Source organism: Haliotis rufescens, unplaced genomic scaffold, assembly GCF_023055435.1.
Source record: "Haliotis rufescens isolate VD_foot unplaced genomic scaffold, xgHalRufe1.0.p SCAF_7, whole genome shotgun sequence".
NCBI classification, from domain to species: domain Eukaryota; kingdom Metazoa; phylum Mollusca; class Gastropoda; order Lepetellida; family Haliotidae; genus Haliotis; species Haliotis rufescens.
The window spans coordinates 5,551,233-5,623,321 of NW_025964361.1; the positions used below are offsets into that span (position 1 = coordinate 5,551,233).

The window sequence follows — 72,089 nt, forward strand, 5'->3', positions numbered from 1 at the left end:
AAATGTCAACCGTAAAACGTTTTGAAAGCTTTACTGAGACAAGTGAAACAACCAACTCTATTTAATCTCCATCTATGCATATTGATACAGGAAACTATCCACAAGACTATATAACAATAGGAATGACTTCAACTTTCCAGTAGTCAACTTTCTCGTTTAGGTCGAGCAATATTCCAGCAGCCACAACCTTTGGTGTCTGCATTTCACAACTTCCAATGTACAATTAATCATGTTCTTTCTATGAGAAATATCAAAGAGCATCTTACTACACTTGCTCAAAAGTTGTTTCATCAGGGTTACAACATTTAAGACCGAAGTAAAGCTTTCAATTCAATGGCTTCTTCCAGTGAATCTGATGCATATTCACTGTTAGAATAATGTGTTAACATACAAAATTTATCAATCGTAATAACAATACACACATTCTTTGAAGTCTTTGCTGACATGACATACAATACTCGCATTAAAATAAACCAGCTACCATTTTAGTTTCAATGTATACATTAAAGCATTATTCCATTAGCTTTAAATTTTAAGGAATGTTGAATGAGGTGCTGTGTTTGTTCGCCTGAAATAGAAGACAAGTGTCATGACGAAGATCTCAGAGTGCTGTGGCTTGTGGCTGTTTCGGATTGTCGAGTTCATAGCCTGATGGGATTATGATCTTCGTGACCACGGCCATGTTGCTGTTGTTGTTCTTTGCCTTTCTGAAACTGATATTTTCATATAATATCAGTGGTACATGAGTACAAAGGGAATATTACGGTAAACACAAACGGATATAATTGTTTGGAATATGACGGTCAATAAAGTGATGATTAGACCTATACAATTGTATCACTAATTCGGTGTATCGTCAAGGTCAATATCACATACACATATAAAACATGTAAATTTGCTTTTGGACTCAATTGTGAGTAACATTTGATGACAGTGAATGATACCGAAATAAGGTATCAAACACAAAATTTTGCCTAACAATGGTACAATATAAGAGCTGTAATTACAACACACGAGCAGCACCCTCACCTGACACAGGTCCTGATGTACATGCTCATCGTCTCAATCGCCTCGAGGTTCTGATGGATGTCAAAGTACAGCTCCTCTATCGGCTTCTCTACCCTGAACAAATACGATTTATTTATATTTTCAACAATATATAGTTGAACGAATGATTGTATCCTGCTCATATGATACAAACACTACGATCCTGCAACCTGACACACATATATCACAGAATGATCACTTCCAACTGCAGCAATTGTTGTCTAGGTAACGTTTCCTAGAAAGACAAAGTCTGTTATGTTTAAAAAAGAAAAAAATTCCACGTAATAGTGATGGTAACAGATGTTCACAAAACACTGAGCGCATCATGCCCCACCGGTGGCACCCGTCACAAACATATGCAAAGGCAAGTCAAGTGTTCAACTGAAGGAACAATCGGTGGTACGTGAGTACAAAGAGAATATTACTGTAAACACAAACGGATATAATTGTTTGGAATATGACCTTCAATAAAGTGATGACCTATACAATTGTATCAGTAATTCAGTGTATCGTCAAGGTCAGTATGACAGACACATATAAAACATGCAAATTTGCTTTTGGAATCAATTGTGAGTAACATTTGATGACAGTGAATGATACCGAAATAAGGTATGTCATGTTGTCATGCGTAGATGCAGATTCCGTCGTTTGTAGGCAATATATCTGTGGTTAGACGTTTTACCCAGTGTGGAAAACATCTAAATTTTGAACTATTGTTCCATCCCACGGTCACATTGATATTTTCCTGAAGCTGAAGTCTTAAGGTGAAGTGTAAATTCGAAAACCTAACCTATTTCGTCGCTATTTTTTCGATACTCCCCAGCTGGTTCCTAAATAGAACAGGTCCCCGGTTGTGTCGTTGCTCATAAAATAAATCACTAGTCTACTGGTCCAGACCCGATTATTTACAGAAAAAAATATAGAAAGAAAAAGGTTAATTAATCATACACTTTCTTTATATTTCTGGACATCATGTGAACTAAACCGTTTATATAGATAATGATCCCTTGAACTTTTAAATTATTTGCAATCCCAATATTTAATACCTGATAGTAGAATATATTTAATTATTGTTCATTTGGGATTTTATTCATTGCACCATTTGTCTCCTTGCAGCCGGAGTTTGAGGGGAGATTGGGCTGTTCCTTGGGGTCAGAATTCACACTATTGTCGAACTAATGGAGCTGGTGACTGCATGTGTGCATGCAGGCTTCGCGTCGCCTTTGGGCAAGACGTAAACCTCGGACCTAGGAAGTAATAGGTTCTCCACCAAACCCACATATTTCGTAGAGTTGATATTTCCTTTCATGAAGACGTTTACGGCACTGCACCAGGTACAATAATAATCATTTATCAGTCAGATTCAGGGGCATATCCAAATCGGGTATTTCAGCTTCACAATGGCGTGAGGATATGTTGGTTTACGTAATCAGCAATATTCAAGTTAAATCACTGAGGCATGTGAACAATCAAGTTTAGGCCAGGTAATCCAGTGGACAACAGAAAGAGCGATTCACGCCGTCGGGTATGTTGCTACCTAATCAAGTAGGTCCCACATTTCACCAACTTGACCATCATCTTCGTCAGCTCTGACGGCAAGCTGGGACTGCTTGGGACCAATTCTGAATTGTGTATACAGTAAACTACATTTATAACGAACACGCTCATAACGAAGTGATCGATATATCGAACTTATGTCTTAGTTCCGGCCATTTGTTGTTTATATGTTGCATGTATGCTTATGTCGAAGAACGGTTATTACGAACTAAAATTAGCGGTCCCTTTGCACCATTCGTTATAACCGTAGTTTTCTGTGTATGTTTTATAAAATGTGATACCTTAACAGGGGGAAGCTTCCCTTTCACCATCATCAACATTATTCGGTGCTCGGGCTATTGTGAATGTGTCCCCTGTAGAAAAAAGTGAGTGAGGAAAATTTTACGCCGCTTTTAGTAATATTCCAGCAATATCACGGCGGGTTTCCCCAGAAATGGACTTCACACATTGCACCCAATTGGAAAATCGAACCCGGACCTTCGGTGTGATGAAGGAACGCTTTAACCATTTTTAACCTTTAATTCCCACCGCCCGGAATAAGCGCAGTATACAACAAAGGGAGTTAGGAACAAGACGTTCAATTAAAATTCTGGTACCAAGTTGTTTGCGGTTGATTTGTCATACCATTCTATCTGTTAAGATTCTGGAGTCGAGCCATTTTCGTTACTTTGATGACCTTCGTTACGTTCCATGTACGGCGTTGTGTGTTATCATTTGTTGTTAACAATAACTTCAATCCTTTGTTTAATCCTACAAATTATACATTTGACATTATAGTTTCAATTTGTAGGTTTCACTGGGCAGAATATTGTATGTCTGTATAATGGATGTGATGTAAAGGGATGTTCAATATATATAAATTATGTGTATTTCATATTGAATCTGTCCTTTACATTACATTGGGTGTGTCGTTATATCTATGTACATGTTGCAATGAGTGAATTAATTGGGTTTAACGTTTTCTAATGTGTTTGACTAGACTGACTATTACACAGAGTGCAAACACATGGTCACACACTGTTTTAAATGCAATCATTAAGTACCAGGCTATTCATTATAGCCCTGGCATTGTTAACGACTGAACAATCATGATACTGAAAGTCTGCATTACTTCATCAAACAGCATTCATTATAACATGTTAAACTCTCGGGTGTATTGAACACTTCAGTTGAAATTATCATGTCAGCCTATTCTGGGACCAAACAGCAGGCAATGATTGTATCTTCCACAAGCGGCGTTTTGTAGACTGGCAGGATGAAGGTGGAGCCGGTAGTCACTCTGAAGGATGGTATGACATTGCGAGAAGAAATCCTGTCTCAGTGGCGGGATATATGGCGGGACTTCCTGCGAGATACCAGTCACCATGGCTGTAAGAATATTCCTTGTCAAAAGCGTCATAAAATAGTCAGGTAAGGCGAGCCACTTTTGTGTTTGGTATTCATTGCTCCAAACACATACCGGTACATTCATTTTAACTCATGTGAAAGCCAAGTCAGCTTATGTGATGACTACTTGTCCGGTAGGTCAACGTCATCTTGGAACATCTCAAATACCACTGGACAAATGACGCTGAATTAGTCCGGCACTGCAGCAATATTGAATGAAATATTGAATGGCTATTACTCAGCTAGTAGTGAGGCTCAAAACCTGTATTTTTTGTTGACAATACCCATTTGTATACGATACGAAATGTACCCATTTATTTGACTTATGCACTTTGACCATGTTGTTAATTCTCTGAGAGCGTACTTCAACATTGTGAAGGTCATCTCCTAAGAAACATTAAAGTTGAAAATTCACGTGCTTGTTCCCACCAATGATTACGCCTACATTTGTTCAGTAGGTTCGAATACGATTTCCAATACGGCCGCTACAGCAGACTAATTGAAAACCTAATGTATCGTCACACACACTGAACGTCCATCTTTTTAAAAATGTACAGTTCGTTGTGGTTTGGTGTGTAATTAGTAGTAGTGATCAACATACAATGTACATAGTAGTTGGTACTATGTTGTCTGTTGTCACTATCCGACTGACTTAGTCCTTCCAGGAAAACTTGCAATGTAATGTTTAGCAACTGTTTTCGACAATGAAATTTAAGAATAACATTATATGATAAAGAGGGTAGATCCTGTATTAGGCATAAACACACTGTATATATTTAGCTCACCAAGGCTCGTTTATTACGATGTTTTTTCATAATACATGATACCTTTCATTCGGAAAAACCACTGTACCTCTTTACATCATGGGTAATGTGTTAACCCAGCTGGCAAAACCCTTGAGCAGTTGCTTCAACTGTTCCACTCTAATCCCAAAGTGGGGACAATGTGTACATGATAGCGGGGATAGGATTTCAATACCCTTTGGTCGATGGATGAGGATCGATAACGCTCCATATATTGTTGATACACGTGTCCGAAACAAAACAGTAAACCAATTCATATCCCTGTTTCAGAGTAGCATATGTCGCTTTTGACATTATGTTTGTAATTGTCTTCTTTCATACACAGTGGTTGGAACTATATTGTCTGTTGTTAGTATCCGACTGACTTAGTCCTTCCAGGAAAACTTGCAATGTTTAGCAACTGGTTTGACAATGAAATTTAAGAATAACATTATATGATAAAGGATCGATAACGCTCCATATCTTGTTGATACACGTACCCGAAACAAAACAGTAAACCGATTCATATTCCTGTTTCAGAGTAGCATGGACTGTGTTGCTTTTGACAATGACGGGAATGTGTCTGAAAACGTTGGCTGATCTTTACAGTACGTACTACAGCTACAACTTTATCACAACTTTATCACTAAGCGCAAGCTGATCAGGTTTCCTGCAATCACTATATGCAACCTGAACAGGTTTGACATTAGCCAACAGAACCTTACTGATACAGAGCTGAAGTACCTTCGTCGCAATGTGGACCTAAATAACTTTGCTCAGTCTATTGACTGGGAAGGGGAGGAAGGGAGAAAACAAGAGAAGATAGATAATGTCAAATTTTGGGAAGGTGGAGCATACAAAGAAGAAGAAATGTTCAAGTTCATATTTTTCAAAAACATCAACGTCCCCCCAGAAGACCTGAAATACAACCAAAAACAAGATCAACGCTGCTACACTTTCAGCGCTTAAGCCGACAGAGATACTTTAGCGTCTGAAGATACACAATTGAATGTCGTTGTTAACATCATGCAAGAAACCTATCTAGAGGGAACAGTATACGAGGCGGGGGTAAAGGTAAATATAAAAAAAGCACAAAAAAGTGTGAAGAGGTTCCAAAGCAAATGACAATATATGATAGCTGTACATAATATAATACGTATAGTGTAGTATAACAATCTCTGACATATCCGCGACCAGCATTTAAGCATTACTCCATATATCCTAACATCAGATAATTTTACCTTTCTTAATGTGATCAGACTGGGTGACTTAGTTGATAGCGTCTCAACGTACATGTACCTAGACGTCGTGGATCGTTGCTCATGATACAAATCACTGGTTTGACTGGTCCAGACTCGATTATTTACAGGTCATATAACTGTCATATTGCTGAGTGCTGCGTTAAACATCTAATCAAACAAAACTTTAATTCAGAATCTTTCTAGACGGCTATTTTGTTAAAATACGAAGCTATGGAAGCATATAGGAATAAAATACATAGTGGGTTTTCAAGGAAGCACCGACTCATTGGAATCCTTTGCCACATGTAATCTTCGTTTTGTTGAATCAGGTATATATTGATGAACCAGATACAGCTCCGAGCTACAGTGATGATGCAATGACGGGTGTATCAGTCGGGACGACGACACGCATAAAGCTGACCAAGAAGGAGGTACGTTTGTGTCAAGAACAAAATATATACCGAAAGCATTTGATCATTCAGTTACGTTTTGTGAATGTATATTTTTATAGTTCCAATGCAAGAATAAAGCAAATGCAAAAAAGTGTTGAAGTAATAAGTATATTTCACTTTGATGAAGACCTTTGGCTCTAGTGAGTCGAATCCCTGAACCAAACGTTTAGCAAGAAGACAAAGTCACTGATATCCCCCACAATATTAAATGTAAATACTTGTTGTGAATAAATATATGAAACTTGTTCCCAGACGATTCGACCTTAACTCACACTACCAATCGCTGGTTTGCCTGGTAGACGTTTTTACAGGCCGCTGTCGTATCACTGTAGAATTGCTTAATGTGACTTAAATCATTATACAAACAAACGAAAACATTCAAGAGGAATACTGTACGATGTTTACCCCCGCAGTCAGCAATGTGAGAGCTATCTATGCACGGTCTGTGAACAACAGACCCTGGCATTCACCAGGCAAACGGCTGATTAAAAACACTAGAAACGATTCACGTCACGGAGGTTCAGTGGATTGTGTAAGGTCCATAGAGCTAGAAATAAACACATTTCTAGACCCCTTTGGATTGTGCTGATTCCATATACTCAGATACATGTGCTGGATCCTGAGGTATATATGGTCGGCTTTTGAACAAACACGATATAACAACAAAAACTGTTAATTTGTTCACCACATTTTATTCTCAATAATCCATTGTTATAAAGCATTCAATGACGGGCATTTGGTGAAAATACCCAACAAGTGTATTGCGCTGAAAAATTTTGGAAACCAAGACGAGATATTCGAACCTAAGATTATGTTTCTGGTACGCCTCAGCGACACAACTCAAGCGACTTGAGGCGCTTTAGACGGATGTGCCACATGTGCCGCAGACAAACAACACGTCAAACAATAACAGTTACGCTTATCCATTAATTGACATTTTGTATGTGATGCCAACGTGGGAGAATACCCGATAACACTGCTATATGCCCATAGATGAAGTACCTTCCGACCCCCTATAATTCCCGTGGAACGGATTGTCTGGACACTAAAGCCTCGGACTTTGTCAACTCCCTTGATTGGTTCAAGCACTACAGCTTTGATGGGTGTCTTCATGAGTGCTCCAATAAGGCTGCCATGAATGCCTGTAACTGCACAGCTGGATGGGAACCTCAACTAGGTTTTTGTTCTTTTCTCTTTTAACAGCAATGAACATGTTACATCCAGCGATACCAAATACACCTTTTCTATATTTTGGAATGCCCCTCTTGTATCATATGATATAAACAACACAGTTTCTGTTCATTGGGGCATTTTTTTTAATTGCTTGATTGTTTGATGGGAATCTCTTCAAGCTATCAATGTACATTTGTTGTTCTGTTTTTTAACAATGGCAACAGACTTATATCATCATGAAATACAGATACCACAGTCTCTGTCATTTTCAGATGCTTTTCAAACTGTGGCATTTGAACACATTTGAATTACTATATTTCGGCTTATTCATAGTAGTAGAAATGTTTACTGACTGATATATTTTCCAGCGAGGGTCAGTCTGCGGCACTGCTCTGTGAAGGAGTTGCAGACATGTTACCGTCCCAAAAGCAGTAAGATCATTTCCATTGTACTGACATTACTTAAGAATTGACCTTAACTTCGTTTGTGTTCATTGGAATATGAACATTCATAGAGTGAGGGCCAAACTGTATGAACGGAGGATAATTTTTATATCACCTGATTTTACCTCGAAGTTTGTAAGGAAGAGAATTTATGGATGTCAACTTCTTTATAATGAGGAACACAACGCTGTATCGTGGAATGAAGTAGTGCTTCTAATAGAGCGGTGAAATGATCATATATATGCTCACTCTGTAGTACAGTGACATCTTTTGTAGTTTGCTTACAACTAATTAAAATAATGTGATCTTCTTCGATGGGAATGGTCTATTCAAAATTACCTCAGTAACTCAGCCACAATCACAATGACAGTACGTCGTAACACATTGACATCATGTATAAGACATAAAAATGGCAGACACGTTAACTGTTATGGGAGATATTTTTAATGAAACTGTGGCAGTTACAAGTATTACCTATCATTGATCAATAGGCCGATCATTGAAAGGTGATTATAAAAATGTGTCAAATGGATACCAAGGTAAATTCATAAATTGCCGTCAAAGTTAGTCTGGACACTAGTCGAGTGGATACTATGGTGCTGTGTGTATTTTTTCGTTTTGTTCAGTAGGATTGGTCGTAGCCAGTGCAGAAACAACTGTTTTGTTTGTATTTGGGCTTTGGAATTCCAAGGGGTTTCTCAGTGAATGTGGAAGTAGTCCATCAGTGTTTACGTCATTTCCAGAAATTCAATAAAGTCTCGTGAAAAACGTTTGAACGTCAAACTATGTCGTCCATACGCTTATGAACGTCAGCTTCGCGGTCATGTGACCTGCCTATCGTCCAATGGAAAAGTCGTATATCGTCTAAACTTCACATTAAAAAATTAAGTTCCTTTGTATTGTTTGACAGGCATTACTTAGAAGTTGACGGAAGACAATACAAGCTTGCTTGACAACGGTATAAGGATCTATACAGAAACGTCATCTTTACAGTATTATAGAAGTTGTTATCCATAAATTGTGTCTACTTTGTATTGTGTTGAAATGCTCATGGCACAGGTACATTGTATTTTTTTTAGTTTCTTAATGAAAGCCACAAAATACTATCCATAATCATAAAAAGTCTCTGCTTGTACGATGTGTATCACGTGATGACCAATGAAGTCAATGTAAACTTACATATTGAAGGTAAGATATAGCTTACTTGGACCACATTACCAAAGACCATATTTTTTTTGCTCCTTTAGTTCTCTATGTTTAGATCAAGTACAATCGGAAGCCAGAAGAGGAAAGAGTTGTTTATGCCAGTACCCATGTGAGGAGACATCGTATGATATACAAGCGTCATCCATGACAATGCCGCAAAACGCCACATCCGTCGCTTCTTATGTGGATTCCACAACTGATATGTTAAGGTTAGAACGGATCTGGAGCTATTTGATATTCCTTTGAGAGTACTTATCACGATGCACATACATAACTCACTCGAAACCGTCAATGTGTGATTTTGCATCAAAATGTAAATATGAAATTTAGATTATGTCATGTCAGTCTGTCCAACACATTGTTAGTTGATGCCCAGCTTTGGCATAAACACGATATCATAAGAGACATGGTGGAGTGGCTCGACCATTTTATTACTGTCGTCGCCATGCTTGTGTTTTGACACAGAGGTCCATCCATGGTACGACCCGGAATATGAAGGGGGCGTCATGGAAAATGATGAATACAAAATTCTTTGGAATAGGCCCGTTTTCAGACTCAGACCAACAAACCCAATCTTGTCCTTTTTGATAAATCCAATGAAATAATTTATATCATTGAATTTTCCGTCCCTTTTGACATTAATGTGATTGCCAAGATTCAGGAAAAACATGGCAAATATGCAGACTTCGCTTTCGAAATGTCACGCTTGCATCCCAAATACCGAGTTGTCCGACTCCCCATTGTTCTCGGTGCCTTAAGTTTGGTACCTCCCAATCTGTAGACTGGCATTGGGAGAGTACCCGGGTTTGCTACCAGGAATACAGCCCTTTTGACAATCTGGGTAATGCAGAAGGCTGCAGTGTTGGGGAGTCATCACATTCTCTGAAAAGTTCTTGGTGGGTTTGACAAGGCAGCGCTTCCTTCGGAGAAGTCCCATTCGCTGTCTGGGCTGCGTGTAGAGGGGACAAGGGCCCTAAGCTGATGATGAGCCAAACAAGCCTGACTTTGCCAGGATCACCTAAACCCTCTTTGCTCTATTGTTTTACTTCTTATCTGTACATAATAATAATAATAATAATTATATAAAGCGACAAAGCCCTTTCCATATCCAATCGAAATATCTGCATAAAGCAGAGTCGGTTGTACAATTCCGACTAAATCATGAGAATTAGTTTATGAATCACCATCAAATTATTATGATACTAGGCGTTCGCGAATAGGTTAGCGTATCGTGCCCCACTGGTGGCACATCACAAACACATGCAAATGCAAGTCAATTGTTCACCTGAAAAAAACATGAGAACAAGTACAAATAGGGAAAAACTCTTTTTATCGCATTGTAACCCTGTGAAGGGTAGTACTTTCATGTGAGACCTTCTCAGAGGTTTTACATTTAAACTGTAAGACCTAGGTTTGACATTTTTACATTGAAGTTTTATCAACTGGCCTTTTGAAATAACCCTCGGAGTTTTCCCTCGCTCGCGGTTTTACATTTTCAAATAAAATCTCGGCGTCTTGTTTTATCATTAGCTTCAACAATTCCGACTACATTCATTGAAACAAAACATAACTCGACTGTATAGGTTTTCACAGTACATTCAAAATGTGAGCAGGTATTATGGAACGATTCTTCACTTATGATCGATTTTTTTATCCTCCAGACATAATTACCTGGTTCTACAGATCAAAGTAGCCAGCATGGTAGTTGAAAGGACAGAGCACACGTCAGAATTGGAGCTGAATGATATATTTGGTCTGTATCAAATTTTCGTTATGTTTCTTATTTCAATACATCACATGGGGAGAAGGTGGCCAAGATCGCTGAGGTGCTGCAATTCGCTGTGTAGAAACGGCGTTCCCTAGAGTATAGCATAGAGTTAGAATCATGCTCTTTACTTTTACCAAACTAATTACTTTCATCTTTGCTCTGACATCACACTAACATGCTGTATAATAACTGTTCAAAACGGCGTAAACGCCAACTCATTCACTGACTCAGTATATGTTAGAATAAGCTATTCAAGCATGGATATCTCCCAGCATTAACCAAAATATTGTATGATCATGTATGACAAGAGACCATAGATACTTCCATGAAATTATGTTAGAAAAGAAACTGGTCTCATGTTTTCCAAAATACAAGAATAGTTCACTGGACATACTGACAAAATGTGTTGTGGGCAATTGCATTTACTTTCTCTTCCTTTCAGTAAAGAACATTGTATGTCTTGAAGCACTGTCATAATAAATATTCTGTCTGTGACAAAAGGTCGAAATGTATACCTTCACATGCTTGAAACAGTTCTCTCTCTAATTTGAGGATAAAGATATTGTATATAAGTCGTATATCCTTGAGAAATGGAATGTGATTGATACACTGTAGGCATAATAAACTTAGTTGACTAAGACAGATTTATAATCCCTACCAAAGTTCCCATTATAGGTGGTAGTTCTATATGTAAAAGTTGAGGGTGAAAATTAAAGACAATGCAGCAATTAAAAGACACTAAGCATACTCAATACGCACACTTTGTGTCAACCTGACTTAATATTGTATACCTTTGCAGCCAGTATTGGTGGCCAGATTGGACTGTTTCTTGGGGCCAGTATCCTCACCATCACAGAACTGCTGGAACTGTTGATAACATGTGTGCTTGCAAGCCTGAAGTCGCTTTGGGCCAGACATAAACTTCAGGCTTGAGGAATACAATGAACCTCGGTAATCAAAATACTTCTTCCACCGAATTTTGATAATCCTATTCCAAATAATGTATTAATGAAATGTTCTCAACTGTAATTGTTTCATACGTGTTCTCCACTCCCTCATTTGACAATCGTAAATCATTCCAGGGACATGTCAAGCTCTAGATCATGACATTTCCATTTCCTTCAAAATGATTGACAGTTATGAGTGTTATAAGCAGTGGTACACTTTTTTTGCTGCTTGTCTTTGTTCCAGATTGCTCACGTATCGAGAAAGCTGACGTTTGTTCTCGGAAATTCTAAAGTCAACTGAATAGTGGATGAAAAGTGGTTATAAACCTGGTTCCATTGAATAAATATGCCATTCTTAAAAAAGCGACAAGGCATTGTTTTGTGGTTACTGTGTCTTCAATAAGTACAATAAATATGGACTATATGGTATAAGAGACACACAAGGGTGGTAAAATATGTTTCAAACTGCTGTACATATCTTATGCATCAGTGACCAAACTAACGTCCTGTTGGGCTCTCAGAATAAATAACCACTCGTGTTCTTATTGTATCTAACATACGGTCTTCAAGTGCAAACTCTGAACCACACCATGATGATATTAGTACGCATGTTAGTTGAAATGCAAATCCGTAACAACGGATTAAAGTCTGTTAACAAACACACTTAATAGCATTGGCTTCCTGCTTGGGGTGGAAGATTCCCGATCGGGGGTTGCATACTTTGACATCCGTTCCTACCTATGAAAGCTTACTGCTAAAGATACTCTGGGAGTCACTCCCAAGTTGAAGATCGGCTTGTCCTATTGTCGGTCCCCGACGCTTGATAAAAGGCTTGAGTTGATGTCAAGCTGCTGAAGCTGGTGACACGCCTATTCACCTGCTAGATCGTTCACCAAGCATAATTAAAATATCAGTGCTTCAGCCTGATTTATTGCCCGGTGTTATTAAATCCTTAAACTTCAATCTTTGTCAATTCGCCTTAATGTAATCGGTCTATATTTACATGTTGGTACATTGGGATGCCAGGAAGGATAGGTATCATGATACAGTTTAACACACAGTATCCAAGTATGATATCAGCTGGTTATACATGTGTGACCTGGTTCATTGTGACATAGCTGGAATAATGCGGATATTTAATAGTGAGGAGGTATATGTCCCATAACATCTGTTCCAGTGACCTGACAAATCTGATATCTTTCCCTGAAAGAATACAGTCAAAGTGGTTCCAAAAAAAGTGGGTTTTTTCTCTCGAGTTGATTTTGATTTCATATTTTTCCAAATAATACATTTTATCATATAATGGGTAGGTTTCTCGGCAGGATAAAGCCAACGGGTAAAAACGAAATCCGTTGGGGTCATCTGCGGATAGAGATGCAAATATCAAAGGTCAAGTAAGGACTACTTTCATTGTTTATTAACAAACATGGCGTCGCCCTCGTCATTCGGCGATCAAGTCAGAATTAACCATCGGGAATATGGATAAACTACAGGGATAATTGCTATCATTAACAAAAGAACAGTCTAATATACGGAAAATCATTGTCTAACTGTGACGTAGCTAATGCATTTTATTAGTTTGGGCAACTTTGGAGATATATATTTGAAACAATTTTGCGAGGGCACGAGGCCTAGCCAAGCGGTATCAGTAGCCATATCTGTGCTTGTAGACCTCTGCGGCTTGAAACCTTCTCCACAAATTAAAATAAATGGATTTAACCGAAATATGTTTGAATTGTTACCTTGTTACCTTTACATCTGACTACACTTCTTAACGTTATGACAGGACAGACCGACTGTCAACAACGTCTGACCGTGGCCGTGACGTCTCATAGACTAGGGTTAGAGTAGCTTCCCTTTGACAAAGGGCAGTTACTCTAGTGGACAGACCGATGGATTGCCGCGAAAGGCAATTAAAAACAATTGTTGTTTTGAGTATATGTTGCAAAACTCGGCAAGGCTCGCTTAATACCATGTTTATTCCTGATGGAGGATATTTACCATCCCCAAACACACTCGCTTGATAACCTCTATATATATGATGACGTCCTAAGAAAGAGATCAGTCAGAGGGATAAGACACATTACACGTTTTGTGCTGTCAACAGTTGTTTAATGTATTGTTTGAAACAGTTCCATGATAGTTCACCTTATCAGTTGTAATAAAAACCCTACTCAAACTGTTGATGCAAGAAGCAAAAACTAACACTCGCATCAACAGGATTTATTCCTGACGTTTAAGGTTTTACAGTTATAGTTAGAGCCATGGCTTTAGGAATAATTGGTGACAGTTGATGACAAGTTGGTGACGAGTTGAAGCGTCGACAAGTTGATGAGGTTCAGAAAACTACAATAAACAATAGCTTTCTGTAAATTCAGAAACATTTACCAATTTTACCAGTATTTAACACATTCGAAATTACATCCAAATGAAGCAATAAATACATTGAAATGATGCAAAATTACCAAGCGCACATTTGCAAATATAATGTAGTTGTGTGAAATATCTAAACAATTTTGTAAAGTTAATATTTTGGCATATATACAATTTCAGGATTGTAATAATTTTAACTTGATTTCATGTCATTTCACTCACAGTTCATACTTTGAAACATTAGTAAATCTTGCATCTACACAAACTGATATTCTGAGGGTGTTTAGTGTCTCTAGAAGAGAATGGAGAGAGTGAATGTGTCAAAATGGCATGACTAAGTGATTTGAAATATAGGTATAAATAATGGTTGAACCAAAGTTTTATTGTGAGCATATTCTAAACATTCCAAACACGGTCATCGGACATATTTCTTGATTAATGTTGTCAACGAAAAGCCTTAAACACATCACTAATATGAAATGAGAAAATACGATTTATTTATATTTTCAACAATATATGTCAAAGAGTTGAACGAATGATTGTATCCTGCTCATATGATACAAACACTACCATCCTACAACCTGAAACACATACATCACAGAATGATCACTTCCAACTGCAGCTTTCGCGCCACTGATGCGTCAATTTGGAAATGTCAACCGTAAAACGTTTTGAAAGCTTTACGGAGACAATTGAAACGACCACCTCTATTTAATCTCCATCTATGCATATTGATACAGGAAACTATCCACAAGACTATATAACAATAGGAATGACTTCAACTTTCCAGTCGTCAACTTTCTCGTTTAGGTCGAGCAATATTCCAGCAGCCACAACCTTTGGTGTCTGCATTTCACAACTTCCGATGTACAATTAATCATGTTCTTTCTACGAAGATATCAAAGAGCATCTTACTACACTTGCTCAAAAGTTGTTTCATCAGGGTTACAGCATTTAAGACCGAAGTAAAGTTTTCAATTCAATTGCTTCTTCCAGTGAATCTGATGCATATTCACTGGTATCCAGTTGTTAGAATAATGTGTTAACATACAAAATTTATCAATCGTAATTACAATGCATACATTCTTTGAAGTCTTTGCTGACATGGCATACAATACTCGCATTGAAAATTAACCAGCTACCAATTTAGTTTCAGTGTATACCTTAAAGCATTATTCCATTAGCTTTAAATTTTAAGGAATGTTGTATATATGCCCGAATTATGTCGAGGTGCTGTGTTTGTTCGCCTGAAATAGAAGACAAGTGTCATGACGAAGATCTCAGAGTGCTGTGGTTTGTGGCTGTTTCGGATTGTCCAGTTCATAGCTTGATGGGATTATGATCTTCTTGACCACGGCCATGTTGCTGTTGTTGTTCTTTGCCTTTCTGAAACTGATATTTTCATATAATATCAGTGGTACATGAGTACAAAGGGAATATTACGGTATACACAAACGGATATAATTGTTTGGAATATGACGGTCAATAAAGTGATGATAAGACCTATACAATTGTATCACTAATTCGGTGTATCGTCAAGGTCAGTATGACATACACATATAAAGCATGCAAGTTTGCTTTTGGTATCAATTGTGAGTAACATTTGATGACAGTGAATGATACCGAAATAAGGTATCAAACACAAACTTTTGCCTAACGATGGTTCAATATAAGAGCTGTAATAACAACTCCATCCAACGCATACACGAGCACCACCCTCACCTGACACAGGTCCTGATGTACATGCTCATCGTCTCAATCGCCTCGAGGTTCTGATGGATGTCAAAGTACAGTTCCTCTACCGGCTTCTTAACCCTGAAAAAATACGATTTATTTATATTATATCCGTCGAAACTGTTTCGATTGCGTGTAAAACGCAAATACCGGTGACAATTATATCAATGAATCACTGAAAATCAGCGATGACACCGGGTGTTCGCGAAAAGGGTAAGCATATCTGTATTTATTTTGTGTGTGTGTGGGTGTGGTGGTGAGGTGGGGGTGGGGGTGGGGGGTTGTTTGAAGTATTGTTCCATCCCACGGTCACATTGATATTTTCTGAAGCTGAAGTCGTAAGCTGAAGTGTAAATTCCAAACTATTAAACACATTACAACTGAAAAATATGGACCTAACCTATTTCGTCGCTCTTTCCTCGATACTCCCCTGCTGGTTCCTTAATAGAACAGGTCCCCGGTAGGCTAAAGTGATCGTAAGAGGACACCTGATGGATCACGTACGGTGATGTGATTGACTTGCGCATCATCGTATTCCGACGGCGAGTGTCGTTGCTCATAAAAAAACACTGGTCTACTGGTCCAGACCCGATTATTTACAGAAAAAAATATAGAAAGAAAAAGGTTAATTAATCATACACTTTCATTATATTTCTGGACATCATTTGAACTAAACCGTTTATATAGATAATGATCCCTTGAACTTTTAAATTATTTGCAATCCCAATATTTAATACCTGAAAGTAGAATATATTTGATTATTGTTCATTTGGGATTTTATTCATTGCAACATTTGTCTCCTTGCAGCCGGAGTTGGAGGGGAGATGGGGCTGTTCCTTGGGGCCGGAATTCACACCATTGTCGAACTGATGGAGCTGGTGACTGCTTGTGTGCAAGCAGGCTTCGCGTCGCTCTGGGCAAGACGTAAACCTCGGACCTAGGAAGTAATAGGTTCTCCACCAAACCCACATATTTCGTAGAGTTGGTATTTCCTTTCGTGAAGCACCAGGTACAATAATAATCATTTATCAGTCAGATTCAGGGGCATATCCAAAGCGGGTATTTCAGCTTCAAAATGGCGGGTTTCCCCAGAAATGGACTTCACACATTGCACCCAATCGGTGTGACGAGGGAACGCTTTAACCACCTTTAACCTTTAATTCCCATCGCCCGGAATAAGCGCAGTATACAACAAAGGGAGTTAGGAATAAAACGTTCAATTAACATTCTGGTACCAAGTTGTTTGCGGTTGATGTGTCATACCATTCTATCTGTTAAGATTCTGGAGTCGAGGCATTTTTCGTTACTTTGATGATCTTCGTTACGTTCGATGTACGGCGTTGTGTGTTATCATTTGTTGTTAACAATAACTTCAATCCTTTGTTTAATCCTACAAATTATATATTTGACATTATAGTTTCAATTAGTAGGTTTCACTGGGCAGAATATTGTATGTCTGTATAATGAATGTGATGTAAAGTGATGTTCAATATATATAAATTATGTGTGTTTCATATTGAATCTGTCCTTTACCTTACATTGTGTGTGTCGTTATATCTATGTACATGTTGCAGTGAGTGAATTAATTGGGTTTAACGCCGCTTTTAACAGTGTTCCAGTCATCTCACGGCGTGTCAGCTTGATGTGGGAGGGAAACCAGAAATAATGTAGGTCTTAGATGTTTACCACTTTTGTGAAACCCACGAGAATGGTGGCCAACTAGTACTGTTACTCGAACCCACGGTAGGTTTCGAAACCTACGTACAGCGAATTGCGGCGCCTCAGACGACTGGGCGACCCGTGCCCCCTGTACATGTCGTAATATATATCTGTCATTGAATACTGACATCATGTTCACTAGTTTCATCATAGTAATTACCCAATTGGTATGCCTCAAATGAAATACCATTAGTTATAGAGGCCAAAGTTTCAACTAAATGTACCTTTGCCTAGCAACTCTACAAACATTCACCTATCTATTAGACAACTTCATACACACTCAGTTAAGTTCAGCGAAAAATACATTTAAAATAGATGATGATGATAGAGAAATCACATGACATAAACCATATAATGAGTGATGGAACAAAGCAAATATGTTTGACTTGTCTGACTGATTACACAGAGAGCAAACACATGGTCACGCACTGTTTTAAATGCAATCGTTAAGTACCAGGCTATCCATTATGGCCCTGGCATTGTTAATGACTGAACAATCATGATACTGGAAGTCTGCATTACTTCATCAAACAACAGCATTCATTATCACATATTAAACTCTCGGGTGTATTGAACACTTCAGTTGTTATTATCATGTCAGCCTATTCTGGGTCCAAACAGCAAGCAATGATTGAATCCTCCACAAGCGGCGTTTTGTAGACTGGCAGGATGAAGGTGGAGCCGGTAGTCACTCTAAAGGATGGTATAACATTGCGAGAAGAAATCCTGTCTCAGTGGCGGGATTTATGGCGTGACTTCCTGCGAGATACCAGTCTCCATGGCTGTAAGAATATTCCTTGTCAAAAGCGTCATAAAATAGTCAGGTAAGGCGAGCCACTCCTTGGTTTGGTATTAATTGTTCAAAACTAATACATCCATTCTCAAATACCACTGGACAAATGACGCTGAAGTAGTCCGGCACTGCAGCAATATTGAATGAAATATTGAATGGCTGTTACTCAGCTAGTAGTGAGGCTCAAAACCTGTATTTTTATGTTTTGTTGACAATACTTAAAATTTAACCTTTTATTTAACTTATGCACTTTGACCATGTTCTTAATTCTCTGAGAGCGTACTTCAGGTCTGTGAAGGTCATCTCCTAAGAAACCACAGGATCAGTAAATTTTAAAATTCACGTGCTTGTTCCGACCAATGATTACGCCTAAATTTGTTCAGTAGGTTCGAATACGATTTCCAATATGGCCGCTACGGCAGACTAATTGAAAACCTGATGCATCGTCACTGAACGTCCATCTTTTTAAAAATGTGCAGTTCGTTGCGCTTTGGTGTGTAATTAGTAGTAGCGATCAAGATACATATGCTCACCTTTTCGCAAACACCTAGTTATCATCACTATTTGATAATGATTGATAAACACATGCTCACGATATGGTCGGACTCGTACAATTAACTAGAAGATATCTATTATGAAATTTTGGGGGATTTGTCACTTATATTTACAAGGGGGAAGGGGTGATGTGGATGTGGTTAGAAGGTGCTAAAATCAGTTGTGCAAAGATGCGTCCTTTAGTCATGCCGGAAACTTAAAAACGCCAGTTCGAATCCAGTTCGCCCTTATTATGTTTCGAGGTTTAACAGCATCATACCCGTGACAGTTTACGACCTGCATCACTTCTGCCCCCCCCCCCCCCCCCCCTTCCCTCTGTCCCTCCACTGAGTATGTCCTAACGAGTATTTTAAAGTCAAAATAATGTTAAACACACATCCCGTTCTTCACTCTAATAACGCAAAGAAGCTAATCCATGAATTAGGGATGTAAATGCACGCACGCACGCACGCACGCACGCACGCACGCACGCACGCACACACACACAAAAAAAAATTCCCGGCAGCTTTGAGGTCATCGTTGTCGTCATACCGCTTTCCACGAAGGTGTTTTTTCAGTTGAGGAAAAAGTGGAAATCACTTTGTGCCAGGTCTAGCTGGTGAGGAGCGTGAGGACGCTCTTTGAATCCACACTGTCGAACAACAGCCTTTCCAAGTCAAGAAGTGTGAGAAGAGGCATTGTCATGAAGTAGTAGAACTCCAGAGACAGAAATCCTCGCCGCTTTTCTCTCAAGCTATGAATCAAATCGGCATATTAGGCTCCGATAATTGTCTTTTAACTTTCTAAGTAATTAACAAGGATCACAACCTTTGTGTCCCAGAATACAGTGGCTATTCTTTCATCACTGATCATGAAGACTTGAACTTCTTTGTTGTCAGAGAAGTGGAATGGTGCCATTCAATTGATTAACGGTTTATCAAATAGGTAGCCCCATGTTTCATCACTATTACAAATATCTTTTTTGAATTTGATGATAGCTGTAAATTGTCTCTGGTAATGTCAGCCACACGATGGCGGAAAGTGTACGGTAAACTACCATTCATACCTTGCTTTGCACCACTGTATCGTTGTGTGGTACATCATAACGAAATCTGTACATTTATGCGACAATTAACTGGTCCAACTGACAAATGCTACACACACAGACACTCTCAGCTCAACCCTACTAAGAGGTCATCTCTCCCTACGCCAGCCGTTACACAAAACTAACTGCCCCACTGCGTCAATCGATTGCATCACAATCTGTACATACAATGTACATACGCAACATAGAATGTAACTATTGCAAAGATACCTGAAAACCTCGAGCGTCAAAAGAAACCGGAATTAATATTGGTGTGGAATACAAAGGGAGATAACTTCGTAATGACATAATATATAGGACACAAGAACATATGGTCAGAATATAACTCTACAAATGTAATGACAAGGCAGACTCTAAACAAACTTGCGGACTCCGATGGTCCGATTGAATGCTGCGAAAGGTGAAATTATTGACATTGTGTTTGCAATTGTCTTCTTTCATAATAGCAGTTGGAACTATATATTTTGTTGTTAGTATCTGACTGACTTAGTCATTCCAGGAAAACTTGCAATGTTTAGCAACTGGTTAAGACAATAAAATTTAAGAATAAAATTTATATGATAAAGAGGCTAGATCCTGCTGGGCATAAACACGCTGTATATATTTAGCTCACCAAGGCTCCTTTATTACGATGTTTGTTCATTAAACATGATACTTTCCATACGGAAAAAAACCCTATGTACCTCTATACATCATGGGTACTGTGGTAATCCAGCCGGCAAAACCCTTGAGCAGTTGCTTCAACTGTTCCACTCTAATCCCAAAGTGAGATCGCTCCAAATCTTTTTGGAACGCGTGTCCGAAACAAAACAGTAAACCAATTCATATTCCTGTTTCAGAGTAGCATGGACTGTGTTGCTTTTGACAATGACGGGAATATGTCTGAAAACGTTGGCTGATCTTTACAGTACGTACTACAGCTACAACTTTATCACTAAGATTACAAGAGAGCGCAAAGAACAGATCAGGTTTCCTGCAATCACCATATGCAACCTGAACAGGTTTGACATAAGCCAACAGAACCTTACTGACACAGAGCTGAAGTACCTTCGCCGAAGTGGGGACCTACATTTCTTATCTCAGTCTATTGACTGGAAAGGGGAGGAAGGGAGAGAACTAGAGAAGATAGATAATGTCAAATTTTGGGAAGGTGGAGCATACAAAGAAGAAGCAATGTTCAAGTACATTTTTTTAAAAAGCATCAACGTCCCCCCAGAAGCCCTGAAATACAACCAAAAACAAGATCAACGCTGCTTCACCTTCAGCGCTAACGCCGATGAAGATACTTCAGAGTCTGAAGATGCACAATTGAATGTCGTTGTTAACATCATGCAAGAAACCTATCTAGAGGGAACAGTGTACGAGGCGGGTGTAAAGGTAAATATAATAAAAGCACAAAAAAGTGTCGAGAGGTTCCAAGGAAAATGACAATATATTATAGCTGTACATAATATAATACGTATAGTGTAGTATAACAATCTCTGACATTTCCCCGAGCAGCATTTAAGGATTACTCAATATATCCTAGCATCAGACAATTTACCTTTCTGAATGTGACAAAATGGATCAGATGGTGAGACTGGGTGTCTTAGTTGATAGCAACTCCACGTACCTAGACGTCGTGGATCGTTGCTCATAATACAAATCACTGGTTTGACTGGTCCAGACTCGATCATCTACAGGTCACATAACTGTCATATTACTGTGCTGCTTAAAACAATTAACCAAACAAAATTCTAACTCAACACAGAATCTTTTTAGACGGCTATTTCGTTTAAATACGAAGCTATGGAAGCATATAGGAATAAAATACATAGTGGGTATTCAAGGAAGCACCGACTCATTAACTTGGAATCCTTTGCCACATGTAATCTCCGTTTTGTTAAATCAGGTATATATTGATGAACCAGATACAGCTCCGAGCTACAGTGATGATGCAATGACGGGTGTACAAGTCGGGACGACGACACGCATAAAGCTGACCAAGAAGGAGGTACGTTTGTGTCAAGAACAAAATATATACCGAAAGGATTTGATCAATCAGTTACGTTTTATTAATGTGTATTTTTATAGTTCCAATGCAAGAATAAAGCAAATGCAAAAAAAGGTTGAAGTAATAAGTATATTTCACTTTTTGATGAAGACCTTTGGCTCCAGTGAGTGACCTTTGGCTCCAGGAATCCCTGAACCAAACTTTTAACAAGAAGACAAAGTCACCGATGTCCCGTTAAGTGTTAATACTTGCTGTGAATAAATATATGAAACTTTGTGCCATGGACAATCGAAAAATGTTCTTTTAAAAAATTCCAAACTATCAGAAGGCACCAGTTCACCACTCGACCTACCTGTGATTAAATATTGAACGGTATTCAAGATCTGCCTCGCAAACGACTTCTTGCACGGGCGCACGGACGCACAGTCTGACGGTGTCCATTTTTATACTCTTCGTAAAACGGGTTGTTGGGTTAAAATGGTCAACTTACATTTGTATATCCAAACAACAAATAGTAGCGCCCTGGGGATTCCCAGTTCGAACTGGTTCAAAGCAACAGATGGTTTTCCACCAAATTGATAGGTGGTCAGGTTCGGTGACTTGATGGATGGCGTATCAACGTTCCCAGACGCATCGACCTTTGCTCATACTACCAATGGCTGATTTGTCTGGTCGACGTTTTTACAGGCCGCTGTCGTATCACTGTAAAATTGCTTAATGTGACTTCAATCAACATGCAAACAAACGAAAACAATCAAGAGGAATACTGGACGATGTTTATCCCCGCAGTCAGCAATGTAAGAGGTATCTATGCACGGTCTGTGAACAACAGACCCTGGCATTCACCAGGCAACCGGCTGATTAAAACCTCTAGAAACGAGCCACGTCACGGAGGTTGAGTGGATTGTGTAAGGTCCATAGAGCTAGACATAAACACATTTCTTGACCCCTTTGTATGGTGCTGATTCCATATACTCAGATATATGTGCTGGATCCTAAAGTATATATGGTCGGCTTTTGAACAAACACGATATAACAACAAAAACTGTTAATTTGTTCACCACATTATATTCTCAATACTCCATTGTTATAAAAGCATTCAATGACGGGCATTTGGTGAAAATACCCAACAAGTGTATTGCGCTGAAAAATCTTGGAAACCAAGACGAGATATTCGAACCTAAGATTATGTTTCTGGTACGCCTCAGCGACACAACTCAAGCGACTTGAGGCGCTTTAGACGGATGGGCCACATTTGCCGCAGACAAACAACACGTCAAACATTAACAGTTACGCTTATCCATTAATTGACATTTTGTATGTGATGCCAACGTGGGAAAATACCCGATAACACTGCTGTATGCCCATAGATGAAGTACCTTCCAACCCCCTATAATTCCCGTGGAACGGATTGTCTGGACACTAAAGCCTCGGACTTTGTCAACTCCCTTGATTGGTTCAAGCACTACAGCTTTGATGGGTGTCTTCATAAGTGCTCCAATAAGGCTGCCATGAATGCCTGTAACTGCACAGCTGGATGGGAACCTCAACTAGGTTTTTGTTCTTTTCTCTTTTAACAGCAATGAACATGTTACATCCAGCGATACCAAATACACCTTTTCTATATTTTGGAATGCCCCTCTTGTATCATATGATATAAACAACACAGTTTCTGTTCATTGGGGCATTTTTTTTAATTGCTTGATTGTTTGATGGGAATCTCTTCAAGCTTTCAATGTACATTTGTTGTTCTGTTTTTGACAATAGCAATAGATTTATAACATCATACAATACAGATTCCACAGTCTCTGTCATTTTCAGATATTTTTGAAACTGTGGCATTTAAACACATTTGAATTGCTAAATTTCGGCTTATTCATAGTAGTAGAAGTTTTTACTGACTGATATATTTTCCAGCGAGGGTCAGTCTGCGGCACTGCTCTGTGAAGGAGTTGCAGACATGTTACCGTCCCAAAAGCAGTAAGATCATTTCCATTGTACTGACATTCCTTAAGAATTGACCTTAACTTCGTTTGTGTTCATTGGAGTATGAACATTCATAGAGTGAGGGCAAAACTGTATGAACGGAGGATAATTTTTATATCACCTGTTTTTACCTCAAAGTTTGTAAGGAAGAGAATTTATGGATGTCAACTTCTTTCTTATGAGGAACACAAAGCTGTATCGCGGAATGAAGAAGTTCTTCTAAAAGAGCGGTGAAATGATCGTATGTATACTCACTCTGTAGTACAGTGACATCTTTTGTAGCTTGTTTACAACTAATTAAAATAATATGATCTTCTTCGATGGGAATGGACTATTCAAAATTACCTCAGTAACTCAGCCACAATCACAATGACAGTACGTCGTTACACATTGACATCATGTATAAGACATCAAAATGGCAGACACGTTAACCGTTATGGGAGATATTTTTTGATGAACCTGTGGCAGTTACAAGTATTACCTATCATTGATCAATAGGCCGATCATTGAAAGGTGATTATAAAAATGTGTCAAATGTTAGTCTGGACACTAGTCGAGTGGATACTATGGTGCTGTGTGTATTTTTTCGTTTTGTTCAGTAGGATGGGTCGTAGCCAGTGCAGAAACAACTGTTTTGTATGTATTTGGGCTGTGGAATTCCAAGGGGTTTCCCAGGAAATGTGGAAGTAGTCCATCAGTGTTTACGTCATTTCCAGAAATTCAATAAAGTCTCGTGAAAAACGTTTGAACGTCAAACTATGTCGTCCATACGCTTATGAACGTCAGCTTCGTGGTCATGTGACCTGCCTATCGTCCAATGGAAAAGTCGTATATCATCTAAACTTCACATTAAAAAATTAAGTTCCTTTGTATTGTTTGACAGGCATTACTTAGAAGTTGACGGAAGACAATGCAAGCTTGCTTGACAACGGTATAAGGATCTATACAGAAACGTCATCTTGACAGTATTATAGAAGTTGTTATCCATAAATTGTGTCTACTTTGTATTGTGTTGAAATGCTCATGGCACAGGTACATTGTATTTTTTTTTTTCTTAATGAAAGCCACAAAATACTATCCATAATCATAAAAAGTCTCTGCTTGTACGATGTGTATCACGTGATGACCAATGAAGTCAATGTAAACTTACATAATGAAGGTAAGATATAGCTTACTTGGACCACATTACCAAAGACCATATGTTTTTTGCTCCTAAAGTTCTCTATGTTTAGATCAAGTACAATCGGAAGCCAGAAGCGGGAAGAGTTGTTTATGCCAGTACCAATGTGAGGAGACATCGTATGATATACAAGTGTCATCCATGACAATGCCGCAAAACGCCACATCCGTCGCTTCTTATGTGGATTCCACAACTGATATGTTAAGGTTAGAACGGATCTGGAGCTATTTGATATTCCTTTGAGAGTACTTATCACGATGCACATACATAATTCACTCGAAACCGTCAATGTGTGATTTTGCATCAAAATGTAAATATGAAATGTAGATTATGTCATGTCAGTCGATGCCCAGCTTTGGCATGAACACGATATCATAAGCGACATGGTGGAGTGGCTCGATCATTTTATTACTGTCGTCGCCATGCTTGTGGTTTTGACACAGAGGTCCATCCATGGTACGACCCGGAATTTTTAAGGGTGCATCATGGAAAATGATGAATTCAAAATTCTTTGGAATAGGCCCGTTTACAGCCTCAGAACAACAAACCCAATCTTGTCCTTTTTGATAAATCCAATGAAATAATTTATGTCATTGAATTTTCTCTCCCTTTTGACATTAATGTGATTGACAAGATTCAGGAAAAACATGGCAAATATGCAGACATCGCTTTCGAAATGTCACGCTTGCATCCCAAGTACCGAGTTGTCCGACTCCCCATTGTTCTCGGTGCCTTAAGTTCGGTACCTCCCAATCTGTAGACTGGCATTGGGAGAGTACCCGGGTTTGCTACTAGGAATACAGCCCTTTTGACAATCTGGGTAATGCAGAAGGCTGCAGTGTTGGGGAGTCATCACATTCTCTGAAAAGTTCTTGGTGGGTTTGACAAGGCAGCGCTTCCTTCGGAGAAGTCCCATTCGCTGTCTGGGCTGCGTGTAGAGGGGACAAGGGCCCTAAGCTGATGATGAGCCAAACAAGCCTGACTTTGCCAGGATCACCCAAACCCTCTTTGCTGCATTTTTTAAATTTTTAATCTGTAATCCAATAGAAATATCTGCATAAAGCAGAGTCGGTTGTACAATTCCGACTATATCATGAGCATTAGTTTATGAATCACCATCAAATAGTAATGATACCAGGCGGTCGCGAATAGGTTAGCGTATCCTGCCCGACTGGTGGCACATCACAAACACATGCAAATGCAAGTCAATTGTTCACCTGAAAAAACATGAGAACATGTGGTACAAGTCAAAATAGGGGAAAACTCTTTTTATCTCATTGTAACCCTGTGAGGGGTAGTCCTTTTATGTGAGACCTTCTCAGAGGTTTTACATTTAAGCTGTAAGACCTAGGTTTGACATTTTTACATTGAAGTTTTATCAACTGGCCTTTTGAAATGACCCTCGGAATTTTCCCTCGCTCGCGGTTTTACATTTTCAAATAAAATCTTGGCGTCTTGTTTTATCATTAGCTTCAACAATTCCGACTGCATTCATTGAAACAAAACATAACTCGACTGTATAGGTTTTCACAGTACATTCAAAATGTGAGCAGGTATTATGGAACGATTCTTCACTTGTGATCGATTTTTTTTATCCTCCAGACATAATTACCTGGTTCTAGAGATCAAAGTAGCCAGCATGGTAGTTGAAAGGACAGAGCACACGCCAGAATTGGAGCTGAATGATATATTTGGTCTGTATCAAATTTTCGTTATGTTTCTTATTTCAATAGATCACATGGGGAAAAGGTGGCCAAGATCGCTGAGGTGCTGCAATTCGCTGTGTAGAAACGGCGTTCCCTAGCTATGAGTATAGCATAGAGTTAGAATCATGCTCTTTACTTTTACCAAACTAATTACTTTCATCTTTGCTCTGACATCACGCTAACATGCTGTATACTAACTGTTCAAAACGGCGTAAACGCCAACTCATTCACTGACTCATTATATGTTAGAAAAAGCTATTCAAACATGGATATCTCCTAGCATTAACCAAAATATTGCATGATCATGTATGACAAGAGACCATAGATACTTCCAAGAAATTATGTTAGAAAAGAAACTGGTCTCATGTTTTCCAAAATACAAGAATAGTTCACTGGACATACTGACCAAATGTGTTGCGGGCAATTGCATTCACTTTCTCTTCCTTTCAGTTAAGAACATTGTATGTCTTGAAGCACTGTCATAATAAATATTCTGTCTGTGACAAAAAGTCGAAATGTATACCTTCACATGCTTGAAACAATTCTCTCTCTAATTTGAGGATAAAGATATTGTATATAAGTCGTATATCCTTGAGAAATGGAATGTGATTGATACACTGTAGGCATAATAAACTTAGTTGACTAAGACAGATTTATAATCACTACCAAAGTTCCCATTATAGGTGGTAGTTCTATATGTAAAAGTTGAGGGTGAAAATTGAAGACAATGCAGCAATTAAAAGACACTAAGCATACTCAATACGCACACTTTATGTCAACCTGACTTAATATTGTATACCTTTGCAGCCAGTATTGGTGGCCAGATTGGACTGTTTCTTGGGGCCAGTATCCTCACCATCACAGAACTGCTGGAACTGTTGATAACATGTGTGCTTGCAAGCCTGAAGTCGCTGTGGGCCAGACATAAACTTCAGGGTTGAGGAATACAATGAACCTCGGTAATCAAAATACTTCTTCCACCGAATTTTGATAATCCTATTCCAAATAATGTAAGTCAACCAATAAAGTCAACTGAATAGTGGATGAAAAGTGGTTATAAACCTGGTTCCATTGAATAAATATGCCATTCTTAAAAAAAGCGACAAGGCATTGTTTTGTGGTTACTGTGTCTTCAATAAGTACAATAAATATGGACTATATGGTATAAGAGACACACAAGGGTGGTAAAATATGTTTCAAACTGCTGTACATATCTTATGCATCAGTTACCAAACTAATGTCCCTTTGGGCTTTCAGAATAAACAACCACTCGTGTTCTTATTGTATCTAACATACGTTCTTCAAGTGCAAACTCTGAACCACACCATGATGATATTAGTACGCATGTTAGTGGACATGCCAATCCGTAACAACGGATTAAAGTCTGTTAACAAACACACTTAATAGCATTGACTTCCTGCTTTGGGTGGAAGATTCCCGATCGGAGGTTGCATACTATGACATCCGCACCTACCTATAAAAGCTTACTGCTAAAGATACTCTGGGAATCACTCCCAAGATGAAGATCGGCCTGTCCTATTGTCGGTCCCCGACGCTTGATAAAAGGCTTGAGTTGATGTCAAGCTGCTGAAGTTGGTGACACACCAGGTGGCTTCAGTTGATGTCTGTGAAACCTATTAAGTTTGATGATATTGTATACCTGTTGGATTTAATACCCTCTGTGATCAGGGCAGTCGTATTTTAGTACTGACGAGCTTACTATCAGCGTTTGTAACTTCTGCCTATTCACCTGTTAGATCGTTCACCAAGTGTCTGCATAATTTAAATATCAGTGCTTCAGCCTGGTTTATTGCCTGGTGTTATTAAATCCTTAAACTTCAATCTTTGTCAATTCGCCTTAATGTTATCGGTCTATATCTACATGTGGGTACATTGGGATGCCAGGAAGGATAGGTGTCATGCTACAGTTTAACACACAGTATCCAAGTATGATACCAGCTGGTTATACATGTGTGACCTGGTTCATTGTGACATAGCTGGAAAAATGCGGATATTAAACAGTGAGGAGGTATTTGTCCCATTACATCTATTCCAGTGACCTGACAAATCTGATATCTTTCTCTTAAGAGAATACTGTCAAAGTAGTTCCGACAAAATGTGTTTTTTCTCTCAAGTTGATTTTGATTTCATATTTTTCCGAGTAATACATTATATATGATGACGTCGTAAGAAAGAGATCAGTCAGAGGGATAAGACACATACATGTGTTTTGCTGTCAGCAATTGTTCAATGTATTGTTTGAAACAGATCCATGATAGTTCACCATATCAGTTGTAATAAAACCCCTACTCAAACGGATATTCTGAGGGTGTTTAGTGTCTCTGGAAGAGAATGGAGAGAGTGAATGTGTCAAAATGGCATGTCTTAGTGATTTGAAATATCGGTATAAATAATGGTTGAACCAAAGTTTTATTGTGATCATATTCTAAACATTCCAAACACTGTCATATTTCTTGATTAATGTTGTCAGCGAAAAGCCTTAAACACATCACTAATATGAAATGAGAAAATACGATTTATTTATATTTTCAACAATATATGTCAAAGAGTTGAACGAATGATTGTATCCTGCTCATATGATACAGACACTACCATCCTGCAACCTGAAACACATACATCAAAGAATGATCACTTCCAACTGCAGCAATTTCTTTCTCTTGGTAACATGTTCAAGAAAGACAAAGTGTTTTATTTTTTTACAGAATCAAATTTCCAGGTAATAGTGATGATAACAGATGTTCACAAGACACTGAGCGCATCCTACCCCACCGTTGGCACCTGTTACAAACATATGCAAAGGCAAGTCAAGTGTTCACCCGAAGAAACACGGGTACATTTCGTACAAGTCAAAGTAGGGAATCGCATCAGACAGCTTTCGCGCCACTGATGCGTCAATTTGGAAATGTCAACCGTAAAACGTTTTGAAAGCTCTACTGAGACAAGTGAAACAACCACCTCTATTTAATCTCAATCTATGCATATAGATACAGGAAACTATCCACAAGACTATATAACAATAGAAATGACTTCAACTTTCCAGTCGTCAACTTTCTCGTTTAGGTCGAGCAATATTCCAGCAGCCACAACCTTTGTTGTCTGCATTTCACAACTTCCTATTTACAATTAATCATGTACTTTCTCTGAAGATATCAAAAAGCATCTTACTACACTTGCTCAAAAGTCGTTTCATCAGGGTTACAACATTTAAGACCGAAGTAAAGTTTTCAATTCAATTGCTCCTTCCAATGAATCTGATGCATATTCACTGGTACCCAGTTGTTAGAATAATGTGTTAACATACAAAATTTATCAATCGTAATTACAATGCATACATTCTTTGAGGTCTTTGCTGACATAGCATTACATATTCGCATTGATAATAAACCAGCTACGATTTTAGTTTCAATGTACACCTTAAAGCATTATTCCATTAGCTTTAAATTTTAAGGAATGTTGTATATATGCCCGAATTATGTCGAGTTGCTGTGTTTGTTCACCTGAAATAGAAGACAAGTGTCATGACGATGAGTGCTGTGGTTTGTAGCTGTTTCGGATTGTCCAGTTCATAGCCTGATGGGATTATGATCTTCTTGACCACGGCCATGTTGCTGTTGTTGTTCTTTGCCTTGTTGAAACTGATATTTTTATATAATATCGGTGGTACATGAGTACAAAGGGAATATTACGGTAAACACAAACGGATATAATTGTTTGGAATATGACCTTCAATAAAGTGATGATTAGACCTATACAATTGTATCACTAATTCAGTGTATCGTCAAGGTCAGTATGACAGACACATATAAAACATGCAAATTTGCTTTTGGAATCAATTGTGAATAACATTTGATGACAGTGATTTATACCGAAATAAGGTATCAAACAAAATTTTGCCTAACAATGGTTCAATATAAGAGCTGTAATTACAACTCCATCCCACGCACACACGAGCAGCACCCTCACCTGACACAGGTCCTAATGTACATGCTCATCGTCTCAATCGCCTCGAGGTTCTGATGGATGTCAAAGTACAGCTCCTCTATCGGCTTCTCTACCCTGAAGAACGAAGCAATCTGTGTCCAGTCTACGCATCCACCACGCCACCGTAACAGCGGCATGTCTAAATATGTATAAAACGTTAACGACAGAGAATAACAAATCTCGATTATCCGCCGAAACTGTTTCGATTGCGTGTAAAATGCAAATAGCGGTGACAATTATATCAATGAATCACTGAAAATCAGCGATGACACCGGGTGTTTGCGAAAAGGGTAAGCATAACTGTATTTAATTTGTGTGTGTGTGTGTGTGGTGGTGGGGTGGGGGTGGGGGGTTGTCATGCGAAGATGCAGATTCCGTCGTTTTTCGGCAATACATCTGTGGTCAGAGGTTTTCCCCAGTGTGGAAAACATCTAAATTTTGAAATATTGTTCCATCCCACGGTCACGTTGATATTTTCCTTAAGCTGAAGTCGTAAGCTGAAGTGTAAATTCCAAACTATTTAACACATTACAACTGAAAAATATGGACCTAACCTATTTCGTCGCTCTTTCCTCGATACTCCCCTGCTGGTTCCTAAATAGAACACGTCCCCGGTTGGCTAAAGTGATCGTAAGAGGTCACCTAATGGATCACGTACGGTGATGTGATTGACTTGCGCATCATCGTATTCCGACCCGATTATTTACAGAAATAAATATAGAAAGAAAAAGGTTAATTAATCATACACTTTCTTTATATTTCTGGACATCATGTGAACTAAACTGTTTATATAGATAATGATCCCTTGAACTTTTAAATTATTTGCAATCCCAATATTTAATACCTGAAAGTAGAATATATTTGATTATTGTTCATTTGGGATTTTATTCACTGCGCCATTTGTCTCCTTGCAGCCAGAGTTGGAGGGGAGATGGGGCTGTTCCTTGGGGCCGAAATTCTCACCCTTGTCGAACTAATGGAGCTGGTGACTGCATGTGTGCATGCAGGCTTCGCGTCGCTCTGGGCAAGACGTAAACCTCGGACCTAGGAAGTAATAGGTTCTCCACCAAACCCACATATTTTGTAGAGTTGATATTTCCTTTCGTGAAGCTGTTTACGGTACTGCATCAGGTACAATAATAATCATTTATCAGTCAGATACAGGGCATATCCAAAGCGGGTATTTCAGCTTTACAATGGCGTGAGGATATGCTTGTTTATCAGGATAAAGCCAACGGATAAAAACGATATCCGTTGGGGTCACATGCGGATAGAGATGCAAATATCAAAGGTCAAGTTGGGACTACTTTCAGTGTTTATAAACAAACATGGCGTCGCACTTGTCATTCAGGGATCGAGTCAGAATTAACCTCCGGGAATCTGGATAAATTACAGGGATAATTGCTACAATTATCAAAAGAACAGTCTAATATACTGAAAATCAGTGTCTAACTGCGACGTAGCTAAGGCATTTTATAGGTTTGGGCAACTTTAGAGATATAAATTTCGAAACAATTTTGCGAGGGCACTAGGCCTAGCCATGCGGGATCTGTGCTTGTAGACCTCTGTGGTTTGAACCTTTTCCATAAATTAAAATAGTTGGATGCTACACGATGTAGCCGAAATAAGTTTGAATTGTTACCTTGTTTCGTTTTGTCGCTGTGTGTACATCTGACTGCACTACTTACGTTATGACAGGACAGACCAACTTTCAACAACGTCTGAATGTGGCCGTGACGTCTCATAGACTAGGGTTGGAGTAGCTTCCCAGTTACTCCAACGGACAGACCGATGGATTGCCGCGAAAGACAATTGAAAACAATTGCTTCGCTACTGTATAAGAAACAGATTTCAGTTGGAACTATATTGGCTACTGTCACTGTCCGACTGACACATCACTTACCCTGTGACGTAATAAATATTAATGCGCGCATTCCAGGAAAACTCGCAATGTTTCGGTAATGTATGTGAGAGAGGGGAAGCGAATTTCAAGCACAGAATTATGGAATGACATCATATGATAAAGAGGTTATCACGCTTGTGTGTTTGGGGATGGTAAATATCCTGTATTAGGAATAAACACTATGTATTTAGCTCGCCAAGGCTCGCTAAATACAATGTTTATTCCTAATGCAGGATATTTACCATCCCCAAACACACTCGCGTCATAACCTCTATTTGCGTAATTAGCAATATTCAAGTTAAATCACTGAGGCATGTGAACAATCAAGTTTAGGCCAGGTAATACAGTGGACAACACGAGGAACGATCTACGCCTTCGGGTCTGTTGCTACCTAATCAAGTAGGTCCCACATTTCACCAACTTGACCATCATCTTCGTCAGCTCTGACGGCAAGCTGGGACTGCTTGGGACCAATTCTGAATTGCGTTTACAGTAAACTACGTTTATAACGAACACGCTCATAACGAACTGACCGATATATCGAACTAATTTCTTAGTTCCGGACATTTGTTGTATATATGTTGTATGTATGCATATGTTGAACAACGGTTATTACGAACTAAAATTAGCGGTCCCTTTGAGTTCGTTATAACCGTAGTTTACTGTGTATGTTTTATAAAATGTGATACCTTAATAGGGGGAAGCTTCCCTTTCACAATCATCAACATTGTTCTGTGCTCGGGCTGTTGTGAATGTGTCCCCTGTAGAAAAACAGTGAGTGAGTATAATTTTACGCCGCTTTTAGCAATATTCCAGCAATATCACGGCGGGTTTACCCAGAAATGGGCTTCACGCATTGCACCCAATTGGAAAATCGAACCCGGACCTTCGGTGTGACGAGGGAACGCTTTAACCACTAGGCTATCCCACCGCCCGGAATAAGCGCAGTATACAACAAAGGTAGTTAGGAATAAGACGTACCATTCTGGTACCAAGTTGCTTGCGTTTGATGTGTCATACCTACGTGTAATTCTATCTGTTAAGATTCTGGAGTCAATAACTTCAAACCTTTGTTTAATCCTACAAATTATATTTTTGACATTATAGTTCAAATTAGTCGGTTTCACTGGGCAGAATATTGTATGTCTGTATAATGGATGTGATGTAAAGCGATGTTCAATACATATAAATTATGTGTATTTCATATTGAATCTGTCCTTTACCTTACATTGTGTGTGTCGTTATAACTATGTACATGTTGCAATGAGTGAATTAATTGGGTTTAACGCCGCTTTCAACAGTGTTCCAGTCATCTCACGGCGTGTCAGCTTGATGTGGGAGGATGTTTACCACTTTTGTGAAACCCACGAGTATGGTGGGCAACTGTTACTCGAACCCATGAGCATAGGTTTCTGGTGTTTCCAATGGACAATACTCTGTACAGCGAATTGCGGCGCCTCAGACGACTGGGCGACCCGTGCCCCCTGTACATGTCGTAATATATATCTGTCATTGAATACTGACATCATGTTCACTAGTTTCACCTTAATAATTACCCAATTTGTATGCCTCAAATGAAATACCATTAGTTAAAGAGGCCAAAGTTTCAACTCAATGTACCTTTGCCTAGCAACTCTACAAACATTCACCTATCTATTAGACAACTTCATACACATTCAGTCAAGTTCAGCGAAAAATACATTTAAAATAGAAGATGATGATAGAGAAATCACATGACATAAACCATATAATGAGTGATGGAACAAAGCAAACAAAAGGACGTTTTCCAATATGTTTGACATGTCTGACTATTACACAGAGAGCAAACACATGGTCACGCACTGTTTTAAATGCAATCGTTAAGTACCAGGCTATCCATTATGGCCCTGGCATTGTTAATGACTGAACAATCATGATACTGGAAGTCTGCATTACTTCATCAAACAACAGCATTCATTATCACATGTTAAACTCTCGGGTGTATTGAACACTTCAGTTGTAATTATCATGTCAGCCTATTCTGGGTCCAAACAGCAAGCACTAATTGAAACCTCCACAAGCGGCGTTTTGTAGACTGGCAGGATGAAGGTGGAGCCGGTAGTCACTCTAAAGGATGGTATGACATTGCGAGAAGAAATCCTGTCTCAGTGGCGGGATTTATGGCGTGACTTCCTGCGAGATACCAGTCTCCATGGCTGTAAGAATATTCCTTGTCAAAAGCGTCCTAAAATAGTCAGGTAAGGCGAGCCACTTTTTGGTTTGGTATTAATTGTTCAAATCTAATACATCCATTTTCAACTCATCTGAAAGTCAAGTGAGCTTATGAGATGGCTTCATGTCCGTTCGGTCAACGTCATCTTGGAACTTCTCAAATACCACTGGACAAATGACGCTGAAGTAGTCCGGCACTGCAGCAATATTGAATGAAATATTGAATGGCTATTACTCAGCTAGTAGTGTGGCTCAAAACCTGTATTTTTATGTTTTGTTGACGATACTTGAAATTTAACCCTTTATATATAACTTATGCACTTTGACCATGTTCTAAATTCTCTGAGAGCGTACTTCAGGTCTGTGAAGGTCATCTCCTAAGAAACCACAGGATCAGTAAAGTTGAAAATTCACCTGCTTGTTCCCACCAATGATTACGCCTACATTTGTCCAGTAGGTTCGAATACGATTTCCAATATGGCCGCTACGGCAGACTAATTGAAAACCTGATGCATCGTCACTGAACGTCCATCTTTTTAAAAATGTACAGTTCGTTGCAGTTTGGTGTGTAATTAGTAGTAGCGATCAACATACATATGCTCACCTTTTCGCAAACACCTAGTTATCATCACTATTTGATAATGATTGATAAACACATGCTCATGATATGGTCGAAGTCGTACAATTAACTAGCAGATATCTATTATGAAATTTTGGGGGAAAAATTTGTCACTTATATTTACAAGGGGGAAGGGGTGATGTGGTCCCGTACTCGAAGGTGCTAAAATCAGTTGTGCAAAGATGCGTCCTTTAGTCATGCCGGAAACGTATAAACGCCGGTTCAAATCCAGTTCGCCCTAATTATGTTTCGAGGTTTAACAGCACCATACCCGTGACAGTTTACGACCTGCATCACTTCTGGCTCAGTCAGTCAGTTAGAAGTTTCCTTAAGCCACACTAAAAACAAATTCACGGCAGCTTTGAGGTCATCGTTGTCGTCATACCGCTTTCCACGAAGGTGTTTTTTCAGTTGAGAAAAAGTGGAAATCACTTTGTGCCAGGTCTAGCGTGTGAGGAGCGTGAGAAAGCTCTTTGAATCCACACTGTCGAACAACAGCCTTTACAAGTCAAGAAGTGTGAGAAGAGGCATTGTCATGAAGTAGTAGAACTCCAGAGACAGAAATCCTCTCCGCTTTTCTTTGAGAGAATCTCTCAAGCGATGAATCAAATCGGCATAGTAGGCTCCGATAATTGTCTTTTAACTTTCTAAGTAATTAACAAGGATCATAACCTTTGCGTTCCAGAATACAGTGGCTATTCTTTTATCACTGATCATGAAGACTTGAACTTCTTTGTTGTCAGAGAAGTGGAATGGTGCCATTCAATTGATTAACGGTTTATCAAATAGGTAGACCCATGTTTCATCACTGTTACAAATATCTTTTTTGAATTTGATGATAGCTGTAAATTGTCTCTGGTAATGTCAGCCACACGATGGCGGAAGGTGTCCGGTAAACTACCATTCATACCTTTCTTTGCACCACTGTATCGTTGTGTGGTACATCATAACGAAATCTGTACATTTATGCGACAATTAACTGGTCCAACTGACAAATGCTACACACCCAGACACTCTCAGCTCAACCCTACTAAGAGGTCATCTCTCCCTATGCCAGCCGTAACACAAAACTAACTGCCCCACTAGTCACACGATTACATCACAATCTGTACATACAATGTACATACACAACAAAGAATGTAACTATTGCAAAGATTCCTGCAAACCTCGAGCGTCAAACGAAACAGGAATTGATACTGTTTGGAATACAAAGGGAGATAACTTCGTAATGACATAATATATAGGACACAAGAACATATGGTCAGAATATAACTCTACAAATTAAATGACAAGGCAGACTCTAAACAAATGTGCGGACTCCGATGGTCCGATTGATTGCCGCGAAAGGTGATATCATCGACATTATGTTTGGAATTGTCTTCTTTCATACATAGTAGTTGGAACTATATTGTCTGTTGTTACTATCCGACTGACTAAGTCCTTCCAGGAAAACTTGCAATGTTTAGCAACTGGTTAAGACAATGAAATTTAAGAATAACATTATATCATAAAGAGGCTAGATCCTGCTGGGCATAAACACGTTGTGTATATTTAGCTCACCAAGGCTCGTTTATTATGTTTGTTCATAATACATGATACTTTCCATTCGGAAAAACAACAACACCGTACCTCTATACATCATGGGTAATGTGGTAACCCAGCCGGCAAAACCCTTGAGCGGTTGCTTCAATGGCCCACTCTAGATCTAATCCCAAAGTGGGGACAATGTGCACATGATGGCGGGGATTGGATTTCAATACCTATTGGTCGATGGATGAGGATCCATAACGATCCAAATCTTGTTGGAACACGTGTCCGAAACAAAACAGTAAACCAATTCATATTCCTGTTTCAGAGTAGCATGGACTGTGTTGCTTTTGACAATGACGGGAATATGTCTGAAAACGTTGGCTGATCTTTACAGTAGGTACTACAGCTACAACTTTATCACTGAGATTACAAGAGAGCGCAAACAACAGATCAGGTTTCCTGCAATCACTATGTGCAACCTGAACAGGTTTGACATAAGCCAACAGAACCTTACTGACACAGAGCTGAAGTACCTTCGCCTGAAAGGGGACCTACGTAATTTGTTTCAGTCTATTGACTGGGAAGGGGAGGAAGGGAGAGAACTAGAGAAGATAGATAATGTCAAATTTTGGGAAGGTGGAGCATACAAAGAGGAAGAAATGTTCAAGTACGTATCTTTCAAAAACATCAACGTCCCCCCAGAAGACCTGAAATACAACCAAAAACAAGATCAACGCTGCTTCACCTTCAGCGCTAACGCCGACAGAGATACTTTAGAGTCTGAAGATACACAATTGAATGTCGTTGTTAACATCATGCAAGAAACCTATCTAGAGGGAACAGTATACGAGGCGGGGGTAAAGGTAAATATAATAAAAGCACAAAAAAGTGTCGAGAGGTTCCAAGGCAAATGACAATATATGATAGCTGTACATAATATAATACGTATAGTGTAGTATAACAATCTCTTATATTTCCCCGACCAGCATTTAAGCATTACTCCATATATCCTAACACCAGACAATTTTACCTTTCTGAATGTGACAAAATGGATAAGATGGTGAGACTTGGTTACTTAGTTGATAGCAACTCCACGTACCTAGACGTCGTGGATCGTTGCTCATAATACAAATCACTGGTTTGACTGGTCCAGACTCGATCATTTTCAGGTCATATAACTGTCATATTGCTGAGTGCTGTGTTAAACAACTAACCAAACAAAATTCTAACTCAGCACAGAATCTTTCTAGACGGCTATGTTGTTAAAATAAGAAGCTATGGAAGCATATAGGAATAAAATACATAGTGGGTTTTCAAGGAAGCACCGACTCATTAACTTGGAATCCTTTGCCACATGTAATCTCCGTTTTGTTGAATCAGGTATATATTGATGAACCAGATACAGCTCCGAGCTACAGTGATGATGCAATGACGGGTGTATCAGTCGGGACGACGACACGCATAAAGCTGACCAAGAAGGAGGTACGTTTGTCAAGAACAAAATATATACCGAAAGGATTTGATAATTCAGTTACGTTTTGTCAATGTATATTTTTATAGTTCCAATACAAGGATAAAGCAAATGCAAAAAGTGTTGAAGTAATAAGTATATTTCACTTTTTGATGAAGACCTTTGGCTCCAGTGAGTGACCTTTGGCTCCAGGAATCCCTGAACCAAACTTTTAACAAGAAGACAAAGTCACCGATATGTCCCGCAATGTTAAGTGTTAATACTTGTTGTGAATAAATATATGAAACTTGGTGCCATGGACAAATGAAAATGTTCTTTTCAAAAATTCCAAACTATCAGAAGGCACCAGTTCACCACTCGACCTACCTGTGATTAAATATTGAACGGTATTCAAGATCTGCTCCGGAAACGACTTCTTGCACGGGCGCACGGACGCACAGTCTGACGGTGTCCATTTTTATACTCCTCGTAAAACGGGTTCTTGGGTTAAAATGGTCAACTTACATTTGTATATCCAAACAACAAATAGTAGCGCCCTGGGGATTCCCAGTTCGAACTGGTTCAAAGCAACAGATGGTTTTCAACCAAATGGATAGATGGTCAGGTTCGGTGACTTGGTTGATGGCGTATCAACGTTCCCAGACGGATCGACCTTTGCTCATACTACCAATCGCTGGTTTGTCTGGTCGACGTTTTTACAGGCCGCTGTCGTATCACTGTAAAATTGCTTAGTGTGACTTCAATCAACATACAAACGAAAGAAAACAATCAAGAGGAATACTGGACAATGTTTATCCCCGCAGTCAGCAATGCGAGAGCTATCTATGCACGGTCTGTGAACAACAGACTCTGGGATTCACCAGGCAAACGTCTGATTAAAAACACTAGAAACAATCCACGTCACGGAGGTTGAGTGGATTGTGCAAGGTCCATAGAGCTAGAAATAAACACATTTCTAGACCCCTTTGTATGGTGCTGATTCCATATACTCAGATACATGTGCTGGATCCTGAGGTATATATATATATATGGTCGGCTTTTGAACAAACACGATATAACAACAAACACTGTACTTTTAATTTTACCACCACATTATATTCTCAATAATCCATCGTTATAAAGCATTCAATGACGGGCATTTGGTGAAAATACCCAACAAGTGTATTGAACTGAAAAATCTTGGAAACCAAGACGAGACAATCGAACCTACGATTATGTTTCTGGTACGACTTGAGGCGCTTTAGACGGATGGGCCACATGTGCCGCAGACAAACAACACGTCCAACATTGTCAGTTACGCTTATCCATCAATTGACATTTTGTATGTGATGCCAAATGCAAAGTGGGAGAATACCCGATAACACTGCTATATGCCCATAGATGAAGTACCTTCCAACCCCCTATAATTCCCGTGGAACGGATTGTCTGGACACTAAAGCCTCGGACTTTGTCAACTCCCTTGATTGGTTCAAGCACTACAGCTTTGATGGGTGTCTTCATGAGTGCTCCAATAAGGCTGCCATGAATGCCTGTAACTGCACAGCTGGATGGGAACCTCAACTAGGTTTTTGTTCTTTTCTCTTTTAACAGCAATGAACATGTTACATCCAGCGATACCAAATACACCTTTTCTATATTTTGGAATGCCCCTCTTGTATCATATGATATAAACAACACAGTTTCTGTTCATTGGGGCATTTTTTTTAATTGCTTGATTGTTTGATGGGAATCTCTTCAAGCTATCAATGTACATTTGTTGTTCTGTTTTTAACAATGGCAACAGACTTATAACATCATACAATACAGATTCCACAGTCTCTGTCATTTTCAGATATTTTTGAAACTGTTGCATTTGAACACATTTGAATGACTGAATTTCGGCTTATTCATAGTAGTAGAAGTTTTTACTGACTGATATATTTTCCAGCGAGGGTCAGTCTGCGGCACTGCTCTGTGAAGGAGTTGCAGACATGTTACCGTCCCAAAAGCAGTAAGATCATTTCCATTGCACTGACATTACTTAAGAATTGACCTTAACTTCGTTTGTGTTCATTGGAGTATGAACATTCATAGAGTGAGGCAAAACTGTATGAACGGAGGAGAATTAATATATCACCTGTATTTACCTCGACGTTTGTAAGGAAGAGAATTTATGGATGTCAACTTCTTTATAATGAGGAACACAAAGCTGTATCGCGGAATGAAGTACGTAGTTCTTCTAAAAGAGCGGTGAAATGATCATATATATATGCTCACTCTGTAGTACAGTGACACCATTGTAGTTTGTTTACAACTAATTAAAATAATATGATCTTCTTCGATGGGAATGGTCTATTCAAAACTACCTCAGTAACTCAGCCACAATCACAATGACATTACGTCGTTACACATTGACATCATGTATAAGACATCAAAATGGAAGACACGTTAACTGTTATGGGAGATATTTCCGAAGTTTTTAATGAACCTGTGGCAGTTACAAGTATTAACTGTCATTGATCAATAGGCCGATCATTGAAAGGTGATTATAAAAATGTGTCAAATGGATACTAAGGTAAATCGCGAGTTCGGATTATAAGTGCAGAAACAACTGTTTTTTGTGTATTTGTGCTTTGGATCCAAGGGGTTTCTCAGAGAATGTGGAAGTAGTCCATCAGTGTTTGTGTCATTTCCAGAAATTCAATAAAGTCTCATGAAAAACGTATGAACATCACTATGTCCTCCATACGCTTATGAACGTCAGCTTCGCGGTCATGTGACCTGCCTATCGTCCAATGGAAAAATCGTATATCGTCTAAACTTCACATTAAAAAATTAAGTTCCTTTGTATTTTTGACAGGCATTACTTAGAAGTTGACGGATGACAATGCAAGCTTGCTTGACAACGGTATAAGGATCTATACAGAAACGTCATCTTTACAGTATTATAGAAGTTGTTATCCATAAATTGTGTCTACTTTGTATTGTGTTGAAATGTTCATGGCACAGGTACATCCTGAAAAACCGGTGGCACCGACACAAACAGATGCATAGGCTGCTCCTTTTAACAAAAACATTCTGAAACTTACTCTTAAAACGTTTTGGGGTACGAAAAGGTGTTGGTACAGCAAAGTGTCCTTGTAATTAGTGCAGTTTGTATGTAGATTCCAGTATGCTAAAATGAAGGCTAGCTGCTGAATGTAAATAGAATATGAACTGGCGACCACGTGCCAAGAGCAAGCTTGCCTGTGTCATGATCTGCCCTTGTCTAATGTGTAACACGTGGTGACCACTAAAGTCAATGTAAACTTACATAATGAAGGTAAGATATAGCTTACTTGGACCATATAACTAAAGACCATATTTTTTTGCTCCTGCAAAGTTCTCTATGTTTAGATCAAGTACAATCGGAAGCCAGAAGCGGGAAGAGTTGTTTATGCCAGTACCCATGTGAGGAGACATCGTATGATATACAAGTGTCATCCATGACAATGCCGCAAAACGCCACAACCATCGCTTCTTATGTGGATTCTACAACTGATATGTTAAGGTTAGAACGGATCTGGAGCTATTTGATATTTCTTTGAAAGTATTTATCACGATGCACATACATAATTCATAGTACAGAAAATAAGCATAGAAACGTTTTATGATAATAATAATAATAACAATAACAATAACAATAACAATAATTATAATAATACCACTCGAAACCGTCAATGTGTGATTTTGCATCAAAATGTAAATATGAAAAGTAGATTATGTAATGAATCTAATGAGACTGTCCAACACATTGTTAGTGGATGCCCAGCTTTGGCATAAACGCGATATCATAAGCGACATTGTGGAGTGGCTCGATCATTTTATTACTGTCGTCGCCATGCTTGTGGTTTTGACACAGAGGTCCATCCATGGTACGACCCGGAATATGAAGGGGGCATCATGGAAAATGATGAATACAAAATTCTTTGGAATAGGCCCGTTTACAGCCTCAGACGTATCCAGGCTAACAAACCTGATCTTGTCCTTTTTGATAAATCCAATGAATAATTTATATCATTGAATTTTCCGTCCCTTTTGACATTAATGTGATTGACAAGATTCGGGAAAAACATGGCAAATATGCGGACCTCGCTTTCGAAATGTCACGCTTGCATCCCAAGTACCGAGTCGTCCGACTCCCCATTGTTCTCGGTGCCTTAAGTTTGGTACCTCCCAATCTGTAGACTGACATTGGGAGAGCACCCGGGTTTGCTATCAGGAATACAGCCCTTTTGACAATCTTGGTAATGCAGAAGGCTGCAGTGTTGGGGAGTCATCACATTCTCATAAATGTTCTGGGTGGGTTTGACTATGGAAGAAGGGAGAAGTCCCATTCGCTGTCTGAGCTGCGTGAAGAGGGGGCAAGGGCCCTGAGCTGATGATGAGCCAAACAAGCCTGACTTTGCCAGGATCACCCAAACCCCCTTTGCTGCATTGTTTTAATTCTTATCTGTACATAATAATAATAATTATATAAAGCGACAAAGCCCTTTCCATATCCAATAGAAATATCTGCATAAAGCAGAGTCGGTTGTACAATTCCGACTATATCATGAGAATTAGTTTATGAATCACCATCAAATAGTTATGATACCAGGCGTTCGCGAATAGGTTAGCGTATCCTGCCCCACTGGTGGCACATCACAAACACATGCAAGTCAATTGTTCACCTGAAAAAACATGAGAACATGTAGTACAAGTCAAAATAGGGAATAACTCTTTTTATCTCATTGTAACCCTGTGAGAGGTAGTACTTTCATGTGAGACCTTCTCAGAGGTTTTACATTTAAACTGTAAGACCTAGGTTTTACATTTTTACATTGAAGTTTTATCAACTGGCCTTTTGAAATTTCCCTCGCTCGCGGTTTTACATTTTCAAACAAAAGTCTTGTTTTATCATTAGCTTCAACAATTACGACTGCATTCATTGAAACAGAACATAACTCGACTGAAACAGAACATAACTCGACTGTATAGGTTTGCACAGTACATTCAACATTTGAGCAGGTATTATTGAACAATTCTTTACTTATGTTCGATTGTTTTATCCTCCAGACATAATTACCTGATTCTACAGATCAAAGTAGCCAGCATGGTAGTTGAAAGGACAGAGCACACGCCAGAATTGGAGCTGAATGATATATTTGGTCTGTATAAAACTTTCGTTATGTTGCTTATTTCAATACATCACATGGGAAAGGGTGGCCATGATCGCTGAGGTGCCACAATTCGCTGTGTAGAAACGGCGTGCCCTAGCTATGAGTATAGCATAGGAGTTAGAATCATGCTCTTTACTTACCAAAACTAATTACTTTCATCTTTCCTCTGACATCACACTAACATGCTGTATAATAACTGTTCAAAACGGCGTAAACGCCAACTCATTCACTGACTCAGTATATGTTAGAAAAAGCTATTCAAGCATGGATATCTCCTAGCATTAACCAAAATATTGTATGATCATGTATGACAAGAGACCATAGATACTTCCATGAAATTATGTCAGAAAAGAAACTGGTCTCATGTTTTTCCAAAATACAAGAATAGTTCACTGGACATACTGCCAAAATGTGTTGTGGGCAATTGCATTTACTTTCTCTTCCTTTCGGAGAAGAAACTTAACTGTCTTGAAGCACTGTCATAATAAATATTCTGTCTGTGACAAAAGTCTAAATGTATACCTTCACATGCTTGAAACAATTCTCTCTCTAGTTTGAGGAAAAAGATATGGTATATAAGTCGTATATCCTTTAGAAATGGAATGTGATTGATACACTGTAGGCATAATAAACTTAGTTAACTTTATAATATTTATAATCACTACCAAAGTTCTCATTATAGGTGGTAGTTCTATATGTGAAAGTTGAGGGTGAACATTTATGATAATGCAGCAATTAAAAGACACTAAGCATACTCAAAACGCACACTTTATGTCAACCTGGCTTAATATTGTATACCTTTGCAGCCAGTATTGGTGGTCAGATTGGACTGTTTCTTGGGGCCAGTATCCTCACCATCACAGAACTGCTGGAACTGTTGATAACATGTGTGCTTGCAAGCCTGAAGTCGCTGTGGGCCAGACATAAACTTCAGGGTTGAGGAATACAATGAACCTCGGTAATCAACATACTTCTTCCACCGAATTTTGATAATCCTATTCCAAATAATGTATTAATGAAATGTTCTCAACTGTAATTGTTTCATACGTGTTCTCCACTCCCTCATTTGACAATCGTGAAACATTCCAGGGACATATCACTCTCTAGATTTCCATTTCCTTCAAAATGATTGACAGTTATGAGTGTTATAAGCAGTGATACAATATATTTTGCTGCTTGTCTTTGTTCCAGATTGCTCACGTATCGAGAAAGCTGACGTTTGTTCTCGGAAATTCTGTAGTCAACTGAATAGTGGATGAAAAGTGGTTATAACCCTGGTTCCATTGAATAAATATGCCATTCTTAAAAAGCGACAAGGCATTTTTTGTGGTTACTGTGTCTTCAATAAGTACAATAAATATGGACTATAAGGTATAAGAGACACACAAGGGTGGTAAAATATATTTCAAACTGCTGTACATATCTTATGCATCAGTTACCAAACTAATGTCCCGTTGGGCTTTCAGAATAAATAACCACTCGTGTTCTTATTGTATCTAACATACGTTCTTCAAGTGCAAACTCTGAACCACACCATGATGATAGTAGTACGCATGTTAGTGGACATGCCAATCCGTAACAACGGATTAAAGTCTGTTAACAAACACACTTAATAGCATTGACTTCCTGCTTGGGGTGGAAGATTCCCGATCGAAGATTGCATACTATGACATCCGCACCTACCTATAAAAGCTTACTGCTAAAGATACTCTGGGAGTCACTCCCAAGATGAAGATTGGCCTGTCCTATTGTCGGTCCCCGACGCTTGATAAAAGGCTTGAGTTGATGTCAAGCTGCTGAAGCTGGTGACACACCAGGTGGCTTCAGCTGATGTCTGTGAAACCTATTTAGTTTGATGATATTGTATACCTGTTGGATTTAATACCCTCTGTGATCAGGGCAGTCGTATTTTAGTACTGACTAGCTTACTATCAGCGTTTGTAACTTCTGCCCATTCACCTGTTAGATCGTTCACCAAGTGTCTGCATAATTTAAATATCAGTGCTTCAGCCTGGTTTATTGCCTGGTGTTATTAAATCCTTAAACTTCAATCTTTGTAAATTCGCCTTAATGTTATCGGTCTATATCTACATGTGGGTACATTGGGATGCCAGGAAGGATAGGTGTCATGCTACAGTTTAACACACAGTATCCAAATATGATACCAGCTGGTTATACATGTGTGACCTGGTTCATTGTGACATAGCTGGAAAAATGCGGATATTAAACAGTGAGGAGGTATTTGTCCCATTACATCTATTCCAGTGACCTGACAAATCTGATATCTTTCTCTTAAAAGAATACTGTCAAAGTAGTTCCGACAAAATGTGTTTTTTCTCTCGAGTTGATTTTGATTTCATATTTTTCCGAGTAATACATTTTATCATATAATGGGTAGGTTTCTCGGTAGAATAAAGCCAACGGGTAAAAACGATATCCGTATGGGTCATATGCGGATAGAGATGTAAATATCAAAGATCAAGTAGGGACTACTTTCACTGTTTATAAACAAACATGGCGTCGCCATCGTCATTCGCCGATCGAGTCAGAATTAACCATCGGGGATATGGATAAACTACAGTGAAAATTGTTATCATTATCAAAAGAACAGTCTTATATACTCAAAATCAGTGTCTGATGTAGCTAAGGCATTTTATAAGTTTTGGCAACTTTGGAGATATACATTTCGAAACAATTTTGCGAGGGCACGAGGCCTAGCCAAGCGGGATCAGTAACCATATCTGTAGCCATATCTTGTAGACCTCTGCGGCTTGAAACCCTCTCCACAAATAAATGGATTTGGCCGAAATATGTTTGAATTGTTACCTTGTTTCGTTTTGTCGCTGTGAGTACATCTGACTTCACTTCTTAACGTTATGACAGGACAGACCGACTGTCAACACCGTTTGACCGTGGCCGTGACGTCTCAAAGACTAGGGTAAGAGTAGTTTCCATTTGACAAAGGGCAGTTACTCTGGTGGACAGACAGATGGATTGCCGCGAAAGGGAATTAAAAACAATTGTTGTTTTCGTATATGTTGCAAAACTCGCCTAGGCTCGCTAAAATACAATGTTTATTCCTAATGCACGATATTTACCATCCCCAAACACACTCGCGTGATAACCTCTCTATATATGATGACGTCGTAAGAAAGAGATCAGTCAGAGGGGTAAGACACATTACATGTTTTTTGTTGTCAACAATCGCTTAACAAGTTGATGAGGTTCAGAAAACTACAATAAACAATAGCTTTCTGTAAATTCAGAAACATTTACCAAATTTCCTAGTATTTAAAACATTCGAATTACATCCAAATGAAGCAATAAATACATTGAAATTATGCAAAATTACCAAGCACACATTTGCAAATATAATGTAACAGTTGTGTGAAATATCTAAACAATTTTGTAAAGTAAATATTTTGGCATATATACAATTTCAGGGTGTTCAGAAATAAACATAAAAGCTAACAATGAAAGGGAAGGATACTCACATGTGTCTTTACATAGTTCAAATGCTTAGTTCAGAGTGCTGTGGTTTGTGGCTGTTTCGGATTGTCTAGTTCATAGCCTGATGGGATTATGATCTTCTTGACCACGGCCATGTTGCTGTTGTTGTTCTTTGCCTTTCTGAAACTGATATTTTCATAAAATATCGGTGGTACATGAGTACAAAGGGAATATTACGGTATACACAAACGGATATAATTGTTTGGAATATGACCTTCAATAAAGTGATGATTAGACCTATACAATTGTAGCACTAATTCAGTGTATCGTCAAGGTCAGTATGACAGACACATATAAAACATGCAAGTTTGCTTTTTGAATCATTTGTGAGTAACATTTGATGACAGTGAATGATGCCGAAATAAGGTATCAAACACAACATTTTGCCTAACAATTGTTCAATTTTAGAGCTGTAATAACAACTCCATCCCACGCACAACCGAGCAGCATCCTCACCTGACACAGGTCCTGGTGTACATGCTCATCGTCTCAGTCGCCTCGAGGTTCTGATGGATGTCAAAGTACAGCTCCGGCTACCGGGTTCTCAACCCTGAAGAACGATGCAATCTGTGCCCAGTCTACACATCCACCACTCCAACTTGTTTGCTATAACAGCTGCAAGTCTAAATACATGTATGTTAAAACGTTAACAACAGAGAATAACAAATCGATTATAGATTATATATATACAATTATATCAATGAATCACTGAAAATCAGCGATGACACCGGGTGTTCGCGAAAAGGGGAAGCATAACTGTATTTAAATTTGTGTGTGTGTGTGTGTGTGTGTGTGTGTGTGTGTGTGTGTGTGTGTGTGTGTGTGTGTGTGTGTGTGTGTGTTTGTGTGTGTGTGTGTGTGTGTGTGTGTGTGTGTGTTCATATAATTATAGTGTAAATGTGCCAAAAGTTTTCATCGGTGATGTCGAGCTCACAATGCACAATAAGTTGAATCAATTGTAATTATATGCTAGGTCCTTTATTTCGTATGACGAGTCTGGCGTCGTATTAGTGCGCATCCTCTTTGTCCTTAATTCCATGTCAGGATTAACACCCAGCGATATGGTCATGTGTAAGTATATACATGTGCCAGTTACGCGGAACGTAGCACACAAAAGAAATATGAAATACATTTTTATTTATTTAATGTGTGCGTGTGTTGTTGTTGGTGGTGGTGGGGAGGGGAGGTTTTGGGGGTCATGCGTAGATGCAGATTCCGTCGTTTGTCGGCAATATATCTGTGGTCAGAGGTTTTCCATCCCACGGTCACCTTGATATTTTCCTGAAGCTGAAGTCTTACGCTGAAGTGTAAATTCCAAACTGTTAAACACATTATAACTGAAAAATATGGATCTAACCTTTTTCGTCGCTCTTTCCACGATACTCCCCTGCTGGTTCCTAAATAGAACAGGTCCCCGGTTGGCCATAGTGATCGTAAGAGGCGACCTAGTGGATCACGTACGGTGATGTGATTGACTTGCGTATCATCGTATTCCGACGGCGTGTGTCGTTGCTCATAAACAAATCACTGGTGTATCTGGTCCAGACCCGATTATTAACTGAAAAAAATATATAAAGAAAAAGTTAATTAATCATTCATTTTCTTTATATTTCTAGACATCATGTGAACTTATCCCTTGAACTTTTAAATTATTTTCGATCCCAATATTTGATACCTGATAGTAGAATGTATTTGATTATTGTTCATTTGGGATTTTATTCATTGCACCATTTGTTTCCCTGCAGCCAGAGTTGGATGGGAGATAGGGCTGTTCCTTTGGGCCGGAATTCTCACCCTTGTCGAACAAATGGAGCTAGTGACTGCATGTGTGCAAGCAGGTTCACGTCGCTCTGGGCAAGACGTTGACCTCGGATCTAGGAAGTAATAGGTTCTCCACCAAACCCACATATTTCGTAGAGTTGATATTTGCTTTTGTGAAGCTGTTTACGGCACTGCACCAGGTACAATGATAATCATTTATCAGTCAGATACAGGGCCTATCCAAAGCGGGTATTTCAGCTTCACAATGGTGTGAGGATATGTTGGTTAACGTAATTAGCGTAAATAGCAAATCACTGAGGCTTGAAACAATCAAGTTTAGGCCAGGTAATCCAGTGGACAACACGAGGAAGGATTCACGCCGTCAGGACCAAATCAAGTAGGTCCCACATTTCACCAACCTGACCATCATCTTCGTCAGCTCTGACGGCAAGCTGCGACTGCTTGTGACCAATTCTGAATTGCGTTTACAGTAAACTACGTTTATAACGAACACGCCCATAACGAATTGAACGATATATCGAACTTATTTCCGGACATTTGTTGTATATATGTTGTATGTATGCTTATGTCGAACTACGGCTATTACGAACTAAAATTAGAGGTCCCTTTGAGTTATAACCGTAGTTGACTGTGTATGTTTTATAAAATGTGATACCTTAACAGGGGGAAGCTTCACTTTCAACATTATCAACATTGTTCGGTGCACAGGCTATTTTGAATGTGTCCTCTGAAGAAAAACAGTGAGTGAGTAAAATTTTACGCCGCTTTTAGCAATATTCCAGCATTATCACGGCGGGGGACACCAGAAATGGGCTTCACGCATTGCACCCAATTGGAAAATCGAACCCGGACCTTCGGTGTGACGAGGGAACGCTTTAACCACAAGTCTATCCCACCGCCCGGAATAAGCGCAGTATACAACAAAGGTAGTAAGGAATACATTGTGTGTGTGTCGTTATATCTATGTACATGTTGCAATGAGTGAATTAATTGAGGTTGACGCCACTTTCAACAGTGTTCCAGTCATCTCACGGCGTATCTATATTTTTGACATTATAGTTCAAATTAGTCGGTGTCACTGGGCAGAATGTTGTATGTCTGTATAATGGATGTGATGTAAAGCGATGTTCAATATATATAAATTATGTGTATTTCATATTGAATCTGTCCTTTACCTTACATTGTGTGTGTCGTTATATCTATGTACATGTTGCAATGAGTGAATTAATTGGGTTAACGCCACTTTCAACAGTGTTCCAGTCATCTCAAGGCGTGTCAGCTTGATGTGGGAGGAAAACCAGAAATAGTGTAGGTCTTAGATGTTTACCACTTTTGTGAAACCCACGAGTATGGTGGGCAACTGTTACTCGAACCTACGATCATAGGTTCCTGGTGTGTCTAATGGACGAAACTCTGTACAGCGAATTTCGGTGCCTCAGACGACTGGGCGGCCCGTGCCCCCTGTACATGTCGTAATATATATCTGTGATTGAATACTGACATCATGTTCACTAGTTTCATCATACACAAGAAAAAATACCCATATATACAAAATATACAATTTTGTATATTTGGTATTTCCAAAACTATACAATTTTTTATATAAAGATAGATTTTACCACTGCTTCATTGAATTTTTTGAACACGTAAGAGGTTTTCTTGAAATTAATGTTACCGAACAGTATTTTTGCACGTCACAATAACACGTTAATACTATTTTATTATGGCAACTATATTTGGAGTGTTATGAAATAATTTTTATTTCTTGATGTTGACAGCATTTTACATAAGAAATAGAACATTTGTGCAGATTTTAGTAACAGATAATGTAAATAATACCGCTGTCTTAATTAGATTGCGGTTTGGAAAAGCACTGTTTGTTTAACGAAAGGCTGCTGCTGTTTTAATTAGGTCGGAGTTAGAAAAGCACTGTTTGTTTAACGAAAGGCTGCCGCTGTATAAACTTAATTGGGATTAGAAAAGCACTGTTTGTATGGGGAAAGGCTGCCGCTGTCTTAACTAGGTCGGGGTTAGAAAAGCACTGTTTGTATGGGGAAAGGCTGCCGCTGTCTTAACTAAATCGGGGTTAGAAAAAACACTGTTTGTATAGCGAATGACAGACGCTGTCTTAAATAAATCGGGGTTAGAAAAGCACTGGTTGTATAACGAGAGGCTGTCGCTGTCTAAACTAGAATAACCACTAAACGGAATAGCAAGAGAGTAGCTTTTTAGCGATTGTCACGATCATTGCAAAATAATAGATAAAAAATCCATGAATTTAAAATTGTACAAGGAAACATATATAGAAAACACATCGTTGGAATAAATTCCTATTATATTACGTTCACGACATTAGTTCTGGAGTTTTCAAAGTAAAATTTAATATATATGTTTCTGTGATTTCATGTAATGGTGATTCTAAATATGAAATATTGGTTGATATTGTCTGTCAAACAGTTGAACACACCGTCCATTGTGATACTTCTACTTAAGGATGTTTGTTTAGTCAATTGGCATGCGTTCATTGTAAACAAGGATCATTAGTGTGAAAGGATTACTAAGTTTGTCATCCAGTATAATGCACTTCCACGATTAGCGTAATTAGAACAGAGTTTGTAATTAGGTACATCCGGACTCCAGTTAATCAAGGCAGCTACATCAGTTGAGAGTGTGAGCAACTGGAGAAGAGGCGAGCAACTCAATGTGATTAATGAATTAGGGGAATTTTAATAAATAAACGAAGGCCTGTCGCAGAAATGCATTCGAACATTGAACACGCACAATCGCAGATTTCTATGGTACATTTGAGGGTGAACGTGAACGAAGCCGTGCAGGATGCCTAACAGCGATTTGTCTTCAGAACACACAGTGAGCTCAGGTGAGTTTATTAATGATGATATTTTTATTCATTCATAGAGAGGGCGATCATGAGCGCTGACACTATATGTGTTCGCAATAGAACATTTGGAAGACTAGCCACATATTGATTCAATATATGACTACATCAAATCCAGTAATGGTTTAATGCAACAGGTTTAAAGCATTCAAAATTGTGCATTATTATAAAATACAATGTGTGTCGCTTCGTTTCCCATGTAAAATACATTAATTATTTGTTTTAAATATAATTTAATATTACTATGAGTTTTACATTATAACTAAAATTATGGCGTCTTGCATGTCGAGCCAACAAACTATTGTACATATTATTCACATTGGAATTTCTGTTTACTGTGTTTGCGGTGGGGTCCAGACAATTCCCCAAAGGGACTATTCCAAATACTACTTCGTAAAATATTAATGCTGATTTGGAGAAAATTACCAAATGGATGAAAGTAAGTAAAATTGAATTTAGAGAAAACAGAAACTTTCTATTTCACGTTAAATTAAAGTCTTACCAAGTGCAAAACCTAATCTTAAAATGAAAGGAATTAATATTTATGACTTTGGGAATAATATTTCAGTCAGATTCTGAAAATTGACGAGTTAAAAAGGAAATCCCTATGATTAATTGCCTTAGAAGTCTTAGATACCTTTCTGGTGTCCACCGCCGTAAACCATACTCACTCACTCAGTTAAATAACTCCTTTCACATAAATCGTTAGAAGTTATGAACAAGCATATAATGCCCATATTTGGGATAATTGTACCAAGAACAAGAATTAATCCTAGAATGTTTCCACTAAGATTCATTCCGGTCGCTGAAATATTGCCGATGAGACGTTAAATTTTAACTCACTCACTCAATACGGACTACACGGACTATTTGTGGGGCGCAATAAGGGGTACAGGCCACGAGAAAATATATAGAGAAACTAACACAGCCATTACACCTTTTTACAAAATGGAAAACATCTTTGCTGTTAGTAATTACATTTATAGAAATCAAACCAATACACAGGCTATATGTTGTAGAACAGAATGCTTTGCCAAGTTATTCCTACCTGATAACATTAATAATTTGAATAGTCATCTGATATAGAGGATTATTAAACTTGGACAGTGTGACTTATATACAGTTAAGCCATGATACCAGATTTTGTCACATAATCCTTTATCGCCTCGGACTCGGTTGTAGTGATTTAAACTTCCATCGGCTTAAAAGACAATATATTAAGAAACGATTCGCCTTTCTATTCTAAAGGCTAAGTGAGTTTATATTCAGTGGTTTATGGGAAACAATTTGTCAATTTAGCTATTTTGAAATCGGTCCATGTACATCCTACGTTCGGGTGAATTTGCACTAATGTTATAACTTAAGAATTAATTCATATTTTAAGACACGTATTAAGTATTAAACAGTTAAATAGCTTTTCTTAGTAACACCTTTCCATCAACCGCACCAAACTATTGACCAATCGTTTTTCATGTATTCTACGTCAAATAAGATCAGAACACGTGTATAATTACAACATCCCCAGGATACCAATAACAACGAAATGTACAAATTAACAAACATGACCAACATTATTATTTCATGATAATGTAGGTGTCATGCATGTAATTATAGCTATATAAACATATGTTTAATTATTCAGTTTGTGTGAAGTCGGTCATAAATACAAGAAACAGTTGATTCTGAAATTCTTTAATCATGTACTTTTAAGTATATTTTCCCAATGTAATGTTATCCCCAAAAGGGCAATTATATTCATGTTAAATTTTTCAGTCAATTTTTTAATACGAATTACGTAACATTTATGCTACTTTGATTTTATAAGACCAATGTTGTTGTTACAGATTCAGGGACCGACTAGGTTCATTACTTGTCATAAAAGTGCCGGGACATAATGTGGTGGCAATACATTCTCTAATTAACACCTGTCACAAAGGGACGGGCCATTTGGGTTTGTCCTCAGGGAATGTGTTATGCAATTTGTGTATTCACGAAATAAGTCGGGTGATTAAGGATTGATGCATTTGTACTTCATATAAATAAATGATTTACATTATTTTCTTAATCGTGTGCGAAATACGCATAATGTCGGAAAGCGCAAGTTAAATCCCCAAATACTGACTTCGTTCCTAAATAAATCACAACCCTCACTTATAATTGTATATAATACATCAAGCTGTAATACTGACACGTTGCTTAAGGGTTATCGGAATAAATTTGAATTTGATTTTCACATATTCTCCTCCATTGCTCATGAGCATATACATGGATATACATACATATGCATTATAAATTTGAAATGCAATTGTAAATAAAGTTGTTGTTTTTCTTCAGAAGAGTCGTAACCGAGTCCTCGGGATACGCCATCGCAACCTTCCCGTCCAGAAGAAACAGAGGTACGAGGACGCATTAAAGATAGCTCAGTTGATGCCCTCCGAGGAAAGTAACTATGACGAAGACGGCATAAAGATTTTTTACAGTACGACCAAAGAACTGCGAGTCGACGGAACTGCAGATGGCGAAGAGGCTCGCAGATGAGACATACATTAAGAAGCTGGACAGTACAGCAGCTTTCCCTAAGGCAAGACGTGTCCGTTGACCACCATCCAAAAACCCATTCCCTGACATGAAGAAGGATATGTCATGGGTCAATACCGAGTATGGAATCCCGTGGTGCGGTGCGGTGCGGTGCGGTGCGGTGCGGTGCGGTGCGGTGCGGTGCGGTGCTGTGCGGTGCGGTGTGGTGTGGTGTGGTGTGTGTAACGTAATATATGTGGGTGGGTTAGTGACTGAATTTGCGGATGTGTGTGTTCGTTGTACTTCTAGGGGGGGGGGGGGGGGGGGGGGGGGGGTGATGCGTATTTCGTCTCAAAAGCCAAAATGGTTGGTTGTTTAAATAGTGACACTTTAATAAACTATTCTTCTTCTTCTTCTTTTTGTTCATTGTCAAGATGCTGTGTATTACTTCCCAGACTGATGACATGTGTTATCATTTTTTATCTTCAAATATCACGATGTGCCCACTGATACCGTCATTATGTTGATTGCCTGATTGTTTAGAACTATCAGTCGCGATATGTTATATGATTGCTTTGTATAACATCGGCATGCTGTTCACTTTCATTGGGACTGGATGCTTTGCACAATAGCGATAGTATCTCACTGTTAATTATTTTTTTATCATTTGCATTTACATAAGTAAAGAACATATCAATTTAATCTAAATACGTCAATGTGTCAATTTCTTGTTCTAAAAAGTACAGGTATAAGTATTCATATTCGACTTCTTATCATTTGTATTTGTAAGAATGTTTTTAAATTTTCTTTCGCCTGTTGTACATTACATTTATGGTCGTAGTTTGTTGACTTTGCTAACAATATTAGACTGAGCCCCAAGAACTGTTTTGAACATTTGATTACATTTTAAGCAATTTTGTGCCGTCTGGGCAATATTCATACCAACAAATGTAACAGTGGCAAAAGTAAAAAAAACAAAGATGGCGGATGTAAAATTTCGGAGTTAAATCAGTACTTTTAAAAAATCGGGAATAGTTTCTGCGCACCCGGCCACCTGGGTTCAAGCCACTAATGCCTAAGTCCACTTTTGCCTACAAATAAAAAAAACAGTGTGGAATAAATCCTACACAATGAAAACAACATACCCATGCTAGGAATGAACTCTTTGAAATTTCTTTGAAATCATCAAATATCTGCTGGTGTATATACTATAAGAACTAATGCAATGATGCAGAAATGATGCACTGATAGTAGGTGTCGCTGAAAATCACTGGTGCGTGAGACTTTGTCTATGGTAGGCCGTAGGCATTAGTGGATGAAGGCATTAGTGGACGAGGACGCCACCTGGGAGCAATACTGCCACAAACGTTCAATGTCCCTTTCCCCATGTTGAAGCATATTGAGAAAAGCATACCTTTGTACTTATTACCTTTTGTAAAACATAAAACATTAATACAACATATATCCCCGTGTTATGGGTTTTCGGACGCTGAATAAACATTCATAGTCTTTTCACATGAACAACTGTAAAACATCTCATTCACTTATAAAAGACAACTTTATCATAAAAAAGTCATTATTGGATTATTAACAATTTCTGTGGGACGCCTCCCCACCCCCACTCCCACCCCCTCCCGTTATATTGCAAGTATTCAGGATAGAAAACGTATGATGTCCGGAAATGATCCCATGATTGTGTGATGAATAATAATAAAGGCATGTTTGATGCTGAAAACTCGAAAACAGGACAATCCGCAACGGTTGTCCGGCAACACGATATTTTCGGAGTATTTTTAAAAAAATATCTTTCATTATATTTTGAAGAGGATTTTTCCAAGGACTGCCGTTTTTAAAAAAACGCGATTTTCCGCGTTCCGCCTAGATTTGACATTATAACAATGTTTTCCCTACAATTAAACCGACACCTCAGAACAAACCAAATTCAACACTTTAAATTAATAATAAAATAGTTTTCATCCTCTGTGCAATCCACACTGTTGGCTAATCTGCCATGTGCACGAGAGCATGTTACAAATCACATCGCGGCCTCCCCGTACAAACGAATCCAAGCTCAGCACAAATTGATTTCAACACTTTCAAAACAGAAGTCACCGCCAATGCAATCACCCCCGACAGCTTATCCTCTCTGTGCATTTGACCATAAAGTCTACTCACATACCAAGCACCGCGCCAGGAAAAGTACCAGACGCCTCAATCGCTTACCCGTCAATATCATTGCAAGGAGAGTATGTACTCCCGCTAACAGTGTGGAGTACTAAGTAAACATTCCAGTAATGTTACACGCCACTATATCAGTTTTTTTGTAACTTGCTGATACTATTTTGCACATACAAAACAATTATCCTCCTTTACAAACATATACAAAGAAACACAGTGCTCAACTTTAAACACTTCAATTTGCATATATATATAATAATTATACACAAATACATAACAATTATCTCCCTTTACCAATGTATACAAAGAAAACAAATTTTGATATACCATATATACAAATTTGTATATTTTTGTATATGTCGTATATACAAACTTGTATATTTTTGTATATATCATCATTCCAATCTTGTATATCCTTTGGAAATATCATCTTTCCAAAGGATATACAAGCTTGTATATGTGGATTTTTTTTGCAGTGATAGTAATTACCCAATTTATATGTCTTACAATGAAATACCATTTGTTATAGAGGCCTAAGTTTAAACTAAATGTACCTTTGCCTAGCAACTTACAAACATTCACCTATCTATTAGACAACTTCATACACACTCCGTCAAGTTAAATACATGTACATTTAAAATAGATGATGATAATAGAGAAATCACATCAACCACATAATGAGTGGTGGAACAAAGCAAACAAAAGTACGTGTAGGTGTTTGCTTTTCGTTTTCTAATTTGTTTCACTTGTCTGACTATTACACAGAGAGCAAACACATGGTCGTGCGCTGTTTTAAATGCAATCATTAAGTACCAGGCTATCCATTATAGCCCTGGCATTGTTAATGACTGAACAATCATGATACTGGAAGTCTGCATTACTTCATCAAACAACAGCATTCATTATCACATGTTAAACTCTCGGATTTATTGAACACTTCAGTTGTAATTATCATGTCAGCCTATTCTGGGTCCAAACAGCAAGCAATGATTGAAACCTCCACAAGCGGCGTTTTGTAGCCTGGCAGGATGAAGGTGGAGCCGGTAGTCACTCTGAAGGATGGTATGACATTGCGAGAAGAAATCCTGTCTCAGTGGCGGGATAATTGGCGGGACTTCCTGCGAGACACCAGTCTCCATGGCTGTAAGAATATTCCTTGTCAAAAGCGTCATAAAATAGTCAGGTAAGGCGAGCCACTTTTGGGTTTAGTATTAATTGCTCCAAACACATACATTCATTTTAACTCATCTGAAAGTCAAGTCAGCTTATGTGATGACTACTTGTCCGGTAGGTCAGCGTCATCTTGGAACATCTCAAATACCACTGGACAAATGACGCTGAATTAGTCCGGCACTGCAGCAATATTGAATGAAATATTGAATGGCTATTACTCAGCTAGTTGTGAGGCTCAAAACCTGTATTTTTTGTTGACAATACTTGAAATGTACCCATTTATTTGACTTATGCACTTTGACCATGTTCTAAATTCTCTGAGAGCGTACTTCAGGTCTGTGAAGGTCATCTCCTAAGAAACCACAGGATCAGTAAAGTTGAAAATTCACGTGCTTGTTCCCACCAATGATTGCGCCTACATTTGTTCAGTAGGTTCGAATACGATTTCCAATATGGCCGCTACGACATACTAAATGAAAACCAAATGTATCGTCACTGAACGTCTATCTTTTTAAAAATGTACAGTTATTTGTGGTTTGGTGTGTAATTAGTAGTAGCGATCAACATACAATGTACATAGTAGTTGGAACTATATTGTCTGTTGTCACTATCCGACTGACTTAGTCCTTCCAGGAAAACTTGCAATGATATGTTTAGCAACTGTTTTTGACAATGAAATTTAAGAATAACATTATATGATAAAGAGGGTAGATAGTGATGATAACCGACGTTCAGAAAACACTGAGCGCATCCTGCCCTACCGGTGGCACCCGTCACAAACATATGCAAAGGCAAGTCAAGTGTTCACCCGAAGGAACTCTCGGTGGTACATGAGTACAAAGAGAATATTACGGTATACACAAACGGATATAATTGTTTGGAATATGACCTTCAATAAAGTGAGCACATTCTAGCCCTGTACACATTCCAGTATCATAGAAACCAGCAATCAGTAAATCTTCCAAAATCAGAGTCGATGAGAAAACATAGCATATTTTATGTAAGGAGGGTTAAAGTCAGATATGCAGTGGCAAACATTGTTCTACCTGTTAACAGTCATGCGCGGATGTGCACTTAATATAAGTATAGATTTATTTTAATTGTTGCTCATATTTGTATATATTATGTATCTGCTATTAGCCTCATAAGTATCAGGCCACTTTTGAAGCACCAGTGATCTCAATGGCTTGAAACAAGAATGGGTGTTTTGCTTTGTTTTGTGACATAGAATCTGATATAGATGCCCCTTGCATCATTAGCATGAACATCAAGGGCATTCTTGGGGTTGATGTCAAATTTTCACAACTGACATCTATTTTATGTATTTGATGGGGTGTGAATTGATTACAGTGGCAAATGCGGCATCAGAAGCCACAGTTATATTCTGGAAATTGAATTAAATGAATTCAATTTTGTATTTAATACTTCAGCTCTCATCAGATGTAGCTGAAATAATGCCCTCAATGAATTCATTCTTCCATCACAAATCCTTGTGTATTTGAGTGGAAACGAAACTAGCGTTCGGATTCCTCATAAATATGAGCCATTTCATGACAGACATGCTTTTGAAAACGGTTTTCCGCTCTGTATATGTCTTCAGTTTTGCTTCATATTGGTGATATGGTGAGTGGCTGAATCTCTACCAGAACTATCATCTGACAATGGACCCGAATTGATTAGCTGGCTTTTCATGTTCATAAAGATACATCAAAGAATTATTTATGCATGTGCATGTCTGATGGTAGTAGTAAGAGATATACAAATAGAATCGTACTCTATGTAGAAGTCATTTTTAAAAAGTCCTTGAAATGTTTTAGCATATTGAGGGCATATATTTTAAGCATGTTTTCTATGATCTTGTTAATGTTAATACATTAATGTGTAAGTTTCATGACAATGATGAAGCGAGCCAAACGAATGGATGACAGATAAATTTACCAAATTATTCAAATGGGAACACGTCACCACGTATGTTAATCCTTTCTGAATGTTGTAGGTGAAAGGGGCTTCCTTAATAGTTACTCTAACCCACATGAATCGGGAACCATCACTGTCCCAGGTGGTTATATCCCATTAGTTAGACGTCCCATTAGTTAGACGTCCCAATTGTTAGACATTTGTAATAAGGCAAAGAGGGAATATACCTACAGGTGTAATGGATCAGTCCTAATTAGATTAAAGTACTGAGTAGGGATAGGGGACTCACAGTTTAGGGAGTATATATGTTATAATTTCGTTTAATTAACCTAAATTACCTTACTCTCAGCACAGGTTCAATAGGCATGAGATTAACTATGTAAACTATGGAGTAGCTTAATTGTCTTACTGTATGATCAGTTGAAGGAGTTGAGTTTAGATTATCTACTTATCCAACAAATAAAAATGATCTTGGGGTACGTATCATTATCAGTATCGATATGGCTGGTTTAAGGAAAGTAGAGTACATCACCTCTCGGCGTGGAAGTGAGCAGTTGATATTAGATGGACATGTTTACAACAGAAACCGCGAGAGGCAAACCTGCACACATTGGAGATGTGTCGTCAAGACGTGCAATGGGAAATGTATGACTGTCGGTGACTTTCTTTGCAATCAGTCGGAACATAACCATCCGCCTGAAGATGAAACCAGAGTGAACTTTGTCAGCGATCTTTGTAGAGGAGCGCGAGAAGAAACCACACAGATGCAGGCATTGTACGAGGAGCAAGATACTCAAGTAGATGAAGCCAACATGCCAGCGATGCCGTCATTTCAGAGCGTGAAAAGTGCACTTTACAGGTAAATATCATCCCGTATTTTTGACTTGGTTAGAATTTACTTTTTTTTTAGGTCCCACATAACTTGTTTTGCTCTTAAACATTTCAAGTTAATGAAATCGTTATCAATATATCATGTAACATATGTGTAACAGTTCCTTTGCTCTTGTTCAGGCGTTACATTCCAGCGTTACCCAGGTCGCGGTCAGCAGTAGACATTGAAGACAAAGGGTCAGAGACAACAGATGGACGTCCCTTTCTACTGTTCAGCGACAGCGACGATGACAAGATCCTGGCTTTCTCCACTGCAGAACAGATACAAGCCCTCCAGGAAGCTCACACCCTTTACATGGATGGTACCTTCACAGCATGTCCAGGTTTATGGGATCAAGTATACATCATTCATGCCAGAGTTGGCCCCAACACCTTCCCTCTAGTGTTCGCCCTTTTGCCAGATCGCCAAGCAACAACCCATGGCCGGCTTTTTCGACAACTGAAGACAGAAGTTCAAGAGCGACTCAACAGACCTCTGTCACCTAGCACACTTGCTCCGTCTGGGATAAATAAACTGTAAAAGTTATTAAATGTAAAGTGTACATTACCAAAAACTGGCACAAAGTGTTGTTACAAACTGTACAAAATTTATCAAATGTAAAGTGTCATTAAATGTTAAGTATAATATTAAAGTATCTATTTAAAGCTGCTTTGCTTTGTTTGTCAGATCTTATCTGGACTATTCCATTTTAAAGTCTGAGGTAACAAGCATAAGGATTAGTGTGCATTCAACCGTTTAAAGTGTTGTTATAAGCTGTCTAACTATTGGGACGTCTAACTAATGGGAGGACACCTCCCAGGTAGCTAACGTCACACCCCCATTTCTCATTCAAAGCAATTCATTAAGCGTATGGACAGGTGGGTCTCTTTGTCGAACTCGACGACCTCAAATGGGACAGGATGGGACAGAATCAAATCTTGAGATTGATCCAAAAAATGAGGAGGCGTCTTGAAGCAGTTGTTCGGGTTCAGGGAGGTTATACAAGATACTGAAGTAAAGTCAATGTTTGGACTTGCAGGACATTGTTCTTCAATTCCGTGAACCAGAAGTGTGCATGGTACTGACAGTCTGTGCAACAAAAGTGACATTCGTAATTTTTTGGATGAAATTAGTTCATTTTCAAAATCTGTAACATCTCCAAAAAAACACCACTTTATTTTATAGTAATGTTCATCCTCAACCCTTTCTTTTCACTAAATAATTTATTTGGTATGGAACTCTTTTACAGATTTCATGCAATAGTTCATTAAAGTTGCTCAGTCTGAGAATATACGGGTGTTGCTTAACTTATTTCCATGTATATGTATAACCTCATTGGTGTTTGTGGGTTCAGATAAAATGTGATACTAATCCTTATTTCCTATACGTTCTATCGATCCTCATTGTGCATCGCATGTGCCGTTTTATCTATACTACTCAAAAGAAGTCAAGGAACATATGCTTACAGTTAATCTGCAATGACATGCATGATTGATTATAGTTATATGAAAAAGATCGTGTGTTCCTTAACTTTTTTTAGAAGTATATGTATATGGTACGACATATATACTAAGTATCATGATGCAGTTACATTACATTTCTTGGTTCAGCCTACAATACAGTGTGCGATATCTGTACATATCTATTTCAACATACTTAAATGCACGGGTCTGTAGCATATGAAATACCGTTGATAATTGAGGCCTAATTTGCAACAACACGCACTATTACCTGACAACTGTACAAACATTTATCTATTGCGCAACTTTAATGCACACTCAGACAAGTTCCGATCAAATTTAGTGTAAAATGTCTGATGATAATTGTAAAATCACATGAAATAAAACATTTCTGAGAGATGGAACGAAATCAACAAAGTTACGTGTAAGCGTTTACACTAATCTGTTTGACAAGATTGCATATCACACAGAGAGCAAACTAATGGTTACAAACTGTTTTAAATGCAATTGTTAAGTACCAGGCTATCCATTATAGCCCTGGCATTGTTAACGACTGAACAATCATGATACTGAAAGTCTGCATTACTTCCGCAAACAACAGCATCCATTATCACATGTTAAACTGTCGGGGTGTATTGAACACTTCAGTTCTGGGACCAGACAGCAAGCCATGATTATATCTTCCACAAGCGGAGCTCTGTAGTCTGGCAGGATGAAGGTGGAGCCGGTAGTCACTCTGAAGGATGGTATGACATTGCGAGAAGAAATCCTGTCTCAGTGGAAGGATTTATGGAGGGACTTCCTGCGAGATACCAGTCTCCATGGCTGTAAGAAGCGTCATAAAGTAATAAGGTGAGACGAGTCATTTTGGGGTTTGGTGTTAATTGTTCAAAACACATACATACATTTTAGCTCATCTGAAAGTCAAGTGGGCATATGTCATGGCCTACTTGTTGGTTACGTCGGCGTGAAGAACCACTGGACAAATGAAGCTGAATTAGTACAGCAGCCATATTAAAACTATTTACGGCTATTACTCAAATAGTAGTGAGGCTCGAATCCAGTACTTTTTAGTTTAACTTAAAATTTTAGTTTATATTGGACTTTTGCACTTTGGCCATGTTCTTAATTCTTTGAAAGCCTAGTTCCCTCCAATGATAAACCTACATTTGTTCAGTAGGTTCGAATACGATTTCCAGTATGGCCGCTACGACAGACTAATTGGAAAATTGGTTGGGAGGGGATGGGGTGTTTCAGTATTGGAAAGTGCCAGAATTCGCTGTGTAGAGTAGCATCCTTTAGGCATGCCAGAAACTTCTGAACACCAGTTCTAATCCAGTTCACCCTGATTATGTTTGTCAGCACCATATTCATGTACGTGAACATGGGTAAAAGTTTACAACCTGCATACTTAAAACAGTGTTTGAAATTGCCTACAAATGGGATTGAGGAAAGTGTGACGTGGTAGCAATCATGAGCATGATGTGACATATTATTCTTAAGGCTCATGATAGGATCCCAGCCTGCAGCATGCAAATTGTCCTAAATGGGAGCACTACGGTGTCCCATTAGGCTTTGTCCAAAGGTATCAATAGTGCTCTGCGTGGACATATATGTGTAGCCCAAACGGGATGGATTGTGTCTTTGAAGGTGTTTATGTGTTTTGTTCCTGCATTCATACGATATGTAACCCTTTTGTGACACCACTACGTCATACATTCACAAGTATATACTATTTTAGGTATATATTATTCTATGTTTCATGAAAATACGAAATTAAGAATTAGGATTGAACCAATCCTATACTTACTGCACGGGTCACTTTTCAAATTAAATATAATGTGTAACTCTTTTTCGAGAAATCATTATGATTCAAACATGACAATACTGAGTTATAGTTTGTGTTGTCTTATCAAAAAAAATATACCTAAGTTTTTTGCACAGTAACAAAACGAATACCCTTCACCGTATTTTAAACAAAATGAGAAGATTTATTGTGAATTTATCAATGTATACTCTTAAAAAAATAGGGGATATTGAAATATAAATATTTATACTAAGAATTAGATAAGTGTTGACGAAAAACATCCTATGCAAGAACGTTTATGTCTGTAAAATTTAACACCAAAGCACATCTTGTAGTTTGCACCTGCCGCACGCTAATGTCACACGCGTGCGTTAGGTGTCATTCCTGATTTTGATATTTCTGTGGATCTTATTGATTCTGCTTATCATACAATTGCGAAATTCCATTGTTGTGATTTGTGTACGAACTATTCTGCAACGCCCGTCTCCCGGCCCTTGGCATGTTGGAAACTGACAGAAGTCAGCGTGCAGTGGCAAATACGTTCAATGTTTCACAGTTTGCTAATTACACCACAGGAACCAACGAACCCAAAATGGGTTTAGGGTGCCCGTTCAGGTTACCAACAAGAGTACAGGATCAATCGATACGAAACCAGACACTATGAAAACAGCGAATCAAATTGTTGCAAACTTTTCATCACGAGTCAAGGGTCAGACGATTAGAAATCGTCCACATGCAGTGTATCTCCACGCTAGACAGCCACGTGTTGAGCCGCCCCTTACAAATCGTCCTACAGACGTCAAAGGTATACACAACGTAGAAACTGCGCACGTGTCATATTTTCAGATGAGCCACGATTCACTTTGTGCTACAATGATAGACATTGTTGTGTCTGGCGACATCGAAATGTCAACCTGAGGCCTCAGGGCAGATCTGGCTGTGGATCGGTTATGGTGTGTGCTGAAATCACTGTGATTGAGCGAACCCCACTCCATATTGAGGCTAGGAATGAGTCAAGAGCTTTCCCCCATAGAACATGTCTTGGGTATGTGATAGGGAGAAGTTTGCATCAACGCCATAGGCCGTCAACCACGTTGGTTGAACTTGGCCATTCGCTGCAAGAGGAAAGGTGCAGACTCCCTCAAGTCGCCGTGGCGGTATTACACACCACTGATCCAATAACGTCAACTTTGAAAATTCCCATCTTACCCTTATCGTCCTTCAAGATCTCCTGTCATACTTAACTACCGGTTGTAATGTGTTCCTAATACGTTCACGATTATCATGCAATAACTAGAAACTAATATATCTTCCAATTTTGGACATTTTAAGTTATTATCTACTTATTTAAAGAGTATTTATTGGTCAAAATATTGTTACAAACACAGTACGTGTTCACTCTAATAACACAAACATCCAATCCATGAAATAAAGGATAAAGTGCAGTGCCCTATATTGTCGCGAGGAAGCGATCCTGATTTGATTACTTACGTAATCATGTTGATGTAATGTTTCCATGTGGGTCATGATTCAGTATGGCAGGTATAAGGCAGTCCATCCACAGAAAGCTGGAGACAATGTGTAGATGGTGGTGTATCTCTACTCCAGCAATGCTACATAAATAGGGTTTGTGGCTCTCAATATAGTCAATATGTTACAACGCACACACACGCACGCACACACGCACACACGCACACACACACACACACACACACTCACACTCACACACACACACACACACACAAAACAACACAAAAACACTAAATAAATAAATAAATAAATAAATAAATAGGTAATTAAAAAAATATACTCAACAAATATACATACGATACTGTAGCTTTTATCTCAGCCAATTGTCATCATTGTCAACAAAAGATAGTCAAATATACCGAAAGTCAGGGCCTTACTGAGGCGTTTTACATGTGTACAGACAAAATGGAACTATAAACTGCGTTTACCTTAGGTCTGTGTATCAGTTCCCATACCTTTTCTTGTAGATCTCTGTGACTTGGGGTCTCTTCTCGAATGTAATGCAGTTTTCGTGATTTAGTGGGCAACTGAAAAAGTTAGAAACCGTCACTGAAAGAGAAGTTTGTGCACATCCCGTTCCAAGACGAGTCCAATGTGGCCGGAGGTGTCCATTCATACCTTGCTTTGTATCACTGTGTCGGTATGTGGGGCATCTGACTATATATTGTAACCAAATAACAATGTTATGACCAGGTAAACTTGATGCCTCATTCACTGGGTTCCGGCGGTTAGATACAGGGACGAGTCACCACTTCTAGGCCTCAGAGACTGGAGTAGCTTCCCTTTGATAAAGGGCATTTACTCCTGTGTGTGGTCTGATTGATTTTCGGGAAAGGGGACATCATTGACAATATGCCCCACTCACTTGTTTCCCGCGCAAGCCCGGTTGGACATCGTGACGAGTGACTGCTGGAACAAGCTTAGATGGTTCAAAGACTGGACCAGCTTCCCTTCGATAAAGGGAAATAACTCCAGCCGATGGGCACATTGATTGCCGCTAAAGGTTATATCATTGACATTATGTGTTGGCAAATGTCTTTTCAAACATGGTAGTTGGAACAACATTGTCTGTGGTCACTGTCAGACTGACTTAGCACTGACCTTTTGACGCAATATGATAAGTGCAAAAACCAGGAATGTTTGCAATGTTTAGAAACAGTTTGTGAATTTAAAAATAACATTATATGATGAAGAAGTTTAATCCTGTATTAGCACACAAGACTCGCTTATAATTTTTTAAATTCATAATACATGATATTTTCCATCCGAAAAAACACACCCGCATGACAACTTTAGACATCTCATGAGTAATATTTGATGGACCCATGTGGAACCCAGTTAGCAAAACCCTTGACCAGTTGCTTCACCTGGCCAACTTTAAACCATGCTTGGCGGGGATAGGATTTTAATACCTTTTTGTTCATGTATGAGGATCGATAACGCTCCAGATCTTGTTGGAACACGTGTCCGAAACAAAACAGTAAACCAATTCATATTCCTGTTTCAGAGTAGCATGGACTGTGTTGCTTTTGACAAAGACGGGAATATGTCTGAAAACGTTGGCTGATCTTTACAGTAGGTACTACAGCTACAACTTCATCACTAAGATTACAAGAGAGCGCAAACAACAGATCAGGTTTCCTGCAATCACGTTTTGCAATCCGAACACGTTTGACATAAGCCAACAAAACCTTACTAAGACAGAGCTGAACTATCTTCGCAGTAAAGGCCCTCTGGCACACATGTCACCGGCTAATGACTGGTACGGGGAGGAAGGAAGAGAGCTAGATAAAGTGGATTATGTCAAATTTTGGGAAGATGGAGCATACAATGAGGAAAATATGTTCGAGTTCATATATTTCAAACACGACCGTGTCCTCCCGGAAAGGCTGAAATACAACCTAAAACAAGATCAACGTTGCTTCACCTTCAACGCTAACGCTGATATAGATACAGAGTCCGGACAAGCAGGATTGTTTATAACTCTTAACATCATGCAAGAGACCTATCTTGAGGGAGTAGTATACGAGGCGGGGACAAATGTAAATCTGACAGACACAGAAAAGTTTCAAAAGGTTCAAAAGCAAACAACATTCTACTATAGCTGCTCATAATGTAGTATTACAATATCTGACATTCCCTCTGACCAGGGGGCACGGGTTGCCCAGTCGCCCCGATTCGCTGTGCAGGGGTTGCGTCCCTTGGGCACGCCAGGAACCTATGATTGTATGTTCGAATCCCGGTTCACCCCGATTATGTTTATAGGTTTGTCAGCACCATACCCGTGCTCGTGGGTTTCACCGAAGTGGTAAACGTCTGAGACCTGAATCACTTCGGGCTTTCCTCCCACAATAAGCTGACATGCCGTGATATAACTGGAATACTGTTAAAAGCGACGTGAAACCAACTCACCCACTCACTCCCTCTGACCAGCACTCAGCAATTACTTCTTAACATAAGATAATTTTATCTTTCGAACCTTGACTAAATGGATCAGATGGTCAGACTGGGTGACTTGGTTGATAGCGTCTCAAAGTACCTCGACCGTGTGGAGTGTTGGCCATGGGACCAATTACTGGATTGTCTGGTCCAGACTCCATTTTTTACAGACCGCCGTCATATAGCTGACATATTCCTGCGTTTACAACCAACACACAATTAAATAACTGAGCACATAATCGTTCTAGACGTCAATTTTTAGCATCGTGCCATTCGAATCTAGGGCTAAAAACGAAGCTAAAGGTAAATATAATAGCACAAAAGATGTCAAGAGGTTCCAAGCAAACGACAATATATCATGGCTGTTCATAATCTAATACAAAAGTTGTTTAAAATATTCAAGAATGCACAGACTCATAAACTTGGAATCCTTTGCCACGTTGTAATCTCCGTTTTGTTGAATCAGGTATATATCGATGAACCAGATACATCTCCGAGCTACAGTAATCATGCAATGACTGGTGTATCAGTCGGGACGTCGACACGCATACAGCTGACAAAGAAGGAGGTACGTTTGTGTCAAGAACAATATATATATATATATATATGATTGAATTTGATCAGTCATCCAAATAGTAAACAGTTCCATTATGTAAGTGTACAATTATATTCTTCCAACGCATGGATAGAGCAGTGATGCAAACAGTAGATTGGAAATAATTGATGTTACCTTTTGAAAATGACGTTTGGCTCCAGTGGGTCGAATCACAAAAATCAAAAGCTAAAAAGGGTCCCCTTACATTTGTGCCACAACAATCAGCATTCCCAGATCGAGTGTGCTAAGCAGACTTGATTTAACATCGAAATTCCACATACTCAGGTGCTTCTGCTTGGTCCTAAGTCAATGTATATGGTCGGCGTATGAACGTACACGATATAACAACAACGAAGTTAAGTTGTTCGTTACATCATATTCTAACAATCCATCAACATGAAGCAAACAATGACGAGAAGTCAATGGACCATGAGCACGGGTATGGAGTTATAAAATAGAACTAAACAACGGAGCTCAAACACCTGGAAGCACAATCAAGGCGAACCAGGATTCGAACCTACAATTATATGCTTCTGGCATGCCTAGATGACACAACTCTGCACCGAGAATTACGGAGCCTTCGATGACTGGGCCATCCATCCCTCATTAAAACATTACATGTCAAGCATTGTCTGTTAAGGTTTACCATCAAATGACAAGTTGTGTGTGATAACAGACACTAAAGCCTCGGACTTTGTCAACTCCCTTGATTGGTTCAAGCACTACAGCTTTGACGGGGGTCCTCACGAGTGCTCCAATAAGGATGCCATGAATGCCTGTAACTGTACCGCTGGGTGGGAAACTCAACAAGGTATTTGTCGTTTTCTCTTTTTACAGCAAGAATACTTTACATCCAACGACACCAAGAACGCATTTTCATGTTGAGGTTGGTCTCAAACTGTTTGATTGGAACCCCAACAATGTATTTGTATTTCTTTCTCATTTTCTAACAATGGCAATATACCCATGATATCATATGTACAAACAACACAGTTTCTTTTATTGCTGGATGGGAATCAAGTCAAGTTTCTTGCTTTCTTTTCCGGTTTTAGGAATAACAATAGACACATTACATCATGCTATGCAGATAACACAGTCACTGTCATTTTCAGATATTTCTGAAAGTCTGGCATTTAAACACATCTGACTAACTGAAATCCAGCTTGTCCTAGTAGTAGAAGTCTTTGTGATATTTTGACTGGTGATATATTTTCCAGCCACCGTCAGTCTGCGGCACTGCTCTGTGAAAGAACTTGAAACATGTTACAGACCCAAAATCCGTAAGATCATTTCCATTGCAATGTGGCTTTGTACTGTGTTGAAATGTTCCTGGCATAAGTACATTGTATTTTGTTGTTGATTCTAAATGAAAGCCACAAAATCATTTCCACAATCTTGAGAAACCTCTGCTTATACGATTCTGACTACATCATAAGCTCGTGTCTATGAATCACTGACAGTGGGTGAGTGAGTTGGGTTTAACGCCGCTTTTAACAGTATTCCACTTATATCGCGGCGTGTCAGCTTAATGTTGGAGGAAACCCTGAAGTGATGCAGGTCTCAGACGTTTACCACTTCGGCGAAACCCACGAACACAAACCTGGAAACATAATCGGGGCGAACCGGGATTCGAACCGCTGTAAGACAGTGATTATACAAGGTGTTTGGAAAAGGTAAGTACATACTGAACTACCGGTAACACCCATCACAAACACATACAAAGGCTGCTGGTTTCAACCACAAAATTCGGAATTTTGAAATCAGGAGGTTCTTACTCTTTAACCAAAAACGAGGTGTGTGTGTATGTGGAGGGGTGGCGGAGAGAAAAGAATAATTGTAAACTGTGTAAGATTTTAGTAAATAGATCGCAATATGATTGCAAGTAGAACTTACATAATGAAGGTGAGATACAACTTACTAAGACCATATACTTGAGACCATATGTATTTGCTCATGCAAAGTTCTCTATGTTTAGATCAAGCACAGTCGGAAGCCAGAAGCGGGAAGAGTTGTTCATGCCGGTACCCATGCGATGAGACATCGTATGATATACAAGTGTCATCCATGGTATTGCCGCGAAACACCACATCCATCGCTTCTTTTATGCATTCTACCCGTGATATGATAAGGTGAGAACGGATCGGCAGCTGTTTTGTATTTTAAATAGATCCTTTTACGGTGTCAAGCAAGACTGAATGAGGACTTACTTACTTACTTTGGAGATTTAACGTGCGCTTTCCGACTGATGCGTATTTCGCACACGGGCCCGGCCAGGCCATTTAATGAGTTTCCGAAAGGGGCGAAAGTGGTCTGTGCAACCCAAGAGGGGGGTTTAGGGGTTGCTTATATAGAATTTTGGAATTTTGAGATTTGGAATAGATGCCGATGGGGTTGGGGAGGAGAACTAAGGGAGCTGGGTATGGTGGATGTTTGTTTGTTTATGGGATTTTGATTTGGTAGGTTATTGTGTTTTTAGATGCGTTTTATTAGTTCCGTTTTGATTAAGAATACGCCTAAGGCCTTGAAGTTTTCTAGTTTATTTTGTGGGTTTAGTATTGCTTCTAGAGTGAGAGCCTTGTTAAGATTGAGGGTGGTTTGTAATGCGGTTCGATGTGTTAGGTAGTGTGTGCAGTGGATGAGTGCGTGTTCTGGGGTTTCTGGTTGTTTGCAGTGTGGGCAGTTACCTGCAGTGTGTTTTTTTATTTTTTTAGGTGGTTATTTAGGTTGGTGTGTCCTGTTTGGAGTTGAGTGATTACTCTGTCGATTTTTTTGGATGGGTGGAGAATTTTGGTTTGGTTAGTGGTTTGCTGAGCACTTTTTTGATTTGGCTATTTGAGTATAGGTATAGGTTGAGATATAGGTTATGCCATTTTTGTGATTTTTGGTTTGTTTACACTTTTAATTTCTGATTTTGAGATGGATAAGTTTAAGCTTATTTCTGGGATTTTGAGGGATAGTTTAGCTGCTTTATCGGCGTTTTCATTACCGTATATTCCTACGTGGGCGGGTATCCACAAGAAGGTTATTTGTTTGCCTGCCTTAGTTAGGTCGTTGGAGCTTTTAAGTATTTGATTTATTAATTTAGGTCGGTTTTTGGTATTTTTGTTTTGGAGGGCTTGCAGTCCACTTAGGGAGTCGGTAAGTATTAGGATTTTTGTGTGTTTTTTGGATTCTTGATTATGGAGGGCTGAGGCCATGCCCATTAGTTCTGCCGTGAATATTGATTGGTTGTTTGGGAGTCGGAAGGATTGTGTGGTTTTAGTTGGTTGTGTGGTATGGACTCCGAAACCTGTGTGTTTGGAGGTCGGATCTGAGGATCCGTCCGTGTAAATGTGACACCAATTTGGCCAATTTTCGTGTATGTATGCTAGTG

The 72,089-nt window shown here is 38.8% G+C and overlaps 3 protein-coding genes across 3 annotated transcripts; all 3 read left to right on the forward strand.

Moving 5' to 3' along the window:
• Positions 1-21,127: 21,127 nt before the first annotated feature.
• Positions 21,128-28,066, forward strand: LOC124149645 (acid-sensing ion channel 4-A-like). The gene is made up of 6 exons (XM_048387687.1): positions 21,128-21,637; positions 22,152-22,253; positions 23,624-23,774; positions 25,472-25,625; positions 27,022-27,113; positions 27,933-28,066. Exons 1-6 carry the CDS (start codon positions 21,128-21,130, stop codon positions 28,064-28,066), a joined length of 1,143 nt encoding a protein of 380 aa, XP_048243644.1.
• A 9,794-nt stretch (positions 28,067-37,860) lies between these two features.
• On the forward strand, positions 37,861-45,307 carry LOC124149647 (acid-sensing ion channel 1B-like). The gene is made up of 8 exons (XM_046521374.2): positions 37,861-38,253; positions 38,771-38,872; positions 40,242-40,425; positions 40,789-40,851; positions 42,237-42,390; positions 43,938-44,029; positions 44,848-44,999; positions 45,233-45,307. Exons 1-7 carry the CDS (start codon positions 37,861-37,863, stop codon positions 44,979-44,981), a joined length of 1,122 nt encoding a protein of 373 aa, XP_046377330.2. The 3' UTR covers positions 44,982-44,999; positions 45,233-45,307.
• Positions 45,308-63,009: 17,702 nt separating this feature from the next.
• On the forward strand, positions 63,010-67,796 carry LOC125376091 (acid-sensing ion channel 1B-like). The gene is made up of 2 exons (XM_048387695.1): positions 63,010-63,197; positions 67,190-67,796. The coding sequence occupies exons 1-2, from the start codon at positions 63,058-63,060 to the stop codon at positions 67,794-67,796; spliced, it is 747 nt and encodes a 248-aa protein (XP_048243652.1). The 5' UTR covers positions 63,010-63,057.
• Positions 67,797-72,089: the final 4,293 nt, after the last annotated feature.

Bases quoted from the DNA above. Each gene is read 5' to 3' on its own strand.
- LOC124149645 (XM_048387687.1), top strand. From the start codon at position 21,128: ATGACGGGAATATGTCTGAAAACGTTGGCTGATCTTTACAGTACGTAC. The intron at 21,638-22,151 runs GTAAATATAATA...TTGTTAAATCAG, and splicing joins TGTACGAGGCGGGTGTAAAG to GTATATATTGATGAACCAGA. The intron at 25,626-27,021 runs GTTAGAACGGAT...TTTATCCTCCAG, and splicing joins TCCACAACTGATATGTTAAG to ACATAATTACCTGGTTCTAG.
- LOC124149647 (XM_046521374.2), top strand. From the start codon at position 37,861: ATGTGCAACCTGAACAGGTTTGACATAAGCCAACAGAACCTTACTGAC. The intron at 38,254-38,770 runs GTAAATATAATA...TTGTTGAATCAG, and splicing joins TATACGAGGCGGGGGTAAAG to GTATATATTGATGAACCAGA. The intron at 44,030-44,847 runs GTCTGTATAAAA...ATACCTTTGCAG, and splicing joins GGAGCTGAATGATATATTTG to CCAGTATTGGTGGTCAGATT.
- LOC125376091 (XM_048387695.1), top strand. From the start codon at position 63,058: ATGAAGGTGGAGCCGGTAGTCACTCTGAAGGATGGTATGACATTGCGA. The intron at 63,198-67,189 runs GTGAGACGAGTC...TTCCTGTTTCAG, and splicing joins AAGCGTCATAAAGTAATAAG to AGTAGCATGGACTGTGTTGC.